At 39.8% G+C, this 72,089-nt stretch overlaps 1 protein-coding gene across 3 annotated transcripts; it reads right to left on the minus strand.

The window, feature by feature from the left end:
- Positions 1-3,713: 3,713 nt before the first annotated feature.
- On the minus strand, positions 3,714-56,460 carry LRIG3 (leucine rich repeats and immunoglobulin like domains 3). 3 transcript variants are annotated; one of them, XM_043564693.1, is made up of 19 exons: positions 55,882-56,460; positions 50,163-50,234; positions 49,875-49,949; positions 25,976-26,107; positions 25,045-25,188; positions 23,889-24,032; positions 23,443-23,586; positions 22,906-23,049; positions 21,905-21,985; positions 20,955-21,026; positions 18,495-18,566; positions 17,833-17,996; positions 15,228-15,548; positions 13,416-13,697; positions 11,989-12,441; positions 11,068-11,226; positions 9,120-9,263; positions 8,751-9,026; positions 3,714-7,518 (listed from the first exon to the last, which is right to left on the minus strand). In XM_043564693.1, exons 1-19 carry the CDS (start codon positions 56,124-56,126, stop codon positions 7,274-7,276), a joined length of 3,369 nt encoding a protein of 1,122 aa, XP_043420628.1. In that variant the 5' UTR covers positions 56,127-56,460; the 3' UTR covers positions 3,714-7,273. The 3 variants fall into 3 exon arrangements, with proteins under 3 accessions (XP_043420628.1, XP_043420629.1, XP_043420630.1); XM_043564694.1 differs by lacking the exon at positions 8,751-9,026 and having other exon boundaries at positions 55,882-56,441; XM_043564695.1 differs by lacking the exons at positions 49,875-49,949; positions 50,163-50,234; positions 55,882-56,460 and adding an exon at positions 33,806-34,757.
- Between the last annotated feature and the right edge of the window lie 15,629 nt (positions 56,461-72,089).

Below are 72,089 nucleotides of genomic sequence, written 5' to 3' on the forward strand. Positions count from 1 at the left end.
GAAAAAATGGGTGAGAAGATAATGTACAGGTGAGGCTAAGGGAATATAAATATTGCTTTACAGGACACATATAACCATTTTTATATATTGAGAGCAAAGAGATTAAGCCAGAGGGATGGCAACATCTCTCTCCAGCTACATCTCACATACATTTCCTTTAACACAGGGCCACTCACTGGTCCCTGAACAGCCCTATACCTTCACCTGTACTTTGGTATCGGTACTGTTTCCAGGGTCTAACATTTCCTTTCCCTTTTTTGCTACTTCTTACTCATCCCTTTAGATTTAGTTCAAATATTCCCTCCTTTGTTAAATCCTCTCTGACTCTCCCAGGAGAACCAAACACTCAATCCATTGTATTCATTGGGTTTGTAAATAAGTCTGTTCTTCTGTAACAAATGTTATTTATACATGGAATTATCTATGCCATTTCTAGGTATGAGTCTAGCCATGGATTTCTCCTCCTTAGTATAAGTCATATTTCCCTGCTTCTTTACAAACCTGGTAATTTTTTTATTATTGTATCAAATATTATGCATTTAAACTTGAGTGCTGTGTATTTTGGTATTTCTATAAATATTCTTGAGCTTTGTTTTCAAAGACAGATAAGTAACTTTGAAATAGCTTGACTCTTTTGAGTCTTCATAGTTTTTAGGTGGGACCAGAGCAGTCTTTAGGCCTAATTTTGCCCCATTACTAAGGCAATGTCCTGGGTAGTCTACCTGATGCCCACTGAATTATGAAGTTTTACACTCCAGTTAGTAGGACCAACTACTGCCCCTGTGGGAACTTCGGAAATGTTCCTTCTAATTCTTTTCCTGGCCTTGGGTTGTTGCCTCACACGCATGTGCTAATGGGTATTCAACTAAAGACTCAAGGGGAACCTGTGCAGATCTCTGAAATTGTAGTTTTCTCCTATGTAGTACCCTACACTCCCAACTCTCTTTCACTCAGATAGATGGTTGGACTCCAGTTGGTCCCCTCTTCCAATGCCATAGCCTGGTATTAGAGGGCTCACCTTATTGATTTTTATTTCCTTGGGGATCATTGCCTTGTGATTCCCAACGTCTAATGTCTGAAAATGACTGTTTCAACAATCATTATGTTTCAATGAGGAAAAGAATGGGAAGCTAGGAGCTGGAAGATTTCAGATTAAAAAAATAAATATCAACAGTGAAGTTTTTACAGTTATACATGCATAGCCATAAAATTTAATCATTACTGATTAAATTCTAACTTTTGATCACCACGATATTTTGCATAGATTTAATGGCTTCTCCTTCCCTATATAGCTGTTATTATTCGCATAGAGCTTCTCGGGTATTAGCATCCATGTAATATGATATGTGAATTATAAAGCCACTCAAAAGGAGCTACACTGTGTAGGCAACAGGTTTTTTTTTTTTCTTCTCCTGGTTGTGATAAGCTTATAACTACTTGTGTCCCGAGAAAGGCAAATCACATCCACTATTGATTATATTAATACCTACTTTTATTGAGAATTTTACCATAAGAAAATCATCACTGTTTTATCAGGGTGTGACCTCCTGAAAAGAAGAATCCTTCAGTGATCCAGGCCATGTCTCATTGACTTTTGATATCCCAAGAGTCTATCACATTGCTGGTACTCATGTGTTGTTAAGAGACCTTGAAACACAGTTGCAAAAATCTGTATGACCAAATACACTCAATAAGCCTCCTTTAAAAGTATATCCATGGTTGAGGTGGAAAGAGAGGACACTGTAACAGCGGTGGGATGTACCACTGCAAGATGATGCTCAGTAAATGCTAGCAGGGTCAAGGACTTAGTGACCCACCACAACAGTGGAACCCAAGTCCTGGCATCTATGTTAGGGCTGGTCATTGAGGCCAAGCTGTTCATTTTTAAAAGGGAGCTTGATAAATTAATGAAGAACAAAGTCAATGAGCATCTTGGGCTGTTCTTCATATTAAAATATGATTTCAAGCAGGGGCAGGACAAGCTGTTATAAATACACCCCAAATGCCATGTTCAAGTGCAATAAGCACTTTTTCCTCACTTATGTTGCTAGTCTTCAAAGCAAATATCCCAGGTTGGTGGGGAGACCGTATTCCATTCAGCCATTCAGAGACCCAGTCTCTCCTACAGGTGAAGTCAAGGAAGAGCAGCTCTCGGCTATGGCTTTCCAATCAGACAGCTGCAGGAAAAGGACATGGATGGGTGCTTGTAAGTAAAGGTTATGTGTCCAGGCTTTCTACTTCTGTTCACATTCCACTGGGGGGAAAAGTCACACAGCGATAGACACACCTAAATGCAAGGTGACTGAGAAATATATAGTAGCTGGGCGGCCATATGTGCAGTTCCTACCCAAATAAAAATCTGTTGACACACCTGGTCACCTGTTTACTTTTAGTAAACTGAACCGGAAATTATTTTCCTGCTGACTGCTGGACCAAATCATCTGGTGATTGTTTGAAAAAGAAACAAAGATCTTTTGGCTTCCTTTAGTTCTTTCTAGAAGGCATCCTACTGACACACAGGTTAACTGTTCTTAGTATTTTTCATACAATGACATCACAGCTGGCTTTGTAACTAACAGCTTCCTGTGCTACTCTCATGACAGTTCATATGAAGTTCTATGGGAAAACATTGCTACGTGTGGGGCAAAAAGGAAAAGCTTGCTTTTCAAGGAGCCTCTGGATTCTAACAGAAGAAAAATAAACATTTCAGGACAATAATTTTTTCGTATGTCTAGGAGTTTCTTTGGGGAAAAATATTTATGAGTATTTAAAATATTTAATTTTAATATTTAATAGCCCAAGCATCTAAGATAGCACCTAAGAGTACTCAAAAAAAAGTTTGCAAAAACAAAAATGAGAAAATACACACAAGGACAAGAGTGTTGTTGCCAAATTTCAACTTTAGGCTGTACATGTGTCAATATAAACCACAGAGGTGCATAGGGGCTGGTCAGGGGTACTGTACTGTTCTCTGAAAAGCTGGGAGTAGGGCGTTGCAAAGCAGGTACGGTTTGAAGGGTGGGCTGGATCTATGAGTGAAAGATCTTATACACCATAAATGGGATTTAAAGCTTAGCCATCAATGGTTTTTAAACAGGAAAGTGACCGATTCAGATCTAGTTTAGAAAACTAATTTTGTGAAACAATGAATCGGGTAGGAGACAGACAAAGGACAAAAGACAGATGAGGGTCTGAACTTGGCAGTGGCAATGGGCTAAGAGGGAAGGCATAAACCATCTTGAGGACATTCAGGTGCAAAATCAATAGGAGTGGTGATTACTGATGATTAAACATGGAAGGGAGTACCAGAAATGAAATTGTTCTAGGATGCAGGTGGGAAACCTGGATAATCAACTTGTTCTAGGACACGCTGAGTGAAGTGCATTTAACACTTGTAGATAGTTCCATTAAAATTACAAAGTTAGTTCAAAAATAGCTACCGGGGCCAAAGCTATAGCATTTAATGCAAGGTATTACAAGTATTTATGAACCTGCTTCCTGTCCCTCTGATTAATTAGGACAAGGATTTTACTCATTTCTCTATCACTGATTCAAAATATACATACAACTAAGTATATAAGAAATGTCTGACAGCTGAGAGTGTGTTATCGAATTTCCACTCTGAGCTGTAGATAGATCAAAACAAAACCATATGCAGAAATATCACAGTAACTACCAAAACAATGACAATAATCTCATGAAGGCATTAGGTGTTATGTTTAAACAGGATTAAAAAAAAAGTTTACTTGTTAAAAGCCAAAACCAACCATAAAACCCAACAGAGATACATGAAAATTATAGAAATCCAAGAGTGAAATTGTAACAATTGTGGATTGCTTTGCCTTATTAAGATGTATTCTTAAAAATTCTTTAACTAAAACATGTAATTCTAATAAAAGGCTACATGCAAATACTGATTATAATTTCTTATGCTCATGGATATCAATCATCATACGGGAGGATACAGAATTCGGACCCTAGACACCGAAACCGGTAGAAATGATAAATTATCTTGAAATTTTTACAATAGAGAGATTTGGGGAAACTATACATTTCAATCTATAATATAGATTTTCATGTTTTTTTAATCTCAGTAATACATCTCAAGTTAAATCAAACATCTTTATTAAAAGACACCAATTATCAGATTTCTCAAAAAAAAAAAAAAAAAAAAACCAAAACCAAAACCAAAGCAAACCAAATGGTCCCAAATATTGGGATCAATATTTCTCTGTTAAAAGACTTTTTATACATTAGTTTAAAAAGTGCCTCATGGAAAAAGGTAAGTTCTGGTAACTGGATATTTCTCAAATATTGAAATAATTCAATTCATGAAGAAACCGTACCCCTCTTTGAAGACTCTAATAGTTTTTTTGGCAGGACGCTGAGCTATTCAATGTGTTCATGGAATGCCGTCTTAAAAAATAGTGAGTTCTAAATTATCCTATTACACAAGTCCAACCACTGCAGATTCCGAGAGTGGGAGGCACACAGCAGGCTCTCTGTGGTGACATTTGGTTCTCCTTCTTGAAAAATACCCCTGTAGCACATCTATTGTAATGTTGGTTATAAATTACTTCCTATCACATTAAATCAAAAGGACTAACACCCTTCAGGTGTGTACAAATAGCAATTCACTTTCCTTTTTGACATCAAGTTTTTAAAAATAGTACCATTGGCTTTATTCTGAGAAGTAATTTCTGGCTTCTGTTAAGAGGACTGTGAAAGTGAGTTGTAAACGTTCCACAGACTAGACATTACAAAATATTGCTGGGGCACCTGGGTGGCTGTCGGGTAAGTGTCCCGACTTTGGCTCAGGTCATGATCTCACGGTTCCTGGGTTTGAGCCCCGAGTCAGGCTCTGTGCTGACAGCTCAGGGCCTGGAGCCTGCTTCGGATTCTGTGTCTCCCTCTCTCTCTGCTCCTCCCCTGCTCGTACTCGGTCTCTCACAAAAATAAACATTAAAAAAATTTTTTTAATGTTGCCTGCCACAATTATATAACCTTTATCTCCGAATATCTTAAAAAACAGGTTGAGATTACACACAGTAACGATGTTATCATTAGCACTGGTAATGAAGAAAACACTATGCAAGTGGCGTGAACATCTATTAAGATATGTTGTATGTGAATTAGTCTTTATCAGAAAGCACAGAAAGATTACATTGAAAAATTTTAGGCATTATTTTTCATAAACTAAATGATTTGGTATTTATCTTTTTCTGAAGTCTGTATTATTCTAGGATATATTAATACTTACTAGATTCATTTTGTGATTATATATGTTCTTTTCCTGCAAATGTCAAAGAGAAATTGAGCTCCTGTTTTTCCACACAGCTAAAATTATCTGTAATCCATATATACACACAGAGTAAAAGGGAAAAATCATATTAAAGTAGAATGAATATAATTTTTGAATTTCAAGTGCTAATGATTTAAACTTTTGTGGCTAAGTCTGGAAAAATGAAATCCTTTAAAAGAAGTTCTTAATCATTGAATAGGCCCCCATCAATGCTTGCAACACATCTGGCAATAATGAAGACAAGTTAATAAGATTTTGAAAGTCTGGCAATATGATAAAGCCAAAGCATACAAAATCACTTCTCTGCACGTAGTCACTGGTGGTCCAAGGAAGGATCAACTTCCTGTCCTAGACTCTGGTGTCTACATTAAAGGAAGAAAATCTTACTACAGTCTGGGGTCGTTTCTGGCTCACAGACGACAAAACTGGACACTCCCTAAGCAGGAAAACGTCACCCCCCAACATATCCTCCGAGAAGAATCTGCTTTTCTAACAACTGCTTTCACTTTAGTTCAAAGGACTGAAAATGGCATAAATTCACACCTTCATCAGGTTGGATTTTAAAGCTTAATGTGCTATGCATTAACTCTTCCCATATATATTTAACTATTCTTGGGCAAGAGGATTGGTCTTTAAACTATAGACGTAAACAAGAATTGTCTTTAAAAAATCCAATTTCATCACCTGAATTAGTAGACTTAAGTTTATTTCAAGTAATTGAAATAATGTCACTTAATTTTAAAGATGACTATATTCATGTTTTGTGTGTATATACGCACCATGTAATGACATTTTCACTTAAATACTATTTAAAACAAATATTTTAAATAGTTTAAGTAACAGATTTGATACTCAGTTTTTACCAAAAGCAGGATAACCAAATTAGGAAAATATTTTAATTCTTTAGAATAGCTTAAAAGTACCTTTTTTATAAGAACTGCTCATCCAACACAAAATCAGTAAAAAATAGCCAAGATTTCTATCAGCATCCCACTATAACCTGGAACAGTAAATGAAAATCACCTCTGTTATAGCCACTTTAACTACAGAAATGTGCAGTAAACCATGCTCTTGTTATAATTAAAGGGATGGTAAATGTGAAACTATTTGGAAAAGCACAAGGCATCAGGCCACATAAGGCATTATTATAATTAAAGAAACATGGCTTGGGCAGTGATTTAAGCAATGGTGGTTGCACTACATTATACCAGACTATACCAACAAATCTTTGTTTAAAGTTAGAAATAAATTAATACACCTCAAATCTTTGTAGCTCTTTTTCGTTGTTTGTAATCTTTGTTTGTAAAGTTAGAAATAAATTAATACACCTCAAATCTTTGTAGCTCTTTTTCGTTTACAATGTGCTTTTATATACACTAATCTGATTTGAGTTTGCATTACCTCAATTCTGTGTGATAGGCAGAATGGTCAGTTTTGGCTCATATTTTAATGTGCTAAGTAGAATTTCCTTCAATTTGGACATGATAATATGAAATTATTAAGCCTAAAATGTGTTGAGAACAACAAAAACTGTAATTGTATAGATGGGGCTTGGGATCAAAATGACACATTTTATTAAATGCAATGTGCAAAATAAAATGAAGTGACCTCTATTCAAAAAAGGTACAAGACAGGTATTAATTAAAATGTTTTAGTACTCATTTTCAATAAAAAGAAATCTGGCATTATAAAAATACATAAAATAGTCATGGATTCATACCATTAATTTACATTAAGATTTTTTTTTCACATAAAACAAAGTTAAAATAGTTTAAAAAGGTATCCTTATATGAAAGTTACTCCCAGTATAAAATTTTTTATAACTTTTTGTAATTTTGGTCCATCTGTATAAATAAGACATTTTATCCTTTTAAAATTCATAACTCCATTTAAAAACATAGGATTCTCTCTCTTTTAAATAAAAGTCTGCTTGAGGTAGTATGTTAGAGCTCTTCTTTGCTCCTACTCAGTCTAGGTGTCCAAGTCATAAGACTGAAAATTTGGAGTCCTATGGTTTTCTAAGGTCTGTTGATAGGTACACGTGTGATTTTCTTGCTGAAAATCTGTCCTTTCTTTCCCATATTCCTCTGACTCAGAGTCCAAGTCTGGGGAAGAATGAGCTTTTAGGTGAAACGCTCTTGGCTGACAATCTGATGGCTGTCCAAAGCTTGAAAAAGCATCCAGGTGAGCTCTCTTCAGAGGCTTTCCAAATGTTCCTGAAAGAAAACAAAAAACAAACAAACAAAACAAAAAAGACCCCTTAACATATGGGTCCTTTGGCTAGTATGGATATCAAAACACATTTTAAATGAAGGAGCATCTTACCCAGTGAGCACAAATAAGTGTTTTGTACAAGTCACTTATGGTTTCAGGTATATGTGCATCTGTGTTATGGAGAGAGAACTTATGGAACAGAGCTGAGGAATGAACACATATGTCCAATCGTTGCATTTCATAACCTACAGTAATATTAATCACTGTGCAATGAAGTTCCCCAATATAAGTTCTTCCAAATCCTAGCTTTGTTACTGAAGGGTCCACAATTTTCCATGAAGGAGATTTGGATTGTTGGTTACAAGTAAATTGTGCCTAGATACAGAAACTTTCTCTCAAAATCATCCTTATGCCTTGCCCTTTCTTCTTCACTAACAAAATATTATTTGACTCAAATTCTTGTCACAGTCATATAAAAGATATTTTCATTGTTAAAAGAAGGAATATAAGTAGTTACACTGTGACAAAACAAAATTTCTTAAAAGCTGGTAAACGGTTTTAAAATTCCATTTTTTAAAAACAAGATAATTTGTGGTTCATTTTCCCATATCCTCACTCAGTGAAAAGATGGCCTCAGTTCTATCCGTTGCCTGTCTGAAGCACTAGACCAAAAAACTCACAAATGAGTCTTGGCACTAGCCAGTGTCTACCACCACCAACTTGGGCTTTAAGGCTCTGACGGGCTCCTCCGCCAAAGCAGTCCGGCTTGGCAGACGGGCAGATGTTGCCAGGCGGGACGCTGTCCACCCTCCGACCGTGGTCCAAGTGTGAGTGCCACCAGACAGCCCAAACCACAATCATGCAGCGCGCACAACTCCACCCCAAAAGCTGCCGTAGCCCAAAACCACTTTTTCCACATGGCTGACAAATGGAGCTCCTAAGTCACTCCCCAAATTCTTGTGTTCTAGATGATGCCACACACAGTGTTAACCAGAAAGCTCCTAGGGCTTACTTACGGATTACATATATAATCAAGGAAAATCCCCCGTGGCTGACTCCGCCTTTAGAAACACGTGTACTAACTCACAGGATGTCATGACAACACCATTTCAACAACAACAACAACGACAAAACACTCTTCACAAGTTTGGCATCTGAGGCGCTCACTGCTCTCCCACATACAACATGGAATGTGAGTCCTGAGTTGAGGGGTCTACTAAGTTAATAAACTCACCCATGAAAGAATTACTTGAAGCAACTGATGCTGGCTCTGGACTTAGACTGAAATCTAAAGAGGACTTGTTTAGACACAAACTTTTCATTCCGGGTCCTTCATTCTGAGAGTAAGTGGAGTTGATTAATTTCCTCACATGTGAAGGCCATCCTACATCACTGCCATTCTGTTCACAGGATTCTTCTGAAGGATAAGGACATGGGTAGCACTCCTTTTTCTTTATGTGACTGGGCTCACAGTGGTCCATTAAAGCTGTTCTCAGGTCAGGGCCACAGCCTTTCGAATTTGGGGACATTATCAGAAAGAGCCAGAGTTAGTGCTTCTGAAAATCTCTCCAGGAAACAGAACTCAGATAAGAAAACCACATACCTGTATGATAGGCTTCAAAAGGATCGGAGCCACATACATTCCCCTTCAAATACACAGGGCCTGAGGATCCCAAAAAGGGACAAAGGAATGGATCCGTGGAAACTTCCACATCGGCTTCACTGCTATTGTCGATATTGCACGTTCCTTTAAAACAGACATGTCGGTCACCAAATGAATTTGATTCAAGTATCCTTCAACACTGTCTCCACTTTTGGTATTTTCCATTATTTAGAGATAAAAATTTTGGATAGAATGACATATAAAAGAAATAAATTGCAGAAATTTATAGCAGGAAATTTACTGAGGCCTATGGATTAGTAACTAACTAAATCCGTGCCATCTTACAGAAAGAGCACTTGATTAACCATCATACGGACGTGTTCACCTCAGTGAGCCTCCCCGCCCGGCTTACGAGAGAAACTGATCTGTGTCTGCGTACAGCACCTAAAGTAGCCATGGTCTGAAACACATGATGGCATCAGCACTGCCCCCTTCCTCCATAATGTCACAGGTGAGCAGGATGAGGAAGGGGCCTTCAGCAAATGATCTCTGAATGCCCAGCTCAAAGATGAGCTCGGCCAAAAAAAAAAAAAAAAAAAAATCCCTACTGTGAGTATCTGAGCCAAAAAACCCAGAAATGATATGCCAGTTAGCAGTGGCCACAGTAGGGGGAGGACAAGAGATGCAGTGCAGGTGAGAGATGCCATGATAGGCCACATGCCTGAGAAGTAGGAACCGGGCAGTCTTCGAGAGAAGAGACTGTGCAGAATGTGATCAGTGATGCTGGTGGCCTCTGGAGCTGCTGACAGCACCAATCTCCAGCCCCAGCACCCACGTGACAGCATTATTGCGTTCCAGTTCTGTTGCTTTAAACTTTCATAAATGTCTCTGGTAAACCCTGCTACATTTGAACAAGCTGGGGCTTCTGCCCTTTGCACCCAAATGAGCCCAACCAGAACACCCACTTGGGTGTGCAAATCTTCTATCTCTACAACGCTGCCTTGCCAAGCACTTTGTGATTATTTGTTGAAATTTTTGTCTCATCACTGACTATACTATGAGACTGAAAACAAGTATCTTCCCTCTTGACTACAGAGTCCACCACAGAGGAGATATTCCATAAATGCTTGTGGGACAAGATGGTAAAATGTTTGAAAAGAATGTCAATAGCTTTCACTTTTTGAGCGCTTTGGTATGTGCCGAGCACTATGCAGTTTTCCAGTATCATTTTAATTTCACAACAACCTAATAAGTACTATAGAAATGCCCAAGATACACAGGGAGTAAGTGTCAGAAGTGGGTCTTGAACCGAGCCTGCGTGCTTGTCTTATGCTGCCTCCGTGGTTATTCTTAAAACCACACAGTTCTTTTTTTAATGCTTATTTTTGAAAGAAAGACAGAATGTGAGTGGGGAAGGGGCAGAGAGAGAGGAGACACAGAATCCAAAGCAGGTTCCAAGCTCTGAGCTGTCACCACAGAACCCAATGCAGGGCTCAAACCCAGGAACTGTGAGATCATGACCTGAGCTGAAGTTGGAAGCCGAAGTTGGAAGCCGACTGAGCCACCCAGGTGCCCCAAAACCATACAGTTCTTAAAAAGTCAGAATTTGATTCCTCTCATTTGACTTTTAAGACCATACATGAAACCAGTTAACGTCATTTAAAAAAGGAGAACGTTCAGGGCCAAAGAGCATTTATGGTGTAAAGAAAATACTGCGTTGCATGGGGAAATTAAACTTTAGTTCTTCTATTGGTCTTCTATTATTATCAGAAACAAAGATTTTTCCAGTATTTAAGAGAACAGCATAAAAGTATTTAATTTCAAGCTTTGCTAGTGATGCTAGGCCAGTTCCTGAATATATGAGTGTATCGATTTCTTGAACTGTACTTCAGCCTTCCATCAAATTATTTCAAAACAACTACAGCCCGTGTTCATTTTAAACACTTACCGTTACTGTCGTGTTGCGGTAAGAAAAATCCGCCTCCTGAAGAAGTGACGAACTGGTGGTGGCTTCCACTTTCTGAGGAGATGTACCCATCCTGCCTGTCGGCTAAGGTTCCCTGAGATGACAAATAACTAGGGATATCTGCTGGCAAGTTGGTCTCATCTACAATCCAACAACAGCACTCTGTTAACCCAGGATGACCGTACATACCCCACAGCCTTCCTTGATGAACAGTAAATACTGTTTGGGTTTCTGTACAAATCAAGTAAACCTACTCCTGAAAACCCATCTTGATTGTATAGTATTTAGGTAAGGAAGATTAGGGCTTTCTGTCTGCTGCTCGGCGAGCACAAGCCCATTTTCTACTGATCTTCTCCAGAATACCCCTCCCAAATTTCAAAAAATAAAGGCTTAGGAATTTTCATGGGATGTATCTAAGCTCTTGAATTAAGCTTGATTTCTGCCATTTTTCCAACTTAATATTTACCAGCAGAGGAGTCTGCACATATTAGTCAAGTGACAGCCCCCTCCCACTAATAACAGGATCCTCCCCAGATGGCTGCACGCACATGACAAGACAAAGAACTACGTCAGCGTGTAAAGCTCACAGCTGAAGGGCTGCTCCTGTTCTCCATCACCACCGTGTGAAAGAGTGAGTCTGTTTTACTCTGTGATTTGGGCTGTATCTCACAGCCAACAGGATATTCTGATGAGGTTTTAACAAAAAGGATTAATCTTTAAACATCAGCTTTCTTTGGGGCTGAGGTGTTATTTTTAGCTAACCATATTTCTGCAGCTTGCAACAAGTGAGTCACCCCTCTGCCATGGCCTCAGGATGTGAGACACACATTCTAGACGAAAATTACCACGGGACCACAAACACACATGACGACGGCCTGCTGTGCCAAGCTTCTGTTTACACACCTGTGTTGGTAATGCTGCAATCTTCGTTCCTCCGCCTTGTGTGGTATATGATGACCACCCACACGAGCGACGTGCCCACCACACAGCAAACCACTGCTATGATCACGACGCCCACGGTGGCCCATCCGTCGTCGTCTAACGACGAAGCGGTCATCTGAGGGGAGTCGCAGGTGGGAGTGGGGATCACACTGAGGCGCACGTTGCCTCTCTCAGTGCCAAGGGTATTAGACATTTCACACGTGTACTTCCCAGCATCGCTGACATCAGAGTCCACAATGATCAGCAGCTGATTGCCTGCTGCAAAAAAGTGCCTTTCGGTGACCACCAAGGGGCTGTCATCCTTGGTCCAGTTCAGTCTGGGAGGAGGGCTACCTCCAGCAATGCACTGCAGGACGGCCGTTTCTCCCTTGGTTACAGTTCGGTCCAACAGGGGCCGCAGAAAGGATGGTGTCTCTGAAATGACAAGTTATGCTTTTAATCTAAATGAAATTAGGTTTTGCATATCATAAGACCCACTAGTTCAATTTACTAAAATTGGCACCTAACAATGTATTCTTCCACATCTTAATGTGTACACTTCTTTAAGAGCCTAAATGTGTATACAACATTTGGGATTTCATTTCATTATTTGGCTGTCATTTATTGTGACACCTGTTAAGGATAATATTTACTATTTTTCAAATCTCAGCCTCTCTCACTCTTGGCAAGATTGGGAATTGTGGAAGAGGGGCAATGCGAAACATTTTAGACATTTCTTAGAAACAGAACATATATATAAAAATAATTTTAAGCAGGGGGATGTGTTGATGGAGGAAAGATTTCAGAATGTTTAAATGTTTTAAAGGGAAACTTTCTAGTGCTACATGTCCAAACCTATATTTAAATTATGAAAGTATTTTTATTTTCTGGTATTCATAGGTTACTTTGCTCAACTCTTTCAAAGATACACAGATGATTAACATATTCAAATGCTTAAAAAGCTCCCGTTTAGGCAAAAGGTAAAAGACAAACTCCTGATTTCCAGAATGGCAGGGCAGGCCACGGAAAGAGAACAGGTCCTTCCCAATCTGCTCACATGTTTTTTTTTCCTTAAATATTTTTTATAGTGTTAGGATTATTGGTAGAGACTGGGCAATGGGAAGAGGAGGGCAGAGGAAAAGGTGACTCCAAAAAGGGGAAGCTTCAAAGCATTTACTTTTCTCCTGCCCTCGGAACAGAAGAAGCAGATTCATCTCACTGGCCTCAGGCTAGAAGATGTAACGCACTCCCCACGTCGAGCTCCCAAGAAGCCATCTGCCCTCTCCAAGGGAAGGCAGTGTCTTATGGATTACCTCTCACCCTCACAACTTGGGACACTTAGGGCCTCTGGGGGAGCTAGTTATCTTTAAGATTAACTTACATCACGGAACCTGACAACAGCCACTTACCTAGGACAGTCAGAGTCGCATTTGCAGAAATGCTTCCTGCACTGTTCTGAGCTGTGCAGCTATAAACCCCGATGTCCTCTATCTTCACATCCACAATAAAGAACACATCGTCCTCAGGCATAACATGCATGCGTCTCTCCCTCGCAGCAGGGAAGTCTGTGCCCCCGTCCTTCTGCCAGGCTATCTGTGGGGCTGGATGCCCCAGGGCGGCACACTCCAGACGTGCCATTGCCCCGGCTCGGATGGTAAGGTCCATGGGGGTCTTGGTGAAGGAAGGAAGCACTGAAATCAGATAAAGAATATGGGCATCAGTGCTATGGAGTTTTAGGGGTTCATTTCCATTCTGGTTTTTTTTTTTTAAGTACATACCTACCAATGCCCCTGACATAGTTAAGGCTGGTGTTATTTCTGATTGCAAGATAAGGAATGTAAAGCTGAGATGAAGAGGTGCCCTCAAGGTTACACAGACACAGAAATGATGAAGTCAGGCTGAAACAACACAGGCCACCTGATGTTCAGAGTGAAGGTCTTTCTGCTATTTTCAAGATACTTCTCAGTTCCCTCAGTAATCATCTGTGAGATCTTGGGCAAATCAATTAATCTCTTTGTACGCTGACCACTCTCTCCTGGCTCCAACATTCTATGACTTTGGATATGTGTTTTGTCCTACAATTTTAAACTCAAAATTGTTGTATGTGTCAGGCCTCAGCAATCATTTGTAGAATGGATACATTAATGTATCATACAAGAAAATCTCCTACCACGGAAAGTACAAATGATTAAAGTGGTAAGACTCCAGTCATAAAAATGTATACCAGCCACACAAAGTAATTACATATTTTTACTAACACTAGCTAATACTTACTGCCTTTAGTGAGCACTCACCATATGCTAGGTATTCTGCTAAGTTTTCTGTACCAATTATTTTATTTAATGAAGATCACACCTCTCTGTAAGGTAGGTACCATTATTCCTAATTGAAAGATGTGGGACGGGGGGGGAAGATGTGGAAATGGAGGCACAGAAAGGTTAAGTAACTTGCTAAGGGTTACACAGCTATAAGCACGAGTTGCAGGATTCCAACCCAGACCTCAGAATTAAAGGCGGTGTGCTCTAACAGCATACATCATGGCCTCCCCACATCAGACTAATACATCGTTGGGGTGTCTGAGTGGCTTAGGTGGTTGAGTGTCTGACTCTTGATTTTGCCTCAGGCCATGATCCCAGGGTCGTAGGATTGAGATCCACATCAGGGTTGGCATGGAGCCTGCTTGGGATTCTCTCTCTCCCTCTGCCCCTCCTCTGCTTGCACGCACACTCTCCAAAAATTAAAAATGAAAAAAAATGGGGTGCCTGGGTGGCTCAGTTAAGCATCGAACTTTGGCTCAGGCCATGATGTCATGGTTTGTGAGTTCAGGCCCTGTATTGGGCTCTGTGCTGACAGCTCAGAGCCTGGAGCCTGCTTCAGATTCTGTGTCTCCCTCTCTCCCTGCCCCTCCCCCACTCGCACTCTGTGTCTCTCTCTCTTTCAAAAATAAATAAACATTGCAAAAAATTAAAAAAAAAAAAGACTAATACATTGTGAACTCCCAGGAGAGCAAAGAGTGTCTGATTCAGTCCTGTGTTACCCACAACGATGGGGTCCTCAACACAATAACTGCTTGCATAGATGCCAAGACTCTTAATTTTGCAGAGAGGCAGAGAAGGGAAGGGTTAGGTGGGAAACTCTGAGCAGAAGACAGGGTCAGGATTAAGAGAAAACCAAATCTAAAAGGCGTCTTTAAATGCAAAAGGAAAAGTCAGACCACATACTATTTACTGTGAGCTTGGCTTTGACAGAGTAGGATGAGCCAAAGTGATTGGAGATGACACACTGATATCTCCCCTCACTGGTGAATTCCACGCTGCGCAGCCGGAGAATGGTGGTGTACTCCATCACCTCGCCGCCTTGGGCCCGCAGGTGTGCGTAATTTTCCATTTCAGCATCATGCAGTAGTTCATTGTCTTTTTTCCAAGCAAAAGTCATCGGGGAATCACTGCTGCTGGCAGCCGAGCAGATAAAACTCAAATTGGAACCTTTTATTGCCGACTGTGTTTCTGGCTGAACCGTGATCTGGGGTTTAGGAAAATCATCTGTTCAAAATGGAGGGGAGAAAACAAAACAATTTTAAGGCTCGAGAGTCCAAAAGGTACTCACTTTTTAATACCAAGAAACCCAAAACAAATGAGGGCTTAGGTTTTACCCTTTGTGTATGTTTCACAGATGGACTAACAGTCTTAGTGTTGAAATGATGGCCTGGGAGAGTGTTTATCAACTAATTTGTTCACTTCAAAGAGAGACTGAAACTTATTTATCAGTCACTAACTGAGAGGAGACTGCTATTTTGGAAGATAGGTTATCCTAGGCCCCTTATGCTTTTTTCATACAGATACAAGAAGAAATCAGTTATGGAACTTCCAGGCTCAGAGATCATACTTAAATGCTACTTGTTTTGGGGAAGTGCGATTTTTTTCCATGTTACCCATGAGTAAGCAGCAGGGAAATTAAGAAATCACTATCACTAAAGACAGCAATTAACACCTCATTTACCAAAGACAGAACCCATATTAAAAAGCAGTAATTTTTAGATACAGCAGAAAAAGATAATCCTGCAGTGAAAGAAAAAGCATCTTTCAAACTTCCTGTGAGACCCTGGCTTCAGCCTGGGGTTTCGGGTGGACAATCAATCAGGCTGCTGTGCTACACTGTTGGAGCTACATTATAATTAGAGCTGAGCAACTCTTTCATTCCAAACAGCTATTTTTAGTTCTGTTACTTTTTGGAAAAGTTACCTTCTTGAACTGCAGTTTCTTGGAGATGGTCTAAACCCAGAAGGAAAACAGCTTAGAAATACTGAAATGTATTATTTGGGTGCTCTAGAAAAACAACTCGTGAGTGTGTGTGTGTGTGTGTGTGTGTGTGTGTGTGAGAGAGAGAGAGAGAGAGAGAGAGAGAGAGAGAGAGAGAGAGAATGATTATGTATACCTCTGTGTCTACACATGTGTGAATGGGGCATGGGAATGTTCTGATAACTCCAATGCTGCACACTTCCAATACCATGCTGTAATCAGGATGGTTTCTTCTTCCGTGGAATTATTCTAAAATTCTCATCTGGTATATCAATGTTTAGATCCACAATGGAAGGAGTGACAGAAAAATCTAAGGACACCATATGTACGTCTCAAAGTAATCGCGTTCCTATCTTGAGACTAGAGAACTGTGAAATAAGCACCATGGGAAAGGCATGGCTCAGGCCCTTCTAGATGAGTGCCAAAAGCTTATTTAGATCCAAAAGCTACATCAGACATTTTATTTCCAGAAACCGTTGGCACTGTTTAATGCTGCAACCTAAAAAAATATATTTTTCTTGTACTTGACTAAACAATCGCAGGCAAAGCAGTTTCAGATAAATTTTTAAAGGCCAATGTAAAATTAGGTTCTGTAATATCTTAACACACATGCTAAAATTTAAGCACAAGTCGATTTCGTGTTCTATGTGCACATTTATTTTTACAAAGGTCTCCATGGTGGTGAATAGTAAACAGCAATGTGGTGTGGTAGACAGAAGCCTGCACCAGGGAGATGAGAACCTGGGTTTTGATCCGATCTGCTGACTAGCAATGTGAAGTGTGAGATTTCTGACACTGAGATTCTTAGATGCTATGACAATGGACCTTACATTTATTTATAATAAATTCAAACTTTCTGCTCCTTATAGTGCTTTACCCACCAGGAGCAAAATTGTTAACGGCCCATCAATCATAAGCAGATAATTTTTCTCTTTCTACTCTTAATACACAGCATTTACACAGGGGTTAGTTCAGCCTCTCAACAACCCCACGGTTGGGAAGGGAAGTCCACAGAGTTCCCATTTCACGGACACAGAGATTGAGATTTAGGGAAGCAGGAGGGCTGCCCCTGTCCTTCAATTCTCCCAAGATCCAATGTCCTACTCTTTCCATCAAACCACCCTGATGTCAAAACAATGACATTTTGGAAAACTCTCATCTGTAACATTAAAATCATCACGATAGATCCATTTACATCTACCTCAGCAGACACGGAAGCTTCATTAAGAGACCAGGAGCTCAGGGGGCGCCATTAGGGATGGCCCAGTCTGTTAAGCATCTGACTTCAGCTCAGGTCATGATCTCACAGTTCATGAGTTTGAGCCCCGCGTCGGGCTCTGTGCTGACAGCTCAGAGCCTGGAGCCTGCTTCAGATTCAGTGTCTCCCTCTTTCTCTCTGCCCCTCCCCCACTTGCACTCTTTCTCAAAATAAATAAACATTAAAAAAAAGAGACAGGGAACATAAGCTTATTCAAAACCATTAGCTGGAGGGAAAAAGAAGGAATGCAGAGGCAACAGGTACACTCACCACACACAAAGCCATCCGGGCTAACAGCGAAAATACTTCTTCCTTTTAGCAGCTGAGGATGGGCACAACTGGCATTTACAAAGCTCTGAAAGTTGTTTTCTGCCACCCACTGTGGGAGCCATTTTAGCTGGCAATCGCACAAAAGGCTTGATGTATTTAAATGCCTGAGGAGAGTAATTATGTTCAATTTGTTTTATATGAAATGCAGATTCTACAAGTAAACTAACTCAAGTAAATATTAACAAAGCAATGAACGTGGAAACCAAATACACACACCCTATGAAATAAATATTCTCTAGTCCACCTTAAAATGTAAGAAATGTATTAGCACCATGTTGTTTGTTCTTACCGACCTGCTGAGGGAGAGGGACTGATGATATATCAAAAATCTCTCACTACTGAAGACCTGTTACTGGGATATTCATTGCCCTGCATTAGGTCCCAAAAATGTAAATTGCAAATTCCTAACAGAAACAAAAAGATACTCCTCTTTTCGACCAAAGGAATAACCAATTCCCTTTGCTTTCTGGTATAAAAATTAAGTAATGCTAAGGACATGCTAGACACTTTTCATAGACACGTGATCTAGGATGACCTACCTCATAAGAGCTCCCCCCACCATGTTTTATTTGAAACCCTTGTAAGGAAAAAGAAAAGCTTACAATTGCTGAAGTTTCTTCATCTGTGAAAATGCATTGCCTTGTAACGACATGATTGCGTTGTCACTCAAATCTCTGAAAACAAAATACATTAGAGAGAATTATGGTCACTGCATGCCCCAGGGAAAGGCTGGGCCCACACTCCTCACCCCATTCACCGAACTACTCCATGCGCTAAAATATATAAACCATGCAACTCCAGAAGAACACAAGAAACTTAGATCAAAGAACAAGAATATCTATTTGTATCAGAGGTAGGTTCTGTTATAGTAAAAGAGATTTGCTTTATATCATTATGTACAGGTTATTTGACTCCTAAGGGCCTAAGCTGTTCTGCTGTATTTTTTTAAATAGTTATATGGCTTGTTCTGCTGTGATACTTTATTGTTTCTCATTATTCAAGTTAGTAACTTGAGAAGTTAGAACTTCAGAAGTTACTGAGAGTAACTTTTAAATACACAACTAAAATTCTTCATAGTTATCCTTTTTAAAAAACCCATCATGCATCAAATCCTTTCTATGACATGCACTGGGTTAAATGACTTAACATTTACTCCTCACAGCAACCCAAAAGAAGATGGTTTTACTACCTTGTTCAGCATGACAGGCACAGCTAAGATGCAAACTCCATTAGTTTCAATTTCATAACCTATGCTCTTAGCAGCCCATTCTGCAACACACATGTATGTCACTGCTAAAGACAGTACGGTGTTTAGACGAGATGTACTTGCCGTAACACACTCTGGGAAGCGCATTAGTAAAACCAGAGAATATTCTAGGCTGACTTTATTTGTAACTAGTACCTACAAGCAGTTTGAATTAAAGCACTCTCCACAATGATTACTACTCTGGTTTTCTTTACAGGTCAGAGTGTACAAAAAGGATTTTGAATGAGATGAGGGGCAAGAGAGGACAGAGTGAAGGTACCAAACATGGGCAGAGAAAGAGGCTGGGAGAGTCAAGAAGGTTTAGAAAGCTAAAGCCGAGGTCAATACTCCACTGATCCACTAATTCCACTTTCCCAGAAATGGAATGGGTCAGATGACAAACCCTTTTGGCTAGTTTCCCTCTGAAAGCAATTTGTTTCAAGAAGTCCAGCAACACTGGCCCGCCCTTCCAAATTCTGCAATGCAGAATCACCCTCCTCCAGCCCGAACTGTTTCTGTCGGTGTGGCTAGTCATCCAAACCTCCCTCAAACTAACAAGTGAGTCAGAAGACAACAAGGTGGTCGTGGATAATGGTGAAATCTTCCCTCTTGATACGCAGTGCAAACACAGGTACAACCAAATGTGTATTGTAAATCAGAACATCTTTTGTCGAAGTTAATAGTTATTAAAACTTTTGGCTACAAACATTCCCTAACAGAGTGGAGACATTTAGTATCACTTTGTACTTTTGCTGGACAAGTATAAAACACAGATCCAGTTGTAAGAAGCTGGTCAGTTCAAGCTCATGCAGGTTTCGACTCCTACCAAGGTTGGCTAGCTTGCCTTCCTAGTGGCTGGAAATATCTGAGTCCCTGAATGTAATTTCAAAACTGTGTGCCAGGAGTTGCTAAGAGGGGGTGGTGCAGAGCTCGTGGAGGTGAGAGCTGCTCGGCACAGGGACGCCTATGGCAGAGGCAGCCCCGGTTTGAGTCCTACTTCTGTCAATTGCTCGCCGATGGACTGGTAGCAAAATGGAAAAAGAGAAAGAACAAAGGTGGAAAATGGACTGTCTGCTTTACAATTAACCACAACAACAAACTACTAAAAGCCTCCCAGTAGTGCTACTAGTCTCCTAATGTCATGCCTGACAACCGCGGGGAGTGGTCTTTGTATCTTTAAAATTCAAGTCACCATCTTAACTGTTCGATGGAACCAATGGACACTCTGGACTTCCATTTCTTCACTTCAAAATAAAGGTAGTAATAGCTATTGAATAGTTTTTCCTTTTTTAGAGACGGAGTGCAAGCAAGGGACAGGGGCAGAGGCAGAGACAGAATGTTAAAGCAGGCTCCACGCTCAACCCTGAGCCCCATGTGGGGCTCGATCCCATGACCCAGGGATCACCTGAGCCAAAATCAAGAGTCAGACACTCAACCAACTGGGCCACCCAGGTGCCCCTGAATAGTTTTCTCATGAGGATTAAATGAGACTGTATATAAATACCTGGCATAATGCCTGACATGGATATACAATAAATGGTAGGTTTTTGAAAACTAAATATGTCACCGCTTGAGAAAAATAACTAAAAGAAAACCCAATAACGTGCAGCAATGTCCTCAAATGCAAAGGAAAATATATACCTATATACTGCCATGAAGATATAGATAGGTAGACAAATAGGTACAGGATAAGCAGATGTGTACTTTATGGTACAGAAAGGATGCCAACAAAATTACATTCTACTTTATCTTTCATGACACATAAGTAGATAACCATCTCAGATTCCTTTAGGGTAACTAAATTCCAGTCACTCACAGATGTTCTAATGCGTCCAAACCAGTAAAGGCTTTTTTGGTAATAGATCGAATCCGGTTCCCCTGGAGTATTCTGGGAAAAAAAAAAATTACATTGGAACAGTTAAAGCCATTTGGGGATGGAATTCTCATGAAAAGAATTGCTTTTAAAATCATTTGGGAATAATTCGATTTTCTTCAATTAAATAATGTATCCTGTAAAAATGTTATCATGCCATCTATTTCAGTAATACAGTTCAGCACGGTCTCAAAGCATTCAGCAGAGAACTCAGCAAAAGTAGGTATTTAGTAAGTTACTCTGGCAGTTAAATTAAAGCAGTGATTTTGAAAGTCTTTTTAGGAAGAGGTAGAAACTTTCTTCCAAGTAAATGGTCTCAAAAACTATAATCAGTAAAGAAGATATAGTGGAGATCTTCTCTTTACCCTTCCTCCCCATGGACACTTTCATCATCCACAGAAGCTTAGGGCTATATGAAACTCAACCCGAAAACTTAAAACCCAGAATCTGGCCATCTACAAGGCCACTTTAAGGCTAAATAGAAGCAGGTTTTCCTCCTCTACTGCTTGGAACCTACTGCAGTACTATCAGTGGACACTGGGTCACTCCACTTAAAAACTCCTGTGAGCAGAATACAACTCTGAAAGGTTCAAAATGGCGGACTTAGTAAGCATATTAATTTTTATACAATGATAATCCCAAGAGCCTAAGCACTCAAAACAATTTAACACTCTTATCTAGATATTAAAATAAGTTACAACTCACCAAAGTGTTGAACAAAACCACCATCCCAAGGAAGAAAAGCTAATTAATACCCATCTTGTGTAACAATACTCATTTGGGAAAATGTCCAAGGGAAACAACCAGATATAAAGCCTCTAGTTCTAAACTCTTCCAAATGTGAACGTGTAAGTCAGAGAGAGTGAGACAAACATGAAGCAAATCCCACTCACAGCCGCCTCAGTTTGTCAAGCCCAGAGAAAGCACCGTTCATGTCTTCAATAGTCCAGGAAATTTCATTGTTCTTCAGATCCCTAATTATTGAAAGAAACATTACTGAAACTGGTACCAGATATTTAACACAAGATACAAACACTCCCCTTAGAGATATGCTCAAAAAGCTAAGATCACCGCCCAGGTGGCATATAATTTGTAACAAATTCTTCATGATCCCTCACATCATCTCTACCCCTTTCAAAACAATACAAAAATTTCTCTCTCCCTGCCCTCCTCCCTCAACAACATTTTAAGTTTTGCTGCCCCAAAATCAAGACAGTTGAACCTGTCCTATTAATTTCTCTATCAAGATGACTCAATTCTGAAAGACCTGAACAGTCTGAAAAATACATTAAACTTTAAAACCACAGCTCCAACCACATTAGCAGGAGTTGGCCAAAGCACACAGCATGTTTTTCAATTATGTCATGCTTCAAATAGTGAATGGAGCAAAAATTTCTGACAGTGCAAAAACCAAAAACCCACTGCATAACATTAAAATGAACATTTCAGAGATATTTCAAAGGTCAATTAATCCAAAATTTTCTCTTAGGAGATGGATTAAATCTGGATATAACTTGTATGATAAACAGGCATCTTCCTTTGCTGTCCTTTGTGGATCTTTTCGCTCTGGGTAATTTCTAATCTGCATTTTTATAAAGAAAAATCAGTGGATTTACAATCGTTTCCCCTTTGAGCAGTTACCAACTTCCTGGAGATCTTGAGAAGGCTAAGTGTAATCACCAAACCAATCTGATCATTGTCCTTTTTAATCCCTCTAAGAAACACATATGGATGAAATGGACCTATTTTAATCAAACTGATCTGGGAAAGATTAAGACACTACTTCTGAGGCTGTAGATATTTCCTTCACAACAAAGGAAATCTGCTTGGAGAAAAGTGGGCACATTTAGGAACCAATTAGGTTCATGTACGGAGAGCAAAATGTGTAACTTACAAAGTCTTTAAACTGGAAAGCCCCCGGAAGGCACAATCAGCAATGTAGCTGACTTTGTTATTCCCAATGTGCAGTGTATTTAGTAAGCTTAGGCCCAGGAAGCTTGAATCATCCAACCTCGATAAGTGATTGAAAGTTAGGTCCCTGTAAAAACAAAAAACAAACAACAGCTTTTATTTTCCAATTCAACACAACGATTTGTTTTCTAAACAACAGGTGATATATGTAACCACAATAATTCTTATTTTGACACTCTGCCTTCTTAATAATACTCAGGTAAACATTGTTTCTAATCCTAGTAATTAAAAAAATTCTCTTTATTTGAAAATAACCGTCACTGATTTAGCCCATGTGCCCCAGAAGTCAAATAGCAGAGTTGGCTTCAACTTATCACAACAAAAATATGACTAGGTTGCATGTGAAAAAAGCTGTCACCTTGGAAACTTTGTTATGAAAATTTCACAGATCAATGGTAAGAAGCTCATGCTCTGGCATGATCCCTGCTCTCAAACCTGGGGAGAATAGAAGGCAACTCACAGCTCACTGAGTTTCTGGCAGAACTCCCAGGCATCAGGGCTGATCCTGTTGATGGCATTTTGGCTGAGATGAAGTTCCTGCAGCATCAGCAAGCCGTAAAGCCAGCCTTTGGTAATCTCTGTTAGGTTGTTATGGTCCAGCTGCCTACATTTACAATAAGAATCAAAAGCAGGATCAAAAGTTCATTATCTAGTCTTTTCAAAGGAGACATATGATTACAACCTATTACAATATTCCTATTGTTACAAGATGTTTAGCTTTTGTGATATAAAGGCATCAGCCAAAAGTACCATGTGCTTCTAAATTTCAGTCACATTACCTGAAACAAAACTGGGTATTAAATGAGGAGACTGTAACATAGGATTTCAAATAAAGCTAATGCATGTTCACTGCATGGTCCATGGTCGTACTACCTAAGCAGGAACTGTAGGATAAGCCATACTTACAAGATTTCCATGTTGCTCAGCCCCCAAAAAGCTCCATCCATAAGTTTTGTTACTCCATTTCTTTGCATTTTCAGAGACTTCAGAGCACCAAGCCCTTGGAATGTGAGCCCATCTACATTTCTAATCTTGTTTCGGTTCAGTTCACTGCATTGGGTATAACAGTTAAACGGTTAGCTTATATGACAAATTCTGGAGTTAGTAATAAAATGCAACATTACTATAATATAGTTAAACCAGCCGGTGTTAAATTACATGGAATGTTTTAAATTACTAAACATTTTTAGTGAGAAGAAGTTTGATTTATTAGCAGTGAGGGCATTTCCTTCTGAAACGTGTGATGTATTTTTAGAATGAAATACTGAAACTAGACTACACTTTAATTTCTAAATGGTCATCTACTCAGTATATTTGTCTCTAAATTATCCAGAGTGAGAATACCGAATATAATGTTAAAGCATGAGGTCTATTTCGGGGGCAGGGCCGTCAAGCTTAGCTTGCTTACAAAAGTTGGTTGGTTACTCTCTTTGACGATTCTTTTTATGTTTAATGCTTTCTCTTTAAGGCAGTCCTTTTCAACCTTGGTTGCACACTGGAATCACCTGGAGAGTTTTAAAAATTACCGAAGCCTGGATCTTACCCCCAGAGGTTCTAATATAATTGGTCTAGGGTGTGGCCTGGACATTGGGATTTTTAAAAGCTCCCCAGTGTCTATAATGTGCAGCCAAGGTTGAAAACCACTGTGTTGCAGGAGCCTGTTCACAGATCATTCCACTGCTATTAACGAGACAATTCTCTGCAGCCACTTAAGCTATCAGAGCCTCCTGGAGTTGTCGGTATTATTCTCATAAACCACAGCTGTTGAGAGTCACCCACGATGTCTTCTGTGCCACAATGACGCCTTTGTGTGGAGATTGTTCAATGATTACACTGTGCATTCCTTCAGTAACAATCTAACCTGCCCTGTCAGGCAGGAGTCTGCACTAGGTGACTGTGAAAGCTCTTTCCAATTCAGAAATTCTACCACTCCACCTCTCGATGGAAAGACAGCCACATCCTTGCTTCTAAACTCCTTTGGCCATGTTGTGGATTTTCGGCAACAGATGCCAAGGGTTAGGAGGAGCTGAGGAAACAATATCTAAGAGAACATTTTACTTACAGGTGTTGTAGTTGGGACAGTTTAAACATCTTGGGGGGGATAGCCGGGATTCGGTTCCTGTTCAGCTTCAACACCAGGAGTGTGTTGGCCAAGCTGTCAAAATACCCAGGTTCCATCGAAGTGACCCGGTTGCTGTTGATGTACCTGTTAAAAGTTTGAAGATGAGCTGCTCTTTCCGGTTCTTTGGAAAGTTAAAGCACAAACATTCTTTGTGTTATAATGTCCAGAGAACCTAACTATCATCTGTAACAATGGACACTTTAAAAATTAAGTATTCAGGTCCTTGTGGACCAACGCTAAACTAGGGTTCACACGTACTGCTCAGGAAAGAGTGACTGGAGTATCTGAAGGTTATACAAGTTTGTTAGGGATGCTTATCCAATTTTTATAAAATTCACTTACTAATGAAACAAGCAGTGGTTTAATTTTTTCAAAGGAGCACTTTTAACTCCACCTATTTTTTCTAACACTCAAAGGAGGTCTAATTTTTTTTGTTTACATTTTTTTTTAATGTTTATTTCTATGAGAGCGAGCGAGCATGGGGGCACACGAGTGGGGGAGGGGCAGAGAGAGCGGGAGACAGAATCCAAAGTAGACTCCAGGCTCCGAGCTGTCAGCACAGACCCTGCCGCGGGGCTCGAACTCACGAGCTGTGAGAGCATGACCTGAGCTGAAGTCAGACACCCAACCGACTGAGCCACCCAGGTGCCCCGGATGTCTAAATTTTTTGTAATCCAAAAGTACAACAACAAAATAAAGATTGTGGTTATTTGGGCTTACAGCAAATTACACATCAATAAAAGTTAAATGGCTGATACACCAGCAATTTAAAAAAAAGGCAGATTTTATTATATCCTAAAGTTGATTTTTTGTTATTATTACAATGATATTTTCATCATAGGTGAATATTTTTGTTAAAGAACTGACTTACAGATATTTGAGTTGTAGGGGTGGAAGGGGAATTTTAAGCTCTGAAATATTATTGCTGCTCAGGTCCAAAGTTTCGAGGGATTGAAACTGTTTCAGATGTTCAGGTAATACTTCAACAATCCTGTTTCCAGCTCTGGAATTTAAGGATAACACAGATGACAAGGTTAATAGTACAACAATCTGAAAGGCCATTCCTAATTTGTTCTTCAGAATTATGGAAAATTGATTGCTCTAAACTGTACTTTTAAAAGTTAAACAGCAACTCTTAAGTCACTTCAATTTTGCCTTAAACAGTAAATCATAATATTAGAAGGTATGAAAAACATTCCTATGTAAATCTGAATGTGTTTACCAGTTGTGGTTACCTAGGTGCTATGCACTTAAACTGATTTTTCTTTATGTTATTTTATTACCAGTCCTTCTTATCATTTTATTATATGTTATGTAAAATGACTAGCACTGAGTTGGCATTCTAGGTACTGGTGTGTTAGTTCCCTATTCTTTTTCTTGATTCCTAATCTATTTCTAATTCTTCTCCTGGAGAGTACCCACACTATAGGTACCAATAACCTTAAAATAATCATCAGGTTGGGGTTATTTTTTAAAGCCACGCTAGAGAGCTCTCTTTTCTTTAAGAGACAGCAAGTTTCAATGTATTGCTATACAGTCTTCAAAAGCAGTGGATGTGCTCCAGGGCTTTGAATATTATAGAAGTATTACATAAAAAGCACACCAGTCTAAAGAATTCCTAGAGAACTAGATTAATAAAGTTTGACATTAACAGCCTTAAACACCTGACCATGATGACCAATATGGTAGGTAGCCATATGTAGCACTTTAAATTAAATTTAAATGTTAAAACTCAGTTCCTTAGTCACAGTAGCCACATTTCAGGTCCTCGACATGTGCTTGGTGGCTGTCAAATGGGTCAGTGCACATACAGAATATTTCATCACTGAAAGTTCCACTGGTGCACCCTACATAGATCACAAATGAAAAACGAAACAAAAAAAGAGGCCAAGTCAATCTCTTAAAAGGTCATTAACACAACAGCTTTCAAAGGGAAAGTCAGCATTAAATGACAATCTTGCTAGAGAACAGGAATCAAACTGATGTGCGAGCCATCTTATTTGTCATATTAGATCAGGAAGTGTGGACTTCTTAAACCATCATTTGGCGGGGGAAAACAACATGTCAAGGTAGGAAGCTAGGAAGGCCAGGATGAAAACAGAGTCCACCTGCAAAAAAAGTCTCTTTACAATCCAAGGAACAGTGAAACAATCTGAAGGCTCTGGGCAGAACTCAGAAACAGGATGAAAACAGAGTCCACCTGTAAAAAAAAGTCTCTTTACAATCCAAGGAACAGGGAAACAATCTGAAGGCTCTGGGCAGAACTCTGTGAATGTCACATGCTGACGTTTTTATACATAGTCTATGGTTAAGCCTCATTTAATGAGAAAACTTAGGAAATACAGCTCATATGTGTATCTTTCTACCAATAACGTATTTCTATAGTGCTTTCAGTTTATTCAGCTCTTTTGCATTATTATAACTCACAGGGCTCTCACCATCTCAGAAGGTCCCTGAGTTAGGAGCACCTCATATGTATTTTCACAAGATCCTACACTGTGTTCTGACATTGCACTTTTACACTGCTGATCTTCTCTGCCAAACTGTAGCGAAAGTAGGGATAGGTCTCTACCCCTGTCTTGGATTGTATATGAAATCTAATAATGTTGAGAACGTCTCACATGTCAAGCCGAGGCTAAGCATTTTTCATATGTCGTGCCATTTAATCCTAATAGCAATTCTCTAGTGTAGATATTATAGATAACTGCAAAATTAAGAAACTAGAGCTTTTAACCTAACAAAGCCATACTGGTCCCAAAGCAAGGCTTATTTCATAAAACACAGTGTCAGATTTATTTTGGCAATTCAATTCTTACATGGAGATGCACATCCAGAAAGGGCCACTACTTCCCACTCTTGCAGACATGTTTTTAAACTTCTGGTTTCAAACTAATGTGGGAATCAACACCGGCTCACAGAGCCATCACCATGCCAACAATAAAGATGCCCTGGAAACAGGGTCTCCCCAGTCTTGCTTGTACCCCAGGAAGATAACCCAGGGGTTTGCACGTATTTGCCATACACCAGAGCTTCTAGAAGACCGACACTCTGAATAGGCCTTAATGTCGGGTGCTGATTTCCCTGCCAGAAAGGACAATAAGGGGAGAAAACAGGTTGGATGCTTTCTATTTAAACGACAAACTAGGGGCGCCTGGGTGGCTCAGTTGGCTGGGAGTCCGACTTCGGCTCAGGTCATGATCTCACAGTTAGTGAGTTCGAGCCTGCACTGGGCTCTGTGCTGACAGCTCGGAGCCTGGAGCCAGCTTGGGATTCTGTGTCTCCCTCTCTCTCTGCCCCTCCCCCACTCATGTTCTGTCTGTCTCTCTCTCTCTCTCAAGAATAAACAGTAAGAAAATTTAAAAATAAATAAAAATAAAAATAAACAAACTAACAAAACTTGTCAAAATACTGTTAAAACCCTCCATATGTTACTTTTAAGGACTGCAGGGATTCATGTCTTGATCCAAGTCATCTGGGAATCTATGTTTTGAAATAATCCTATACAAGGTAACAGGCATAGGTGATGTGTATCTTAAGAACTGAATTTGTCTGAGATAATAGTAAGGTTAAAAAAAAATAAAGGATTAACAGTCCTATTTACAAGTAACAAATATCAAGCCCCTTAGACTCCCATAAAGTCTTACAGACTTTGTTTAGAGTCAAGTCAGCCATGACCTCTGATTTTGACCATTTCCCACATCTGGATTTGCCAGTGTTTAAACTCCTTGATCTAGTTGTGAGGTATAGGGTAATGCAACAGAGACAATTAGTCAATTTCTAGGTCCCGGAGATGGATTTAGTCCAAGAGAAAAGCCACAGGGCCTTAGGGTCAGGGTGTGTGGGTTAAACAAAACCACACTTTAGGGGACAAAAATGTTCTCTTAAACACATAACCCAAATGTTTGCATTACCAGGATGTCCTCCCACAAACAGTAGAGTAACCCTGAAATGCCCCTCTGTCTCCACCCCCCTCCCTGTCCCTGGTCGCTACCTCCCATCAAACTCTGCATCTGGTTTTGGCCCCCAGGCTGTCTGACGCTGGTACAGCTACACTTAACGTTTAACAACACAAAGAAAACGCTCAGCTATAGATTTTTGCAATAAACGGAACAACCTGGTTTTTTGTGGGAAGGAGAGGGAGGCCTACAGGTGTCTATCACGTTGGTCAAATAAGGCTACAGGTTAGATAACAGGCCATACAATTTTTGGTTTATATGTTCGTTTGTTTATTAAGTAATTATGAACAAGGTATTAAAACTGCCAATTACTTGAGTGACGAATAAAATTTTCCTTGCAGTTAAAGTATGCTCCAGCCAAAGCCAGCAATTTCCTGAACTGCACACTTCCTAAATTGCAGTGTGAAAGTGCTCAGTTACAGACGGAGTGTGCACAGTGCCCTCTTTGTCAGCCCTGCTTCCTCGCACAAAAATCCCTTACAACTGCCAGGATAATAGTCCCTGTATCACAGAATTTTAACTCTGTTCTAATGGAACTGAATTAAATCCAAATACCAGTTTCGTATTAGCTCTCAGACTAACTGACAAATAACCACCTGATATGTACCAGTTTAAACAAAACAAACTTGCTTTATATCACGCAAGAGTTTTTAAAAAAGGAGACAGCTCCATTAAAAACTAGATTGAAAAACCTTTCTAATCACCTAAAACCCTCAAAATAAACATAATTCTAATAGAGTTGGTCACAAATAGCCGCTCTAAAAGACAAAGATTCAATTCAACTCCAGCTTTAATTTTTCTCCAAATATGGATAAATGCCAAAATTGATGAACACACTGAAAGCACTGCAGTTAATATTTTTGGCAGGATATGTGCAATGCTTTAACGAAAACAAAACAGTGTGAATGCCTTTTTCCACGACTTGATGTGGAAATGCCATCTCTGCATTGTTCAAAATAGACAACATGTATGTCGTGTAAGTACTAGAAGGCATTTTAACCTTGTGCAAATCCACCTAAAAAAGACCGTGAACATTTTGGTCATCTGTGTCTGTTGACAGTACAAGGTGTTCCATGGTCAAATCACTGCTGAGGTCAAGTATAATTAGTCCCTTGTGGACACACACAGATCTGGGGGCTTGGGCTGTCGGAACGCAGATGGTTCCCTGAGGCTTCCAAGAAGCCACAGGAAAAACAGGAGTCCCAGGTATAGCCTTGGCTTCTCAGGACCAACCATGCTGGTTTCACTTTGTTGCTAATTTCCCACTTCCGGCCCACTTTACCCAATACCTTTAGAATGCTGAGGCAAATAAAGCTTACCATTTGCTTATGGGATATTTGCTCTGTGAGTGCTGAAGATCTAACAAGGAACAAGATGGATATGGTCCCTGACCTCACGGAGCTTACGTTCTGGTGGGGCAAAGACGCAGGCAGATGAAACCAGTCACCAGAGTGATAACTGCTGTGATAAGACTGCAGTGGGAGAAGAACGACCAGCTTTTTACTTTTTAGGAGTAAAAGGTGGGGGGGGGGGCAATGGTCAGCAGAACTTCCCAGAGCAAGGAGACGGGGCTAACACTCCAAGCAGAACCAAGTATGAGTAAGGTAGGGCTTCCCTTGGAAGAAATCAAAGAAAGAAAGCCTTGATGGCTGGAGTAGGGAGTTCCTGGGTCAAGACTGGGGTGAGATGAATCCAAGAGTGAGGTAGCTGGGAGAAGAGGAGTGCAGGCCAAGTGGGACCCTGTAAACCACTGTAGGCACTGGACCTTTGTCTCAATCAGCTGGGGGAGGAGGGCAGAGGACTTCGAACGTGGGGTAGCAGTATCAGGTGTGCATTCTAGAAAGGCTGCTCTGGCAGTGGTGGGTAGAAACACTGGTGAGGGCAGGTAAGACCAGGTGCAGGAGCACCAGCGGGTGCAGAGGACCAATGACGGTGTGTCGAGATAACAATGACCTCTGCCTAGCGATCAACTTTGGGGGTGAAGCACCATTCTTCATCTGGTTCCCCAGGACACAGGCTGTGCTTTTCTCCTCCCCTGACATACAGGCTCAGGTTTCCAGTTCTGCAGCCTCTGGACACTGGAACCCAATTCAGCACCACTCGCCACTACCACTCGTGTGTTGTGCCACTGACATGGAAGGCCTTGTAAAGCATGGGACACAGACTAGGATTGCGTCTCGCTCAGGTCTGAGATGCTACTGAGCAGAACAGCCCTGTACTGGCATTTTAATGTCTGTAACCGCTCGGAAAATGGACAAATGTGTTATTCCCATCTATAAAAATGTCCCAATTTGTTCCAATACTCTCAACACCTGCACTGAATGTAAACCCAGACTAAATTATTAACAGTAAAATATAACTTTCGAGGCTAGTGACAGGATCACTTGGTATGATGATTTACCTTCTGACTCACTACTATCTCCACAAAGTGTAAGAGTCTCAAAAGAATTTCATGGACTCTTAAGTGGATATAAATGGTATCTGTTTATTTCCAGAGTCTGAGAGTGGAATATTCTTTGTGAGGAGCCAGAGTATCAGTTTTTTTTTCACACTGGAATTCCTGAACTAATTAAACTGTAGCGTCTTGATGAATAAGAAATATCTGTCAATAGTTTCAACTGTCTCCTACATACTGCACAAGGTAACAGGCAGCTTAAAGTTTCTCAACTGTGATGTGTAAAGACGTGCAATCTTGGCTATTCAGAGAATGTTATATGCATGTGGCATTTACCTTTTATTTTTTATTTTTTTTTTAATTTTTTTTTCAACGTTTATTTATTTTTTGGACAGAGAGAGAGCATGAACGGGGGAGGGGCAGAGAGAGAGGGAGACACAGAATCGGAAACAAGCTCCAGGCTCTGAGCCATCAGCCCAGAGCCCGACGCGGGGCTCGAACTCATGGACTGCAAGATCGTGACCTGGCTGAAGTCGGACGCTTAACCGACTGCGCCACCCAGGGGCCCCTGTGGCATTTACCTTTTAGAGAAGGTGTGAGCAGTAAAGTTCACTCTGAACCATATATGTTGCAATGCCCCCTTTTCTTAGAATGCATTACTCTAACCACATCACTTATGTCCAATTCAGTGACAGCAGCTAACAAATTGCCGGATCTGTGGTCTTTCTATACAACCACAGGACAAGCGTATTAACTGTATTGATGGGGACCAATACAGTGGGGGTCGGCCTGGCCCCAAGGAAATAATGATTTCTATATATAATTTGCAAACAATCAGTTTAGCACCCATTTATGAAAGAATTACAAGTTGTTAAAGAAAACGTTACATTTTGCAAATACATTAAAGGTCACTTACATTTCCAATGATGACCTTCTCTCCCCAAGAAAATGCTTCCTTGAAAACTACCTTGGCTGAAATAACTAACACCCCATAATATTAGGCTTCTTTTAACAGAGAGACTTGGCAAGCAGAGAGCCTCTCCCAAGCAGATAAAAATAAACTGTCTCTGCTCATCTTTTTTTCTAAAAAGATAATTAAGAAGTTTCATTAAAAGAACACATGTTCAGACTGGTCCGCTGGTACTGTGGCATCAAAGAATACAGCCAATTGAAGAAACTTTTGCAAGGAGAAAGATTCTTGATTAAGAACTAATGATACTAAGCAGCAAATGAACTACTGTAAGGAGCAAAGAGTTCTTTCAGCTAAAAGCCAGGTCAACATAAAATATAATTGTCTTTTGGATCAAAACATGAATGAAGATGGCCATATTTTAATATAGAGGTTCTACAATAATCAGGGCCTTCTTCATGTGCCAGTATAATACATGTTATTTGCCAATATAAATACATGTATTTATAATACATGTTAAAGATGAAAAAAAGAAATAGGGGTCAAAAACCCATTTTCACTACATATGAAACCACCTGTTTTGATCCCCAAGTGTGAATTCAACTTAAGAATCTTTTTTAAGTTTATTTGTTTTGAGAGAGACAGAGACAGTGTGAGTGGGGGAGGGGCAGAGAGTGGGGGGCGGGGGGGGAGAGAGAATCCCAAGCAGGCTCCACACTGCAAGAACAGAGCCCGATGCAGGGCTCGAACTCAAAAACCGTGAGACCATGACCTGACCTGAAACCAAGAGACAGACGCTTAACCAACTGAGTGACCTGGGTGACCGATGTGTGAATTCCATTTAGTCCTTTATGTAAACAGAGATTTCAGGGTGAACCCGCTAATGTTAAATGTCAAAGATACTTACTGAACAATTATCTGAATCTCAAACAATTTAATTATGTACAAAAAAATTTAATTTCTAAAATTTAACAATTTTCTCTACCTCTCTTGTGAGGCAGAGGCTTTCCATAAGAGAGTTTCATATGCCAGACCACTGTTAGAGTTCGGCTGTGAGTATGAGTTTCCCCTTACCTTGGGACTTACTTGTGAGTAGAGAGGGTAACTCATCTTTGGTTCCCCAGAACTTAGGATTAAATGAATGGGTTTGAGACCAAGAGTGACCAGTGCTTCACCTAGAAATTCTAGATCAAGCTTCAGATTGGCTGGTAAGGATTTATCTCAACTATGGTTCAAGACGCATATGTACATCAGAAAATACTATGACCATTACAGCTACCAGCCAAAAAAAGTAAAACTGCCATTCCATATGCTAACCAACCTGTTAAAAGTAGGATCTCCTTGACACAGTAATTGAAATCACAGTTCCCTAGCAAGACTTTGATTCTCTTCCTGGCTCTGTTTTGATTTACTACACTTTGTGGACCTTGATTTTCTCACCTGTTAATCAACAGGACATTGAATGGACCGATTTCATCCATGTCTAAGAGGCTGTGATTCTGGATTTGGATGATGAACTCTGCAGAAGATCAGATTTGCCACGAAGTCTTCACAGAACCATTATTAGAAAATGAAGCCTGGCTCTGGAGGGATTTCACCTCCTTCCTCTGCGGGGGAATCTCACTGCCTGGCTGCCCAGTCTTCATCCTCGGTTTACTTGTTCATTTTCCTGGGGCATATCCTCCACCAGCTTTACAAGAAACCATGCACAGAGGTGCTTTCCTCAGCCCCCATTTTGGAGATGACTTAACAGGATTGAGAGTTTAGGTGTACACAGAATTTAGAAGTCATTCTCCCTTGGGATTTTGAAGACATTGTTTTACTCTATATCCACAGCACTCATGCAAGTACTCAGAGGAGCTGGAGGCCATTCTGATTCTCTATCCCAGGGTTTCTCAAACTTTGGCAGGCATCAGAACTGGGGGGTGGGGGTGGGGGCATGGCTTCTCCTCCAGCAGGTCTAGGTGGGACCTGAGAATCTGCATTTCTACCAAGTTCCCAGGTGATGCTGATGCTGCTGGCAGCACACTAGAAGAGCCACTGTCAACCCTTATAGGTGACCTGTTCTGTGTTTTCTCCCCTCCTCTCAGAGCTTCTTTACTCCTGGCATATGGAAACTGCACAGTAATGTCTCTAGCATAGGTCTTTTTTCAATTGCTGGCGCTCAGTAGGGCCTTTCAACCTAGAAATGTGTGTTTCTCAGTTCTGGGAAATGTTTTGTATCTCTGATAATTTCATCCCTTCTATGTCCACAGATGTCTCTGTGGAATTCTGATTAGACAGGTTTTAGATTTTGGTCTGATATCCCTATTTTCTCATTTTTTCCTCTCCCATTTTCCATCCTTTGTCTTTTGGTTCTTCCTTTTGAGAGAGTTTTCAGCTTTCTTCCAATACTTCTATTGCCTTTTTAAAGTGTCTGTTATCTTTTTAATTTCTAAGACTTCTTCCTTATTGTCCCAATATTCTTTATTGTCATGTACGAATTATTTACCATTCTTTACTTATTTTGTGGATGTAACACCTCTTTTCTTTCCACACATATTAGGTTGTTTTGAGATTCCCTTTTCCTTCCACTGTCTCTGGCTCTCTTTTTCCATTTATTTCAGTCAAACACTGATTTTATTAGAAACTTCTACAAAAGTCTGGCAACCACTGGGCTATCCATTTATATTTAACACAAAACAAAAGTCTGGCAACCACTGGGCTATCCATTTATATTTAACAAAAAACACTCAAAAGCTTACTGAGGGTGGGGCACCCGAGTGGCTCAATTGGTTAAGCGAAGGACTCTTGATTTCAGTTCAGGTCATGATCTCATGATTTGTGAGATTGAGCCCCACACTGGGCTACGTGCTGACAGTGTGCACAGCCTGCTTCTGATTTTCTTTCTCCTTCCCTCTCTCTCTCTGCTTGCTCTCCCTCAAAACAAACAAAAAACCAAACCAAAACAACAAAAACAACTTACTGAGGGCTGTGTGTGGAACAGACTTGTTGCCTGGTGAGTCCCAGCCACAGGTGGCAGGCAGAGTGGCGACCTATTTCATGATGGGATCTCTTACATGTCTTACTGCTCTGATCCTCCAACCTCCAGTCTGGTAAGTCTAAGCATGATTGCTAGCCTCTGGAAGGGCTAACAGGTACATAAGCTGAGGTGAGGCAGTGTCCTCCTCAGTGTTCAGATTAGATTTAATTGCCCTGATGCTGCCCTGAATCCCCACTCCTTCTCTGCCCAGTAGGTCTTGCCTCCTAAATTCTAGAGACTCATTGTTTCAACTCTCCAGAGGGTAACTTCCAGTCTTCTGTCCATGTCAATCACCGGGCTTTGAGTTTGGAGGAGGAAGCTGGAGGTCTCACTCCTTCTTATAAAAGAGTTTTAGCCTTTCCCCCATTTTCAGTCCTCCTCTGCACCCGAACCCTTATAGTCCTTGAATTTCTGAACTCAGAATGGTTCTGCAGAAAAGAAGTCTGCTGCTTTTGGACTCCACTCCATTTTCTCTAAGTCAGTTACAATTTGTCCATTTGCGTGCAAAATTTTTATGACATCTCTCATGTGGATGGTCTCCTTTCCTGTTTTATCTTTGTTCCTATCTGTGTGCATTTTCTTTTTAGACCTTTACTTCCCTTTTAAGGGAGTTTTAAGGTGCAGGGTGAAATGAATTCAGTTAGTCCACCATGCTTGATAGGAAGTCTTCAACAGAACTCTAATGAAGAAAAATGGATTTTCTCTAAAAACCCCAAAATAAATCACAAAACCTTCCCTCAAAAAAGCTACTGTAATTTTTTGCTGGAAAAAAATCATCCAACTTAGATTTGTATATTTTAATGAAAAGTTAGCCTATATAAAGGATTTTCATTTAAGATGATGCTACAAAGCAGAAAACACATTATTTTGAACCTCAAATTAAACAGTTCTCATATAGAAAATTAATTCCGTACAAAAACATCAAGCTAAATTAATGTTATTTTACTGATATGGTTCACAGACGAATGGACTAAGAACATCTCAGACACCAAATATCTTGATTTAACCAAGTATTTAAACTGTCCTTGTGGGGCACGGCACCTGATTGGCTCGGTCGGCAGAGCATGTGACTCTTGATCTTGGGGTCATGAGTTTGAGCCCCATGTTCAGTCTAGAGTTTACTTAAATAATTTAAAAATAAACAAACTGGCCTTGTGAATAAGACACAGAAAATGTGGTGATGATGATCATACAGGCAATTGAGATCACATCCCTTAACTTTTGTTCACAGACTGACATGAACCTTTAAAGGAAGCTGCTAGATACAAAATCAATGTACCTAAATCTGGTGGATTTCTATACACTAATAATGAAGGAGCAGAAAGAGAAATTCAGAGAACAATCCCATTTACAAATGCACCAAAAATAATAAAATAGTTAGGAATAACTTAACCAAAGAGGTGAAAGAGCTATATTCTGAAAACAACAGAACACTGATGAAAGCAACTGGAGACAACTCAAAGAAATGTAAAAACATTCCATGCTCATGGACTGGAAAAACAAATATTGTTAAAATATCTATACTACTGAAAGCAATCCATAGGTTTAATACAAACCCTAACAAAACACCAACAGCATGTTTCATAGAACTAGAACAAACAATCCTAAAATTTGTATGGAACCCCAAACTGCCAAAGCAATCTTAAAAAAGAAAAACAAAACTGGGGGATCACAAGCCCAGAATTCAAAATATACTACAAAGCTGTAGTAATAAAAACAATATAGTACTGGCTGCAAAAAAACACACAAAGATCAAAGAAAAGAAAGCCCAGAAATAAAATCCCAATTATATGGTCAACTGATCTTTAACAAGTATATGCAATGGGGAAAAGACAGTCTCTTCAACAAATGGTGTTGGGAAAACTGGACAGCTACATGCAAAACAAGGAAACTGGACCACATTCTTACACCATACAAAAAATAAGTTCAAAATGTAATTAAGACCTAAATGTGACGTCTCAAACCATAGAAATTCTAGAAGAGAGCACAGGAAGTTATTTCTCTGACACTGCCTGTAACAACACCTTCTAGATATGCCTTCTGAGGCATGGGAAGCAATAGCAAAAATAAACTTATTGGATCTACATCAAAGTAAAAACCTTCTACACAGGGAAGGAAACAATCAACAAAACTAAAAGACAACCTACCAAATGGGAGAAGATATTTGCGAATGACATATCTTATAAAGGGTTAGTATCTAAAATACATTAACAACTTCTACAGTTCAACGCCTAAAACCTAAATAATCCAATTGAAAATGGGCAGAAGGCATGAACAGATATTTCTTGAAGGAGACATCCAGATGGCCAGCACACATGAAAAGATGCCCAACATCACTCATTATCAGGGAAATGCAAATCAAAACCACAAGGGAGATATCACCTCACACCTGGCTAAAAGCAAAAACATGAGAAACGAAAAGTGTTGGCGAGGATGTGGAGAAAAAGAAACCCTCTTATACTGTTGGTGGGAATGCAAACCGGTGCAGTTACTCTGGAAAACTGTATGGAAGTTCTTAAAAAGTTAAAAATAGAACTACCCTACAATCCAATAATTAATTGTGCTACTGAACGGTTTACCCAAAGAATATGAAAACACCCCTATGTTTATTGCAGTAGTATTTACAATAGCCAAATTAAGGAAGCAGTTCAGGGTCCATTGATAGATGAATGGATAAAAAGAGCTGACACACATATACACACAATGAAATATTACCCCGCTATAAATAAGAATGAAATATTGCCATTTGCAATGAATGACATGGATGGAGCCAGAGAGTGTAATGCTAAGCAATATAAGCCAATCAGAGAAAGAAAGATACCTCATGATTTCACTCATATGTAGTATTTAAGAAGTAAAACAAATAGGGGAAAAAAGAGAGACAAACCAAGGACTCTTTAGAGTACAAATTGATGGTCACCAGAGGGGAGATGGGTGGGGGGTTGGGTGAAATAGGTCACGGGAATTATGAGTACAGTTAACTTGATGAGAACTGCAGAATACATGGAACTGCTGAATCACTGTATTATACACCTGAAGCTAATATAACACTGTACTTAACTACAATGGAATCAAAATTAACAACGAAACAGGGAAGCTGCCAGTGGCTGCAATTGGGTCTGTGGCCCTTGTGCTCTCAACATTCGTATGAGCATGGACAGAGGTAGGAATGATCAAATGTGAATGTCCTAGAATTAAACGTATACGTCATCTATTAGATGAATCATGATGCCACAACTCTCAATGTACTAAAATGATGGTCTAGAAGCAATTAGAGAAATTAAGTTGGGGTAAGTGTTTTGAATTTTTAATTAATCATTTTTAAAAGGCCTATGTGAAATTCTCATGAAAATGACAATAGACCTGGGAGCTTGGATGACCACAACTCAATATGAGCCAAAAATACAACACTGTCCTTAAAAAGTCAACACAATTTTAAGCTTCATTAATGTCCAGTAATCTGGTCAATGGGCATGATCCCACCGTATTTTGTGGTGGACTTACCTCAAATATCTTGTCTGGGCACATTTTACACTGTCACAGTTAATGACGTATGAATAGGGCAACTTTAAGAATCTAGACCTGTACTGTCCTGGACAACAGCCACCGGCCATGTGTAGCTATTTAATTTTAAATTAAATAAAATTAAAAATGAAACTTTTCAGTATACTAGCCACATTTCAAGTGTTCAATATGCATGTGTCTAGTAGCTATCACAGGCGACAGCACAGATACAGAGCATTTCCATCAATGCAGAAAGGGCCACTGAATACCACTGGTCTAGACTCCATGTCATATAGGAAAGGATAATTGGAATTTGAGCCAGTAAAAGAGAAGGCTTTAAGAAAACCTCATGTTTTATGACCTGTAGGTATTATTATGCAGAAAACAGAACAAAGTTGTTTTTCCCAATACAGAGAACTAAGGCTATAGGTAAAGGCAGGGGAAGAGCTCAGCTTAACAGATAAAACATCCTAGTAACTACGACTATTCACAGTGGAATGGCTTGTCACCAAGAAGTGAGGCTTTGTCCCTGGAAGTGCTCAAAGGGAGGCTGGATAACCTCCTTTTCCAGAGATCTCTCCATAGAGAGAAATGTGTCTTCCCATTCTAAGTTACTAGGATTGCACGCAGATAGTCAAAACCAAGAAAAAATGGGTTGTGACCAGTTATACAATCTACCGAACTGTTTTTAATTCCCCTCATCCTATAGTGGACACTTAAATGGGGATGATGGTGAGGAACTGAAAGCAAAAAAGACAGGAGGAGGAGAAAAAAAGAAGGATTTATACAATTGACTACTTTCCTGATTCTGCAAACATCTATTCATCTTTAAAGAGTACTGCCTCTATTCCTAGGCCAGTACCTTGTTCAGGATTACATGGCAATTAGTGACTAACTTCAAAAAGCATCTTGTTTTTTTTTCTAAAAAAAAAATGTTCGTTTTGATTCTATTCCAATGTTTGTTTTGGAATAAAAACATTTAAAATTGCTCATGCACAGTAAAACTGACCGTCCAAGAATATACACCATGTTTATCCTGTGTTGTAGGGTACCTGCAGCATGAACGTTACCTCGATATTTCATTTTGCCTTCAATCTCTTTCTAGAGACTGGTCTATCTACTGGCTAAAGCTTCAGAGGGAGGAAGGGAGACTCTCAGGCAGGTGATTTTACATTTATAATTGCCTCTCCTTTCATGTTTCGAATTTAGTACTTATGCAACTTTCAGCCAAGAGAAGAAGCAGTGGTACAGGTTAGAGGCCTGTTTCACTGTTTTGGTCTCTCTATCCAACTAGAGCCTTGAGCCTCTCATCTGTGGAAGATGGCAGCGATACTGAAATGAGGATGAGAAGGAGGAAAAGCAACTAGGCCAGGAGAGAGACATGTTCACTCTTGCCACCCCATCATGAAAAGCAACTGGCTGTGACTTTATTGTCTTGTCTGTCTTGGCAGCACAAGCCTCATTCAGCACAGAAACGTCTCTGGCAGAAGTCGCACTTGATACTTCAAAGCAGCAATCGAAATGGCTAGCATGAAGTTGAGGGGAGATGAGAAAATGCTGCAGGTTCAGGTAAACATCGGTAATACACGAGTTTTGGGGGCAAGCTATGCTGGAAGGACAAGTTCAAGGGAGCGGGGAGTCATTTCTATGGGGTCCGAGTACCACCACTCAAGAAAGATGTCCACTGGGTCACTACATCAAATCTGAGACTGTTGTTACCTTGGAAAAAGCAAGTGTTAATAGTGAAAACAGTTCTAAGTGTATATGGAGAGGCGTGAACGAAAGGTTAACTGAACAGTGTCTTCTATAATTAACTGTATACGATATTAATTAGGGCTATCCATTTGGTCGTTCATTCAACAACCATGCACTGTCTACCAGGGGCCAGGCACTCACGCTAGAGTTATAATTGGGATGAAAACACACACTCTCAGCTTTTATGAGTTCCATTCTGGTGGGGAAAATGGACATTAAAAAAATCACACATACAGGGTGCCTGAGTGACTCAGTGGGTTGAGCATCTGACTTCGGCTCAGGTCATGATCTCACGGTCTGTGAGTTCAAGCCCCGCGTCGGGCTCTGTGCTGACGGCTCAGAGCCTGGAGCCTGCTTTGGATTCTATGTCTCCCTCTCTCTCTGCCCCTTCCCTGCTCATGCTCTGTCTCTGTCTCTCAAAAATAAATAAATGTAAAAAAAAATCACAAATACACAACTGACAAATGTGACTGCAGGTATGACAGCATCATAGACACTGTAAATAAAGGTGATACGAAAATGTGCCACGTGAAACCTAAGTCTGACTTAGCAAGAGTTAGGAAAAGGGTGAGTACTGTGGGCAGAGAGGAAAGTGTGCAAAGGGAAGTGACGCAGAACAAACTGGCACGCTCCTAAAAGCAAGAGCTGAGTCTGGAGAGGGCTCAGCAGGGGAAGATTCAGATCGGGCAAGCGCCTTGTAGGTCTTGTGAAAGATTCTGCTCTTGACCTAAGAGGAGTGGGGAATTCCTGAAGGGTTTAAAGAGCCATGGCATGATCACAAATGTTTCATATCTAAATTGAGAATTCAAACACCTAGCAAACCTGTATTGTGGGGACTGGTTTATGATTAATTGTAAAGATAAACGTAGAGTGTAACAAACACATCTTTGTGTACAATAAACTCTTTTATGTGCAAATCACATATAAACATTTAAAAATCCAATAAAAGAATACAACTTATCATATTAAGATGTTTATGTGTTTATTTTGTAAGACTTCAGCTTTATGAGCTTATTTCCATTAAACACAATAACGTCTGGGTTATTTACACTGGTAAAGGCTATAGCCTTCAGATGCAATGTCCTTTAAATACAAAGACACTAGTCCATTCATCCACATCACTAGAGCAGACATTTAGGGATGAGTTCTTCAGTTAAGGTGGTCAAATTCTATGGGCTCATCTACACCCACAAACGGGTGAAGATGATATGGTTTATGTCCACTTAATCAGAACAAAGCTCCCAGATTCCCCAGAAACTTAAGATTCTAATTTTGGCTAAAGCTTCTTCCCATTTCCCTAATTAACATGACACATTGGTAACCTTCTTTCAGACGCTGACTTATATAGGTTTGGTTTAAAAAAAAAACTATTTGAGCTTTACCACAGTTACACAGTTGCTTAGTTACATCATCACTTGAAATTACATCAATCATCCTATGTGAAAACGTATGTAATGCTTGCCTTCCTTTTATGCAGCTTTATCTGAGTTATAAACTATTCAAATATCAACACGCTTTAAAATCACAAACTGAGTTTGAGGAATTATTTAAATCAACTCTGTGCCATACAACCAAGCAATGGTCTCTTGAGTCACCATCTCCCAAAGATGATTTTATTAGTCTGTAACAAAAAATGCATGCTTATGGATGAAATTCCCACTCAGTATGGTGTTGGCTTCTAGATCTATCTATCTATCTATGTTCTGATATATATATATATATGTATTCTGATATGTGTATATACATATCGTGATATATATATTCTGATATGTATGTATATATATTGGTACATATATTCTGATATGTGTATATATATGATATGTGTATATATATTCTGATATGTATATATATATTTTGATATGTATATACATATACACATACATATACTGCAAATCTCATTTTTAATTTTTTTTATTTTTGAGAAAAAGAGAGAGAGAGAGAGCGTGCACGGGGGAAGGGCAGAAAGAGAAGGTGACACAATCCAAAGTAGACTCCAGACTCTGAGCTGTCAGCACAGAGCCCGATGTGGGGCTCAAACTCACGGACCATGAGATCATGACCTGAGCTGAAATCAACGCTTAACTGACTGAGCCACCCAGGTGCCCCTGCAGACCTGATTTCTAATCACTAGTTCAACTCCACCCTTTTCATCATAGAGAAGTCAATGTCTATATGATGCCCACCCTGTGGTCAATTTCCTTTTGTGGGAAAGAGAGATGTGGCCCTAACAGACAGCAAGGGCCAGAGCACAGGATAGTTCTAAGGATGGATGGATAGCAGGTATTTGGCAAATCGTAACTGTTAATGATCAACAGCACATTATTTATCTTCATGGCAATTGATTTTGAAAATGAACATGGTTTAGTGACTTGAAAAAAAGGAAAGAAGATTCTGCGCTTCAATGAAATGTAGTCATTCTCCTGATTAACAAAAATGTCATTTCCTCCTCCAAACCTGTAAAACACTTAGGTGCATCACTACCAACTTACCCATGTCTCCTTTCCTTCTGTGGACCTCACTCACGCTCACGTTCCACACACACTGAAACTACAGCTCTCTTCCGCACTGGGACAGCCCTAGGCATCTCTCCATCATTCAGGGCATCACCCTACTCGCAGCATGCCCTTATTGTCTGTCCTCCCCCGTTATTCCTTATTTAAAGTCCCTTGAGGGCAGAGGCCAAGTCCCATTTTTCTTTGTTCCCTAGCACTAAGCACATAGGTGGTGTTGCTGGGCACCCCGAGCAGCTCAAAATCCACCTACAGACACACAAGTCCTCAGGGTAGAAATGCTGTTCAGTCATTACAACTGAGTTTTCACCAATTCTTTGAACTACTGGAAGAGAGCAAAAGTTTTCCACATAAACCACTCCAAATGCAAACGCAAAGTTCTACCTCCCTCCCTCAACTATGTGGCCAGGATGTTTCTCAATCCTGCCTTCCCCCTGTGACCCTCTGGCTCCAGAATCCACTCTGGCCCTGCTGCAAGTGCTGCTGCTCGCACCTTTCAGAGCCGTCTCCTTCTGTTCACTCTGCCATTTGATCCTGCACCGGAACCACAGGAGATGGAGGGGCAGACATCTCACACCGTGTTTACAGATAAAGAAGAGGTGACGAAGTCGGCCTGAGGTCGGGCAAGTCACTGGTGTGAGACAAGACAACAACGTGTGCGCCCCATTCCCAGTTCAGGTCTTTCCACTGTTGTACAACGGCCCCATGGTCTCTCTCCTGACTCAGATATTTAACGAGCACCTCCTGCGTGCCAGATTCTGGGCTGGGCTGCTGAGGGACTAACAGCTCAGTAGGACATGAGTCCTACCCTGGAATGAGACATGTGACAAATGCCATTGGAGAATCTGAGGGAGTTTCAAAACCGAAGGGAAAAAGCCACCTTTCTTCTCAGAATTCCATAATATCATGCAGGCCACACAAGCTGCCAGCATCCCCAGATGCCCAGGACTGTTCCTTGCAGCGGGTAAATCACATTAGACCTCAGGAAAGGGCGTAACCCCCGTACTTCCCCACATCCCAGAGCATCCCCGGTACAGGAGGGCACGTGATGCGATGGGCCCCACGTCACACCACGTCAGGCTCTAATGTCAGCACACGAGGGGAAAACATCTATCAATAACACACCCTTGAAGATCCCTTTAAGACAACAGCGAAGTGTTCTTATTCTCCCTCCCTGAGTCCTATACGACCAGTTTTGCCTTAAGTGTTGGAACAGATCGATTATGTATTTTGTTATTGTTTCTTATTTTGAATTTTCAGTTCAGGACCTGATGAATTAGTTCACATGTATGCTGGGCCCAAAACCTGAAGACCAAAGTCATCCCAGGTGGGCTGAGATACTCAAACTAAGAAAGGCAAATAATGAAGGGGGGCTTTTATTTCCCACACACTTCCATCTCAAACACACTGCAGGGTGTGCACTCACTGGCTAGAGCGGGGAGCTGAATCCTTTCACTACTTAAATTACTTCTTTTGTTCTTTCTTTTACTTATTACTATTGCTGTTGTTATAATTTATTATTATTTACCAAGCATGCAGAGTTGAAGACACATTAAGTAAAACATACATATGCTTGGTCTTCACTGTACGTTTTTAGGTACTGGTATAGACTAAGTAACAGGAAATCTGCCTGAATAATGCTAAGTGCATGTGGCTTTCCATATATACTCCTTAATTTGTATACCTAATTAAGCACAGACTACATGCTATTCATCTGCCAAGTGCTGGGGAAACTAAGAGCAGGCCCACAGGCCCCAAAGTATACTACGGGAGAAAAGTATGAAAAAAATCATTTCATTACCATGTAGGAGTTGGACATACAAGGCGGGAGGGCCTGGATAGATTAGGGGAGGCTTAAGGAGATGACCCTGGCACATGACCCTTCCCTCACCTTCAGGCCATGATTCAAGTGTCATCTTCTCAGCAGACCTCTCCCTTCATCCCAATTTAAAGTGTTTGGGGTGGCTTTGGGCTTCTGGGTGGCTCAGTTGGTTGAGCATTCGACTTTGGCTCAGGTTCCCTGAGTTCTCATGTTCCCTGAGTTCAAGCCCCATGTCAGGCTCTATGCTGACAGCTCAGAGCCTGGAGCCTGCTTCAGATTCTCAATCTCTCTCTCTCTCTCTCTGCCCCTCCCCCACTTGCACTCTCTCAAAAATAATAAACATTAAAGTAAAAAAATAAAAAATAAAACTGTAAACCCCCTCTTGCCACAAACCCCTATTACCTCAGCTCTTTTTTCTTCCTAGCCCTCACTACCTTCTGAGCACATTTTTTATTTTACTTTTTTGTCTTCTTCCATGAGAAGGTCAGCTCTGTGAGGGCAGGAATTTTGTCTGTTTGGTCAAAACAGTAATCTCAACCTGAGACGGTACCCAGCACATAGCAGGATTTGGCAAATACTCAGAAGCCTTCCTTGAACATATTAAAGGGCATCTGCCAGGGCTCTTCTCTGTTCTTGCTTTCCCAAGAGACAAATGCCAGAACAGCATTTATCAAGAAACTGAAGTAATCTTTAAACAAAAAAAATTGTTAGTGTCCTCTTACTCCTCACTAGAAATGGAACCTTCACAGCAGTGACTTGTCTGTTTTGTTCACTGCTGTGTCCCCAGCACTTAAAACAGAGTCTGGCATTGTGTATTTATTCCACGAATTTCACTTGGGTGAATGATCATCATCATCATGATCACAGCTCATATTCACTGAGCACTCAGCATATGCCAGATGGTTCTATCTGTATTCTCTTTTCAGATCCTCACAACCCTAGGAGGTGGGCACTGTTATGATTCTCATTTTGTAGATGAGGAAACACAGACAGAGACTTGCCCAAGATCTCAAACCTAGTAGATGGAAGAACCAGCAAATAATTCCAACTTAAGCTTTGCTTTAATCACTGTTCTGCTGCTGTGACACAGTACTGGCATCACTCTTGGGCTACCATAGTGGTTCCCCCATCATCTGTCCCCTCTACACCACCCTCCGGCCACCTTCAGGACATCCTCCACACTAAAGACAAAATGACACCTTCAGATAGTGAAACTCATCACCTCACTCTGCCTTAAATCTCTCCATTGGCTGTCCATTGGTAGAGTACACATTTTGAGGTCCCACCAGCAATGTTTATAATAACCACCCTCGAAGGATGACATTATCATTTCTAGAAAAATTACAGGCTATAAAGAACATGATGGGCTTGGGAGAAATGCTCTACCCTTGAGATAAGAAATAACGAGAAAAGGCTTATTTGATTATAACTGGATTCCATCAGCGGTTCCAGAAATACTTACTGAATATCTAATCAGAACCAACTAGGTAGATGTGTTAAAATGGATATTCCTGGGCCCCACCCAATCCCATTAATTCAGAATCTCTAGGGAGAGGGTCAGGAAATCGACATTTTTTAACAAGTACTCTGGGTATTCCTTTGACATTCAGGGACCTAAGTCTTTTCAACTCTAACACATAGGCAAGTACTTACATGTTGAGCAATGCTATATAAAACCACCAGTGTCAAGGCCAAGATCTAACCAACTTTATTTAATGACCAGTGAGAACTCTTTTGTTCAATAATAATGTTATGTAACAATAATGTTATATAATTCAACAAAAATGCTCTAACTCAAAACTGCCCGAACTCAAGCCATAATTTCTACAGATGTCCAATGTTTGAGTGGCTCATGCTGCCTCACAGGAGGTCAGAACTACCATGTCTGGTGAAATTAACTTATTTATGCCAGGTCAACAATTTTATTCTTTTAAGTTTGTTTATTTTGAAAGGGAGAGGGAGAGGAGAGAAGAGGAGAGAGAGAGCGAGCGAGCATAAGCAGAGGAGAGGCAGAGAGAGAAAGAGGGAGAGAATCCCAGGCAGGCTTCGCGCTATCAGCACAAAGCTGACGTGGGACTCCATCTCATGAACTATGAGATCATGACCTGAGCTGAAACCAAGAGTCGGGCGCTTAACTGAGCCACCAAGGTGCCTTATCAGGGCAACAGTTTTAATGTATGTTCATTCCAAACATTATTGCATTTCTTCCCTTAACATATAGCATCCTGCCATGGCTACAAAATAGAAAAAAAGAAAAAAAAATCACACAAACCATGTGCTGCCTCTAGCATGTCAAATGTGCTCTGGGTGGGATTCAAAGAAAAGCAAGTCTATTCAGGTCTTTTACATTCTGACAGACCCCTAAAAAGGTTAGAGATGAACTTTGTTAAGGGAAAGTTCAATGCTCATCCAACCACCATCCCAAAGACCCTGGTATTTTACCAGGCTTCCCTGACATTATCAGAAGTGGTCCCTAAACGAATTCATCTCTGGACCTGGGATGCCGTTTGCTCCTGGCTCCTGAAGATGAGAGAAGGTGAAGGTCTCACCAGGTGCTCTTCTCTGCCTCCAGCTAGGAAGGGTCCCCACTGCACAGAGCAGCAAAGATATGGAGAACCAACCTTAAATCTTTTTGCTCAAGACTCCCAACTGATTTTTCCTTTCCTTTAATATGTTTCCAAATGATTTAACTTGCACAAATGACTCCCAAAAGCCTATTTTCCTCCACAAATGTTATGAAAAAACAAAAACAAAAACCAAACACCTTGATCAAAAAGAAGTCAAACAGTCCTGAGACCTACTTTGAGAGACATGGTGCTTAACTGTGGTGCCATGGCAAGTTTCTAATCTAAGCCATGGGATGTGGTTGAACAATCTTTTGAAATTTCAGAAATTTAAGTACTGATCTAATGTTCAAGTACTTCTATATAAAAGAAAGTGCTCTGTCCTATACAACACAAGACAGAAATTAACAGTGCTTCAGAAACAATGACCGTGTACTACAATATCGAAAGAGGACTACAAGAGAAAACAACACATTTGTAAAAGAAAACAGCCAGAGAAATACATTTTTCAACATATTTTATAGGCATGAAAACAATTTTTCACTACCTATATTGAATTAGCAGTCCCATCACATAAATAATCCTTTGCGGATGCTGTGTAATCTAGGTAATAAATAGGATCTCTCATTACATAAAAATGAACAAAATAATCCCCGGTCAGACATGCTGCAACACATTAACGGGAAAGTGAGAGTCTTCAAGTTCAGTAAAAGATTATTCAGCGCTCACTAAAGTAAAACACAAATGAAAACAGGGAGGACGGTTCAAATTTCGAAGGCTTCTGTCTTTCCAGAGTTCTTTTTCAGTTTTCAAATTATAAAGGAAAGCTTGAAGTGTAATTAAAATCACCTAGGTTGTTTATTTCCAATAGAAGTTTCTAATTTCCTTACAAGTTCTTACGATTTCAACTCTATACCAAGTCAAAGAGAAGACTGTTTTCCCCACCCCACCCAGATTCTAAAACTCCACGGTGGACCCTCTCAACCATGAAGCACCCAATGACCCTCAACTCAAGACTCTCTTGAACATGCTGACAGAATCTGCCAATACACAGGACGAGAACAGCAGGGGGAAGAGGCATTCCCTGGGATTTAGAAAGGCCCCACTGGTCCAATGCGAACAGCTAAAGCTGTTTAAGATACCAAAACCAGTACTCCATTTCGACACCAAATTCTTAAGCAATTATGAAAGACAAAGAAAACAGGTATTAATGCTAGCATAAAAATGTTTCTTAAATTCAGTGTTTATTTGTCAAATACCAACTCCTTTTTCTTTCATTCCTTTCTGTTTCTGATCTTTGGAAAAACCACATCAGTATCAAATGTCACTTAGTTCTTATTCAAACACAGGAAAGCAGACACAGCGGCTGCACTCGTGACTTAGGTGACCTGGGCCCTCAGTAAAACCCAACCTCTATAAATCACCAGATGTAAGCAATTGGGTAGTGATCACTTTAATTAATTGAACAGCTTTCCTGAAATTTACTGTATAATTTCAACCCTCACAACACCTTTCCTAGAAGCAAGCAACAATGGTGGTTTTTTCTTAAGTTGTATTAGGAAGGAAAACATTTTAAGCTCAATGGCTTAAATATATTTTTAAATTATTCAAGATCATGGTGGCAAACTACTTAAATTTTAGAAATTAAATGTTGCACATCCTACATGCTACCCGTAAGTGCCGAAAGTCAAAATTATGCCAGAACCTCTCCAAAGCATGAGTACAAACATGTTATTTGTCCTAAAAATACAGGAAATTTAGCACAATTTTAATTTTATTTGAAAACTCATCTTCGTAAAGTAACATGCAGTGGTGTTTATAACTTCAATCACATACTTAATTTTAACTGTATAAAGCTGATATTTTGATTTATTGTCTCTGAACCTCGATTTCTGCTACAGGTACCACACTTAAAAGAGAATACTTCAGTGTCTTATTACCAACTCCCACTTCTCACAAAACAACTCCAATCACCCTCCACCAGGAACTATGTAATACCTAACCCACAGATCCCATGGCGACCACTGAGCAATAACCAGAATTAGTCCTAGTCTACAGGACATCATCCAACTCCTGTCTCTATGAGGTGAAAGCAGCTCTTCTGAATCTTGGAGACCAGTTCAGCAATGAGAGCAACACATAAAGTGTGTTGTTACAATGGTACTTCAAATTTGGGAGAAAATGGCTGGAAAACAAGTCAACCAATTTAAAAAATGCTTCTACATTATCTATAGAAACATTCGTATTTTGCTTGTAAGACCTTTACTCTAGCAGAACTGCTACTACCTGTGGTCCTTGCAAGCATACACACAAAATCCTAAGGTTCACTTACAAGGAGAGAAGTGTAATATTTGCTGAGACTGGTCCTAGATTTGGAATGGTCTCCAATTCATTGTTGTTCAGTTTCCTTTAGGTGCCAAAAAAAAAAGGGGGAGGGGGAGAAAAAAAGACAAAAAGAATGCTGATTAGATAATCTGTAATTCACAGAGGTAAAAACTTTATAAAATTAAAGATACCTCCCAAATTAAAAGTTTTTAATAATTTACTGTTATCTAAATGTTCTTTACAGTTAAGTGGTATATTTTATTCAACCTCAAATAGAAAGTAAAATAAGACTCACACTTCTCGAAGGCTCTGAAGGTGGCTCATGGAATTTGCCTTGATTAAAGACAATCTGTTGTGACTCAAGTCCCTATGAGAAAACAAAAATAAAGTTATAGGTGGTTTCAAAAACAAATCACTAACGGTCTTTAACAAAGTGCAAGACAGTTATGAAATATCTCTATCAACACTAGTGACAACATAAGAAATAACTGGTCCATCCTTTCCCCAAACTAGATGGTAACCAAACTGCCAAAATCAAAAATACAAATTCTGAGGACAAAATTAGTTCAGGAGGCTGGCAGATTCAAGTGCTTTGAGCCTACAAATTTTTAGGAGATGTTTTTTGGCACAAGGTGAACAGATCTTTTGTGAACTGGTTGTTTTGCTTCACCCTCCCCATCCCCTGCCATCTCCTCGCTTCCAACCTGATATGATGAAGTCATGGCCTATGAAAAGTGACTAATTAGGCAGGCTGCTGAAACTCAAATCTCTAAAGAAACCTTTTTATTATTATCATAAAATTAAGCATCGGTGTCTTTATTACAGTCAAACAAAATAGAAATTGCTTTTTATACATATTTGTTTCTCTGGGTTTAGGCACCAAATTATTTCAAGTACCATTTTGTGTGTGTGTGTGTGTGTGTGTGTGTGTGTGTGTGTGTGTGAGAGAGAGAGAGAGAGAGAGAGAGAGAGAGAGAGAGAGAGAGAGAAGGAAGCCACCTGAATTCTACTTTCCTGAATTTCCCAAATCTCAGTATCTGATAATGTAATGTATAATTTAAACCACATAAACCACCTACAAAGTAGGCTGTATAGAAACCTATGATCAGATTTTTTTTCAATCATTAAATACATCTGCTTCTTACTCAAAGACTTAACCTGAGTAACAATTTCCATAAGACAGCATTATTTTTAAGAAAGCAAAACAAAACTTCTACTTACACAATATTGTAGGCCAGGCCATCATCTGAGCATTTAAGATTCAAGAATTTTAAAGAAACCCAGTAAATATTTGATGGCATTCCCTTTATGTGTTAATAAATTGAATGTGCGCCTTCCACGTGGTATAATGAAAACGAAATGGTTGGAACAGCCATCGAAAATCAGGCTTACAAGCAGTATGGCTTAAAGCTCTCCCACTGAAGGAAGCTTACCAACCCTTACCAAATTAATTCTTTCAGTGTTTAAAAATGAAGACTTGTAACTAACCCAAGTTTTAGGTAACCAAACTTGACTGGAGAAAAGCATGAACCAAAAATAAAGGGCCGAAGAATCACATCCAGAGAAACACAGTGTAACTTAGGTGCACATCTATTAAGCTAACAATTAGAAACCAGCAATCCTTTCAAGTCTTTGAATTTTTATTTTGAGAATAAACCTGGATTTCTCTATTTCACCTAAATAGAAAAAAAAAATCTGCAAAGGTTTTATTTGAAACATGTTTGCTTAAAGACCTACCAGACAGTAACAGACATGAGTAGATTTGTTCTGGTAGAGTTATAACATGAAAAAAAATCTGGCACAGTCTTTAAACTATAAAAATCCTGCAATTACAACCACTGCTGTGCATGCTCACCACGCTGGAGCCAGACACTTTCCCTCACGGCCCAGCTCACGTCCGTCTGGAGTTCATCAAGGAACCCGTGGGCCCAACAACTCACGTTAGGATTCAAACAAAACCTGTGTGCTTTTAGCACCACAGACAGTCACGGATTTCCCACAGGGTTTCAAAAACAACCAGCGAAAAGAGTCCTTCACCTGGGAGGTAGCCTGAATCAACAGAGAGTCTCATTTGGATCCACTTAACTAAAGAACATTGAACCAGCATAAAACTGCGTCCCTGATTGTTTCAATTTTTAAAAGGAAAAGGGGAGCCAATCTGGCATTGCCATTTAATACAGGTGGTTTTCTTTTTAATTAGAAAAAACTAAAACCACACTCTTCGCTTCGTTTTAAACATTATTTCATAGGGCAATCCTGTGAGAAAAGAGAGCGAGTGTTGAGCTTTTTTTCAACCAGTAATGGGATGAGATCTCCAACAAAAGACCTTTAAAATGAGAAACTGCCTTCCAAGAACTATGCACATGCTGGGGACCACTCATTTCTGATCCAGAAGCGGGAACTGGCAACCTTAAATATTTCAGTTATTGCAACACACTTCCATTCCTGAGTTTTGTGTACTATTAAAACCACATTATATGTGGGAGGAAAAAAAAATCACCTCTTAAGTGACTTTTACTACTAAATACTTAAAGCCACGAATCTTTGAATGCATCTAAATTTAGATTTAATACAGTTTATGTTTCAGAAATGATTACTTTCCAGTTAAAGGATGTCACATTTTCCTCAGTCTTCCCTATATTGTTTTTATGGCTAAACCACATTAAAAACAAACACAAGTCATACAATGTCGATATTTTCTTAAACCCGCAAGAACATTCAGGGAGAAAAGCAGATTCTTCATTTTTAGGGTTCCATTAATGACCACCTTCCCCAGGAAACCTTACTAAAAAACTCTGTAGAGTGAGGTTAATAAATGTGAAAAGTGGCGAGGCAAGGAGGTGTGAACTATTTACCTAGAACTCAGCCGGCCAAATGCTTGAAAATTAAATGCTACATGGTAGAGAAAAGTCTTCCTGCACGTTAGCAAGCAAATAAATATACATGAAAATAATTCATTTACAACATTTGGTTCCGGCCATCATTTTGTTCCTTTTAGCATTTGGAAATCTGACTTCCAAGTCAAATTTTAAAATGCAAATCCAGCTCAGCTTCTTAATCAATCCCACTGGGGCCTGCAGAGCTGCAAATTCAGCAGAAATCTGGAAAGCTGAAAAACAAAAAGCCAGGCTGTAGCTGTTTTAAGACACTGATCCAAAGTGACTCATAAATCAGCCTGCTATGTTCAAGTTTTAGTCTGGAAAATACAGAAAAACAGCTGTGAAAACCATAAGGCCCATTACCCCCACTCCAGCCCCAATTCTGGTACCGAGCAGAAGATTTCTAACAGGAGAACACTAAAGCCACACCAGCAGAAAGTACCTTTCGGACTTTCGCCTCAGCCCAGCTAACTCAAACATCTCTGTGTGATAAGATAATTCTGAAACTCCATTGAGATTTTAATACGTTTAGCTCTCACTGGCAATTGAGCAACTTCTCTGTCTTTTGGCTAAAGTAACATATTCCAACAGGCACTCCTCTTTGGGTTCAGAACTCTGTAAGTGCAAACTCAAAAGATGTAAACTCAAGTCTGCCTTTAAAGGCAGTTTGTAAGCAAAGACTTCCAGTAGTTACTGTTTTAAAAGCCACTTTCAGTAAAGTACTACAAGTTACTTTTGGAAAAGAGAACTACGGTATTATTATTTTACAGCTCAAACTACTCAATTTTTCACACACGAGATTCTTAAGGCAATACATTACAACCGAATAAAGTGAACAAACTACATACGCACGTACATTAGATTTTAACTCGCAAATTCAACAAAAGACACAAAACACAAAGTTTTCCTGAATGGTGCTCTCATCAATTAGTCCTAAGGCAAATGTTTACTATCTTAATTACCCGAGAAAGAGTTAAGATACGGGAAAGAATGATACGTACTCTTCTGTTTAGTTCTCAACTCTGAAACAGTCTACTTAGACGCTTTTATAATTGTGTAAAATTTAAGAAACGGTGATCTTATGCCTCCTGTTCCAAACACCAAGTAACAGAGAAGTAAAGCCCAATTCCACGTGTTTTTCTGCTCCTTTCAAAGGTGGAGCTAGGAGACCTCTAGAGCTTTAGGAACAAAAGAAACATTTATAATAAAGAATTTAGACCGCATGGCTTGGTGACAACTACAAAGTTGGTTAAAAGTCACACAAGTACAAGGATGACAGAACTGTCCAATGAGTGATCACAGTGGGGCTTCTGACAACAGACCTGGTGCTTATTTATACAAGTGGAACTTATTTTCACATATATTTAAGGAATGTGTACTTGTACTGAGACAATTTACTGCTGGCGGAAATGTAATTAAAGATTGTGCTAACCAAATAAACTGTAATTTGTTTTTAGTGTGCCACCAAATTATCTGCAAAACAAAATCCTAATTAGGTCAGCTACTTTTAAGACAACGTTTCAATAGATATCAAATCCCTTTTGGTTTAACTCAACTTCTAATCAAGACCAGTACAGTTATTTTTTTTTTTTAAGACATCCAAGTTCACACCAAAAATATATATTGCACACTGGCATGACCCAATAGACTACTTGGCAATGAGAAACTACTAATATAAGTTTGGCGAATGATTCAAGCATTTCTAAACACACCCCAGGAAGGACTATTCATTTTCTTTTTCTCATCTCTCTATTATTCATACATGTTCACCTCCAGTCATTCAAATGTTCAGTTCCATATGTTGTCAATAGAGCCATTCACATTTCATGAATAAGGCAGCATGACCTCCACAAGAAGCAATTGAACAGAATTAGCCACAACTAATTGAAAGTCTTCCTGCTTCGGGTTAAAGCCCTTATCTCCTTTCAATTGTAAAAAAAAAAAAAAAAAAAAAAAAAGACACTATTAAAACATCATAAGAGATTAAATCATCTAAACGTTTAATTCTACTTTTCTGTTAAAGTAAGGTTTATTAACACAAATAATGTGCTTTTGGGGCCAACAGTCCCACAATTCACAAATAAAGATTTTGATTAGCGCAATGATTTAAAAACACAATTTCTTAAACTACCAGACTAAACTTTCTACTACTATTACCAGGATGAAGGCAGAATTTGCGTTGCAATTCTGCTAGGCCCAAACCTAAGGATTAAGGATGGACTGTATTTCAACTTTTTTAGACAAGATAACTTTTTAATTTTTTTTGAGAAACACAAGTTTTGATTATTTACATTTTACACAAGTCCGCCAATTTTAACAAAAGACTGGGGCCTGGAGAGCCTAAGGAGAGGACATTTGGAAAGAATCAGCCTTTCCAACTAAACTACATTTTCTTCCTTGTTCTTCCACGCAGTTGGCAGTGATTTCAAGTTTTCAGACTTCACAGCTAGCTTCCAAAAACTTGCATAACAGCGTCCAGTCCTCTGTCCTAAACTGTTTGCTGAGAAGCTACAGAAATCACGCCCTTCGTTCTGAAAACTAGTTCCTTTCTTTCCGTATCTACTCATCAGTCTCGCCGACTTCTTACCGGAACCAGGATGCGTTACAATTTGGTGGAGGCTTTACGGAATTTCTTATAGGCGAAATTAAGCACAGGGGAAGAACAACAAAAGGATGTCTACTACAGCTTGGACGGAACTCTGGCGAGGGGGACTTCTCAAAGGCTCACTCAGTTACTGGTTAGGAACAGTAAAGGGGGCCAGAACCAGTTAGAAACTGTAGTTGAGCCACAGGATCACACACTCAGGGAGAACTGCAAACGCCGGTAACACGTAGGTTGCCACCTCTCCTGTCCCGCCCTCGCAGGGGAGCGCAGTGGAATCCCCTTGGCAGGCTCAAGGCTCAGGACCCAGGCTCTACCCTTTGCAGTTGTCAGCAGCTCCCTTCCCCCGTCCACCTGCAGCCAGGCACCGGGGTAGAGAGACTGAGGCCTCGACGGCTCCTTTTCCATCCCCACGGAGCGCCGCTCGAGGCCTGGGCCAAGAGCAACTGCTCCAGAAGGGCCAACTGAGCGCCGAGCCCCAGGCCCCTTGCGAATCTCGAGCGGCTCCCCCCAGTGCCCTCGAAAATACTTACAGCCGAGCGACCCACGGCGGGAGCGACTCGGGAAGGCGCGCCAGCCGCTGGCGACTGCAGTCCAGGAGGTCCCCGAGGCAGCGGCAGGGAGCGGGACACAGGCGCTCGGCGGCGACCCCAGAAGGCTGCCCGAGTGTCTCCGAGCCGCCGCGACCGCTGCCCTCGGCCGGGCCCAGCCGCCCCAGCACCGCGCACAGCAGCAGTCCCAGCGCCACCGCCGGCGCGCAGAGCCTCGGCGCGCCCATCGCACTCTTGCGGCCTCTAGCTCGGCCCGGCGCTCCGCAGCCGGCGCGCGCTCGGGGCTCGGCACAAACTTGCAGCTGAGAGTGGCCGCCCGCGCTCGGGGCCGCGTGTGCGCGCCCTGTCCGGCGCTCCGCGGCAAACTCCTTTATTTTACGCCCCGCAGCGAATCCCTTTCATGCCCCAGAGCAGCGAGAGGAAAACCGGAGAGGACGGCCAGCTGCGACGGCGTTGCAGCCCCAGCAGCCTCGGCGCGCCGAAGCCCCTCTCGCCCGCAAAGAAACTTTTTGCCTCCTCCCCGCCGCGGTGCGTGAAGTCCCGGCGCGGTGGAGTCGGGAGGCGGGTCGTGCGGAGCCGTCGAGCGCCCATTGGCCGGCCAGGCCCAGTCGCCCCGAGTCCACGTGACAACAACAGGGCTCCAGCCCCGGGCGGGAGCGCGGGAGAAAGTGGAGCTGAGATTGTAGGAAATTTGGAGTTAGAGTTTCCAGCCTCTCCGGCCAGCAGTCTCCACTACGTCCTGGGAAACATATATCAAATGGAGTTGAAGAGAAAAAGGGAGTGTGCAAACAACTGAACACATCATTAGGCCAGCTCTCGGAGTTGGAGGTATTTTGGCAAACTTGAGAGGAGTAAAGTTAGTCCTGTTATCAGGAAAGTTTTCAATTCCAAATTAAAAAAAAAAAAATAGAAATTATCCACAGATGTAACGATGGTTTCAGTAAAAATACGGTTCCTTTAACATTAATAATGGCTGATTTTTTCACACACATATGTCAGCTCTAAAGATAAAAATAATAAAATGTAAAAGTCATGTCATTGGAAACGGTATATGGCGTGGAAATAGCCAGCCTTAGTGCATTGGGTCGAGCTGGAGGGAAATTCTGGGAAATGACCTTCCAGTAAACTGTGATGGCAATCGTAGAGCGTATGCAATAGCTAGGAATAATAAAAATAGTCAACAGTCATTTCAAGGCAAAATGAAAACTAGGACCTTGGAGGAGGAGGTTAATATAGGCCCCATAGTCTGCCTGGGCTTTGAGTGATGACAAATTCTGATTGAGAATGCGATCAGGCTAAAAGTACTGGTATACCTGCTTAGCTAGGGGGTGTGGGGACGGGGGTTGGGGAGTGGGGTGGATTCAGGCATATAGGACTTCCCCAGTGAAGTCTGTGTCCTGACTTACTCCTGCAGGTGGTTGGGGCCACAGGATGTTGGAAACCTCAGAGATAATCTGTGAACATCCTCCTCCTCTAGGTGAGGATATATGCCCAGAGAAGGTAACTAATCTGTTTGTGGTGAAAAAAGGAAGCTTATTAGAAACTTCAACTTCTGCGGTCGTTGTTTCTTGCAGGCCATCTGCCAAAGCATTCCTTAGGGGACTGCTTAAACTGTTCATTATTGAGGAGTGGACGTAGTTTGTCCAGTGGAGACTTTAACTCCAATTCCAGTGCTCTTTGATTTCTACTGCAGCAAACCACCTGTTAATAAGCACTCCCATTCTTGGGGGAGAGTAAACACTCACTTTGAAGTTGAAGAACACTTTAGATATGATATCCCATCCTCTTCCTTTCACTACTGTTAGTGTCAACTCCACCACTTTTTTGGATGATGTACAATTAAGAAATATTTATAACGATGTCATCTCGGTTTTGAATGATCACTCTGCCTGCTTGGAGTGGTCAAGAAACACCACAGTCGTGCTGTGTTCAGCTCAGTCTCCCCCATCTATTTCATGTAAGGAAAATCAAGCTTAGTGCTTTGGAGATTTTAGAAAGAAGTATGCCATTATACATGTGCCTTTATGTATAAGTGTGGTGGCTTGCTGATTGACCTATCATCCATGTGATGGAAGCAGTCAGAAATTGGCTACCATTTGGGGGAAGTTTGGCTCATTTTCTTTCTCCGTTTTCTACTCTCCTTATTTCATTTTCTGTTCATTTCACTTACACCTATGTGCTGACATTTACCATATCCATATTTCCAGCCCACATCTTTCTCTTAACTCGAGACTTACATATTCAACCACTCTTAGGTATTCTCAAACTGGACGTTCAAATGTAACATGTTTAAGATTAAATTTCATCACCCCTGAACCTTACTCCTTTTCTTCATGAGTTGGACATCTCAAGGAATGATGAAACCTCCCTCTTTCCAGATGGCTACAACTCCAGAAACCTCATTCACCCTTAGTAGTCCTCATTCTCACCACCACCTCTGCATTTGATCAATTAGCAAGTCCTGATGAAGCTAGCAACTAAATGTATATCTCCTCTCCATCTCCAGAGGTGTTATGCAAACTCAGACCACCATCAGCTCTTGCTTGGATTACCGCTATAGCCTCCTTCCTATCTGGCATTTCAGTCCTTTCTCCACAGTGCACTCAAGTGATAAGCCGAAAGATCATATCTGAACCTGTGATTCCAATGCCTAATTCCTACTGTCCTCAGAGTAAAGTTTAAATTCTCTAGCATAATATAGTCTCTTTTTGTATTTGGCCTCTACTCACTTCTTTAACTCATTTCATTTAATCGTGTTCATTTTACTCCAGGAACTACTGGCAATTCTCTTCCCATGCTGTGCTCTTTGCCTTGTCCCTCCTTCGTACCCTGGGGCCTCTGTGCCTCTTCTGTCTGGTTGGTTTGCACTTCAACTTAAGCACCCTTCTTTTGGAGAAGGCTTCCTTGAGTCCTATCCCTCCACTTCCAGCATATCCTTCCACTTCCAGCATATCCTTCCAGCATATCCACTCCACTGGAATGTAACTGGCCATTTTTACTGTGCTATTTCCTAGGTAATGCTTAGAATTTTCCATATAATCATTTTTCCTGTACATTCTTCAAGGGTTTTACCAGATATATATTAATTAAATTACTTAAAATTTCAGTATTTCAGTTTCTCCATCTGTGAGTTGGGAATACAATATATATATATTTAAATTTGACTTCCAGTGTCAGTTCACTGTATTAGCTGTCACCCTCTATTCCCTCTGTATTATTTAAGGACTAATAGCCATGACTAGCTGAAATCTAGAGGCTACCAGCCCCTCCCTAGTACACCCTTTGCATGTTTGCTCCTACCAGTAAGATCCATAGTAGTTCCAGACTTGTTTATATCTATAATTACACAAGCGAATTAAATATTATGTTAACCAAATAAATTTGAGTGCAATCAAAAAGTAGCTTTATTCCTTATAATGAATAATGATTTGGATATCTAATGAAGAATTTGAAACTGGAGAAGATTCTTAAAAGGTAATCGCTAAAACACAAAGCCATCAGATTAGATATGGGCAAGACAATTGAATAACTGGGGAGAAATTATAGATTAGAAGATTTCTTCACACAGATTGCTTTGTAAGCATCTTTAAGTTCTTATTTCACTTCAAAGTAATTGTAATTGGGAATCAATCAGCAGAGGATGTTTTATGGATGTGGCTTATGCTTGCTCAGAACTTCACATGGTCTTTGAGCAAACTGTGAAGACATGGAAAGGTTTCAGCATACATTAAATATGGCTATTCTCCATCTCAATATGACCTCAACTATTCAGTCAATAGAAAGAGGAACTAGTTCTACATGGGAACTTTAAATCACCGTCATATTTTCAGAGACTTCTCAAACCCTTTATGAACCACAGGACGGAACTTCCATGGGGTTTCTGCTGAATGAGAATGTTCCTCACAGCCCTGTGCAGCTTCTTTTGTAAGTATGCAGACAATAGGAATGGAGGCAGAGTGCCAGGAAACATGGTCTGTAATAGAGGAGGAAAAGGAACGTAAAACTTTGTTTAATCTTCCCAAATTTATCAGTGAATAGCAGTGATTCAGAAACCATCTTAATGTGTCATTGAATTCTCTGATCGTCTCATGACGTAGTTTATCTGTACACACACACATACAAATACAGTAGTATCACATGTTGATTCTCCATTCTTGTGGCTAATCTCTCATAAAAACAGATCTAGTATGAAGTAGCCAGATTCATTTTGAATGGAGGTCTTTTAACATTTGAATTAAGATGAGATCAAGTGTTGGATTTCTGTACTCCTTCAGAGGTTTACACTGGTTAACTGGGTAGTTGAAAATTGACTCTATTGGAAATGACCTAAATCACACCAGACAGTTTCTCATTTATAACTTTGTCCTGGTGAATGGCAATTCCCATCCGTTTTTAAAACAGCCTCCAGCTGCCCATTTTGTGGTTAGTATAACCCGGCCCCAGTTCTCTTTTCAGTTTTCCTGTTTTTTTTTCTTTCTTTCTTTTCTCCTTCTGGCAAGTGTGAGACTTTCTTATCTTGAGTGTTGGCAAGGGCAATGACTCACCGATAAAAAGTAATAGAGGTGCTAAGCTGTCAGTTTTAACATCCCAGGGCAAGAATGAAAGCTAAACACTCAGTACTTGCTTTATCATGACAATGAATGGCACAGTTTGTGTAAGTGTGAACTGTGAAAAGGAAAAAGAGATAAGGCAAAGGAGGAAGAAAAGCACAAAAATCCCCAGATAATGATGCCAAAAGCAAATGTTGCTGTACTCTGTAACCTAACCATATCTTTTCCCATTCATTAAGGCATTTTAGAAGAAATAGATAACCCCCCTTTCTCACAAAAAAGTGCAATGTTTTACTTAGAGAACAGGAGACTAGAGTCTTAACTTTATAAAAGCTCTGCTATGAACATGTCTTAACTCTTCAGGAAATATTTAGAAAAATGAAGATAGCCACCCATCTGTTTCTCTCAAGTTGGCCAACCATGCAATATTACTGTAATTGAAAACAAACAATGTTATCTGAACATTCTATTCATCCAACCCCAGATTACACATATGCTGTCTTTTATTTTACCCATTTCTCCGGTCACCCACTAGGAATAATATGTGCTCTGAGGAAAATTCATATCGTGGACAGAACTGGATACCCTGTAAATCACCTAGGTGTAGCCTGGAGCCATTGGGAGCTGGGAACCTTGAGGTAGGGGTGGGGAATGCGTGAAGGCTCAGGGCTGTGATCTCCCCTAGATTCTCCTCAGTGGTGTGTCCTTTCCCAGCAACAGATCCTTTCAGTGGTCTCCAGTTTCTCCATTTTTTAAGGGACTTCCAGATAGGTTCTCTTCTTTCAATGTCTGTTCTCTTCTTTTTCTGTAGCCGGCAGTAATACTAACTCCATGGGGAATCTCGATGCATAAAAAATAACCCACCCTGTCAGAAATGCAGAATTCCAAACACTTGAGAAATTGTTATAGAGGATGCAAGGTAAAAGTCTGATAGGGAGGTCATATATGTGGAAGCTTCGGCGTACCATACCTCGTCACATTGGCCTGTAAAACAGGTGAAGAATGACACATTTGCTGTACGGTAGTATTGTGTTACTGCAAAGTCCTTCATAGATTCTAGTTCCTGCGACTTAACTCCCAAGTTGCTATTTTCTAATGATATTTCAGGGAAATAAAGTGAATTCACTATAGAAACATTCTCCTGCTGGGGTTTTTGACAATGGACTGTTGGAATTAAGGAAACCCTCAACTATTTGTCCTGAGAAAAGTAATATTTAACTTTAAGATGGAGAACAACGACAAAAACATTTTATAACCTTAACAGAAGATCCTTAATCTACGTGTATGACAGCATACTATACATATCCTGAGATTTTTAATAGGTCTTTTATTATGGCATATCAAAAAGTTACTGCATGACTCAATTTGTTATGATTTATCTTGTGAGGTCAAAAAGAATCATTAGGCATATTTACTGAAAAGATTCATATATACCCCCTGGAAACTTTCCTATAGAATATTTTTCTTCTACTTCTTGCGTGAACAGTTGGCGTATACACTATTCTAAGAATTAATATGCATTTCCAAAACATGAGAGCACTCATAAATGAGTTACTTATTGCTTTTATTTATGGTTTCATCCTCTTACACATTCGATGTTTACTCAAGTCTATCAAATTATTAACGTGAGTGTGCCATGAACATTCTCAAAAATCAAGTCCCCTACATTATTAAAAACTCGGTTTCTATTCTTTAAGGATCCCTATCAAGCTACAGTGTTTACTGTATCATCACTCATAAGTATTTCAAATAGAGAATGAAGAAGAATTTTGGTTGTATGGGGTCGGTTTCAACAGGGCATCATGCTCCTGTCATAGTAAAGACAGAACAAGTACTTTCCTGCTAAAATCTTAAGTTTTTAGCCCAAAGCTTTACACATTTCTGTTGTTTATACATACATAAAGAAAGATTCCCTCAGAAACATTGACATGGAGCTTGAAGACGCTTTCAAGGGCACCTTGCTTATTGGCTTGCCCCGGGCACAACCGTGTCTGCGGCAGGCAGCCTCCTCCACTCCCATGGCAATTATTTCAGACTTGAACACCTTTTTCAGTCAGAGCCTTCATCTTTAAAGCCCACACAAATAAATTCCTCCTGGTCTCTTGCTGTCATATGAGCTTTTCTGTTTCTTCTGGGCAAAATAGAAGCTATTCCCAGAAATATTCCTTAGTTTTCCTCTTTGCACATTAAATAATTACAATTCTTTCTAACTCTTTCTCACAAGCAGTACCCTTCCTCTATCTAACACCCTCATGAGGATCAAAAATGTCTGGTTTTTGGTTGCCTTGCGTAGGTGAGTATGGCAAAATAGAAGTAGGAGACTCCTGGGACTCCACAAGTGAGGCTATTCAACCTTTGTCAAGCTTTAGCTATTCTTACAATTTTCTGAACATTTACTGTGTATTAACTCATTTATTACTTACCACCACCATGTATGATGTCATCCCCATGTGGCAGATAAGGAAACTGAGGTATGGAGATGCTAAGGAATTTGCCTATGTTGGAATTGGGATTCCAACCCAGTTAATCTTAACTCCACAGTGTACTCTCCTAACCACTATGCTACACTGCTTTCCACTAGAGTCAGAAGAAGCAAGTTTCCGAAATGCTCCAGAGAAGGGGTTTCCAACTGGTAGATTGGGATCAAGACGGGAAGCATGCCTGGCATTTGCCTGGTAATTCTTGAGGATGCTTGACTGCAGTCATTGTTTCTCCTTTCCTTCCCTCCTTCTTCCTTGCTTTCTTCATTGATCCAAGTTTAGGGGGAAAATTGTCTTATGCAGATGTATGAATAAGTCACCTCATATTCTGATCATAAAGGTTAATATCCCTACCCTAGTTTCAGAGTACTCCTTCAAATGTAACCATTACAGATTAACCATATGTGCTCAGGCAGGACTGTCCCCCTAAAGTTCTCCTCTGCAATGTCACTACCCCCTCACCTCCAGGAGTGTTGCATCAGGTGTCATTGGCATTTTAGAGTCAGTGTTGTAGGAAAGTACTTATGACTTGCAGGAGAACCTAGGTGGTTGGTAATCAGAAGAAGGAAAAAATGTGGAAGGGGAGACAGGTTTGGCTTTCTTTACAATTTTGTCTAGGGCTGCACCTAATTAGGGGAACCATGAATGGGATACATTTGTCCAAGAAGCCCAGAGAAAGGAAATATTAATACTAGAGATTATATTTCAGCTGTTGAGATGGTTTTCATGTGGTAGCAGAATTTTCTTTTAGCTTTTGGTTTATTAGCTAATGCTCATTTTTATGCTTTTCTACCTCTTATACAGGAGAATTGTTCTTAATGTGTCCCCCAAATTGGCTGATTTTGAATTCTAGTTTCCCAAGCAGTTTTGTTTTAAAGGCTGCCCTTTAAGTCCATTGTCCCAGGAACATCTCAGAGGCTATAGGGGACTGTGCTCAAGTTCTCACAGTCTTTCTCATATTCAGAGATACAACTCAAGTTATGAGATAGTAATTCTTATTATCTTCATTTACACTTATTAAGCCATCTATCACCATGACGAATAGTTTCTATTATGAGTAATAGAGTAGACAACGTGAAAATGAACTTACTGGAGTTTTGATTAAAAATCTATATTTTTCTAATGTTGTAAGCAAGAGTGCTAGCGACACAAGTTCCCCTGGGTTAAAAATTGTGAATTCACTTTTTAATTTTTATTATCATCTAATATTAAGAGCTCTCATCTGCAATTTTATGAGTTTGTACACAAAACTAATTCATATAAAAGTATATTGATTTTTTCCAGGTATTTCTTAAATACATTAGGAAAATAAAACTTATTTCAACAGTTTTTCTGAGAACATTAAATCATTTAATGCAGTGGTAAAATTTGGAAAAGCCAAGACCTATCTTAAAAACAGGAATTTGGATATAATCTTTATTTCAGCTAATGAGAGTATACCATAGGAAGTTAATGAAAGCATGAATAATTAATTACAGTAAATGCCGATGGATCTGTCCCAAAAGGATTCATAGCATTAGAAGTTGATGAGCATTTTCCTGAAGTTTGTGATTATTCATTGAAATTGATATGCTTGTAAAGGGAACAATAAAATGTACTATATTTTTTTCCTTGTAACTTTGGATCTTTTCCTATAGTTTTAATGAGAGTACATGCTAAATGTCTCAAGGTGAGGGTAGAATTCTCCATCTTGTTAGTAATTATACTTGACTTCTTGTGATCCAATATGAGAATGTTGGAAACAAAATTATGCATAATTTGAACATACTGATTGCAGTCACAAAAGCTCTTTCTAAAATTTTTGCCATAGGCAAAAAAAAATTTTTTTAAATCAGCTTTTATAAAATCACTCAAGTGTAGCATGCTTGCTTCCATTAAAAATAACTAAATTATCCTAAGGCAATCCATATTTGGTAACTACAGTTACTTCTTTAAGATGTGTTTTATGTGTGACTAGATCTGAAATTAAGAGCAATCTGTTTCTTAAAACTGATATGTAAAAAAAATAAAGGGTTTAGGTCAGAGAATCTTTAAAATATCTCGTATTTTTGTCATCCTTTGCTCTAAAACTTTATACTGAATATGATTCCTCTGTGTACTATTAGAAGGCACAGGATAAAACAAAAGTACTGATAGATGGTAGTGTTTCTCCAAGGGTGATCATTATAACTTTAGCATCAGACCCAGGGAAGGAGGCTCAATAAACAAAAAGACTATTTGGCCCTTTTCTCAACTTAACTGAATCAGAAATTCTATCGATGGGTTCTGGGGATCTACATTTTAACACACCCTCCAAAGTTTGGGAATCTGCAAGTTGCTACTCTGGAATTGTGGGGGACCAATTCTCCTATTACCATGTAGCCTTTTTATAGTTTCATTACATGGGTGATGAAACCCTTACCATAAATTCATGAAACTCCTCTCTCTTTCTACCCTGCTCTGTCAAATACATAATTGAAACTTATGGAGTATGGAAAAGGATACCATGATTCTATCTTGAGTAATCATGGTTGCCTAGGACCACTATGGAAATTTGGCAAAAAAGAGGCATACTTTCCCATACGTTTACGTGGACAAGGATACATTCTATGGTGCCAAGCAATAGATCTTTGTATGCTATGTAATGATACATAATATGCTGCTGTACAGACCAATTTGTACAATCAGCTAACACTGAAATGTCATGTATCTCAACAGGCCACACTATTCAGTGATCTATTTATGCTAAAGGCTAAAGAAGAAGGACTTAAATAAAAGTTATGGAAAATCTAGAGATCAGGAAGTTCCTGAGTATATTTCTGTAACAACACTTGTTAGGTGTGTGTGTGTGTGTGTGTGTGTGTGTGTGTGTGTGTGTGTCTTCCTTATGATGTGAGCTCCTTGCATCTTGGAAGCCAGGAACTGTCTTACTGATTTGATTTGTGATTTGATCTGCCATTTCAGCTAGTGGCACCTGGTTCTTCTCCGCTCTTCTCTTTCTCTCACAGTTTACAACTCCCCTCCCACATCAGCGAGTCCTGTCAATTCTATTTTCAAAATATATGACGATTCTCACCAGTTTCCACACCTCTATTCCCATGACCCAGTTCTAGCTATCATTGTCTTCCTCCTGGATTAGTAGGAAAACCTCTTACCCAATCTCTGATGCCACTCTTGAATTCCTATAATCAGTTCTCCACAAAACAGTTCAGACCTTCTTAAACATAAACCAGACTCCTCTACAGACCCCATCTACTCTGCCCAATTCATAGATTCTCTCACACTTGAAATTAAATCCGAAGTTTTCACCTTGGTGTGGTCTGCAAGGCCCCATAGGAGCTGCTTTCTTCCCCAACCTTATCTCCCACTCCTCTGCTCTGATTTGTATCACTCTCCCTCTGGCAACACCATACTTGGTCTCACTCTTATTTCTGGAACATACCAAGGTTATTCTCACCTGAGGACAGTTTCAATTGCTGTTAATTCAGTCAGGCCTAGACTGTGCTTCCTTGATCACCCCCTAGTTCATTCTCTCCTCATTAAGGTCTCTGCTCAAATTTCACCTCCCAGAGAAACTTCCTTCCACAGCTTCAAAATAACCTCCCTCTCCTCCCTCCCTGTCCCTAGACAAGCTCTAGTTCTTGGCCTGTTATTTTATTTCCTTGTATTATCACTACATGAAATTACATTATATGTGGTTTTTTTTCTTTTCTTTCTTTCTTCCTTTCTCCTTCCTTCTTCCCTCTCTTTCTTTTTTCTTCCCTCCTTTCCTTTCTTCCCTCCTTTTCTTTCTTTCTTTCTTTCTTTCTTTCTTTCTTTCTTTCTTTCTTTCTTTCTTTCTTTCTTTCTTTCTTTCTTTCTTTCTTTCATGTTTTTCATCAGAAGGTAAGCCCCTTGGCCAAGTGGGAACTTGGTCCTGTTTACCACTGAAACTCCATGCCTAGAATATGTCTGGCATGGCATAGTAATCAGTGAAACATCATTAAATGTCTGTATCCCCAGAGCAATTACATAATCAGAGGTTTATATATGGGGCTAAATGTCTCACAGAATGGCTATTAGAAGCTTTGTGTTTCCAGTTACAAATATTCACCTTAAACAGAATGTGCCCCTTGCAGGTAAGTGCTCTTACCTGGTCCTACCTCTGCTTCCTTGATCATATTTTCCATCAGAACAGATTTGTTTTCTCATGTTTGGATGAATGAAAGTCAAGTAGAAGCAAGTTCTTATTAAATAAAAAGCAATTTGGGCTTGTTTGAAGCCTATAAAATAATCATAAAATTAATTTTGCCCAACAGAAGGATATAGGGTGGCATCCAAATTATCATGAAGCGAGACAGTATCAGAAATAAGACAATAGAGACTTAGTAATAGGCCTTTTTCACTTGTTTCTCTTTCTCTATGCCACTGAGAACCTAAATACCCTGTATAATAACCCACCTGTTATTGGTATCCTTTCCGTTACAATTTCAGATTCCTCCTCAGATTCTCAGGGGATACCAATTTAGGTTTTAGGCACTAATTGCCTCACTGTCACATTTCTTTATGGAAATGTGTCTTTATGGGACATTTTAAAACCTGCATAAATGAAAAGCTGAAGAATCCCAGCCAGTACAGTGGTCTTGTAGAAAGGTGTCTACCTAGTCATACCTTAAAAAAAATACCTTAAAAATATCATCTGCTATTATAGGAGCAGAAGTATGGCTTCTGACAACATTATCCAGAGTGGGAAATAATGGTAATGATTAATGCAAGTGAAATAATAAAATGGCTCCATGTTACAGTCCCCCTCCCCCTTAGAATTCAGTTAGAGGATAATTTCACACTGGTAGACAACTGCTTCCCACATGTGAATTACAGTTCAACTAGACCAATGATGTCATTGAGATGGAATAAAGAGTGCTGTGATTTTTAGTGATAGCTATTTCACCACAGCTGTGAGCAATGTGTTCCATAAAGACTGGTATAATTCTCCCAGGAGCCATGTTAAAACCTCACTCTTGCCACTCTTTAGTAAAATATAATGATTAAAAATGGATGCTAAAGACATTTACCCACAAGGTCAGTATTTTATGTATTTCCTAGTTTAAAAAAAGTTTCTGATATTATTATATATATGATACATTAGGCTGGTGTCCAGTATGTGCTTTATTATTAAGCAAGTCTGCAAATTCAAATAAGAAGGTGATCAAATACAATAAGGGTGATTTTCTGGTTTGAAATAAAAGTATAAGCACATGGTGCCTTTGAACTTTAAATATTTGAAGAAAAATAGCCCGGGTCAAAGGTAGAGCCAGATTTTTTTTTTCTTTAAAAGCTTTAAGATTGCCTACTCTTATTTTGGTTGGATTAAAGCAAATCGTTAGCATTACTATAACCCGGGTCAGAGCTGGCCTTGGGGGGATGGCTCTGTGCCCAGCAGACCCGTTCTGAGGGAAAACGGCCATGGTGGCCTCTCCACAGGTGTCCTCCATGGGGCACAGTTTTCTCCTTGTGGGGTCTCAAGGATTCACCATTGAATTTTCATTGAAGAGAGAGATTTCCCAAAATGGGAAAAGGAAAACAACACCCAGCAACTGAATATATATTAAGTAGCTGTATTTAGCATAAAGAAAGTGAAGTCATTCCGTGTGTTTAGTCCTTCACCTGTACACGCCACATCTGATGTAATGCGACTGAGCAGATTGCAGACTTTGCCCGAGACATCTGTCTGTCCAGGTCCTAGTTGGCCACATTTTGCAGAAAGACCATTTATTCAGGTCATTGCAAAAATAAAGCCTCCTGGGTTGGGTTTATTATAGAGGGAAGGATGCTTATCCAGGAAGGTTGAAGGCTCAATAGTGAATGTGGAAAATGCCTTTGCTGTGTTCTGAGCTTATATATTCATGAGCTCTGAGAATGCGTAAATTATTTCTAAAGTATTTATCATGATATCCCCTGAATTTAGACAAGTGCCTAGCACCTAGCATGTTTTATATGCTGAAAAGGGTTGTGTGTATGTGTGTGGGTTGAGATGGATAAAAGGAAAAAGGAAGAGATAAAGTGGGAAAATGAAAACGATGCTGAGTATCAGTTCTAAAAAGTGGTATGTGGCCATTTTCAGAGAACTACATGGATCCCTGAACTGGAAGAAGAGGCTGGTGAACAGAGGACAGATCGATGTGGGTTTTCAAGACTAGGACGGTGCACTCTGCAAGGTAAGGACATTGAATGCTCCTCCCAGTTTGGAAACAGGGCTGGCCTGACAGTTGACAGAAACCGTCCGTGACAGGGACAATGGACGCAACAGACACCTTTGCTCCTGTGGTAAGTCCTGCTCAGTAACACCTGCCTCACTGCCCAGTGCATTTTTTCCTTGTGGTATCCCCTCCTACTTTCCCCACTAGGGTGCACATAAATCTTAAGAACACCATGGATTGGCCTGTAGGACTGGGATATGTAGAGTGGTTTCCAAAGACACTTAATTTGCAATCAGGAAGTAACTCAGACATCAAGCTATTTTGGCTTAATTAAGAAAAAAAGATCTCTGACAGCTACAAGTGGAAAGTTCTTGGGATGGGACAGCTTTTAATAGCTCCAGACTTGGCAACCTTCAAAAGAAGTGCTGCCAGGTCTTAATTTTAAAACTAAGCCTATATTTATGCAACATTTAAACAACTGGTTAATTTAGTGAACTATCGTCACAATTTGATTTGATGACTTGTAGATGAACAGACCTTAGATTAACTATTTCACCTTCCAATCACTTGTCAAGATGTTGCAAAAGGAAGCTGATTTCTGTTTCACACAACTGAGATTTATGGTATCATTAAAGAGCCAAGGTTCAATGACTTTAAACTGTGCTTGAATAATGACATAAAACACTGTGTTACATTAATAATGGTGGGGGTATGAAGATTTGCTTTTAAACTTAGTGTGACTTTTTGGCTTTTACTTTAGTGACATATTTATCAAAGATAAGTCTGTGCTGAGTGTTCAAATGTGCTTTTAACCAAGCTTTTATCTTAGAAAACTACAGCAGTCTTTTTATTTCGCATTTTATGATGTTAATCTCTTTCCTCCGATTTACCCTATACTGTTAAGGAAACCTTAAATATTATTTCATAGTGTAATTTTCCTCCTTAAAAACTTTAATGCTGTATATATGTACAGATATTATCATACATATATCTAATTGGACATATGAAAAATAATAAAATTATGGATAGATATACACAAAGGTAATGGATATGGAAGATTTGATTGCATTTTAAAATCCTTGTTTCTTATCTGTGTTGTCCTATTTTCTGCAAGGGGCACATCTTGCCTATGTAAAAATGTTTTTAATTTCTTTTTATTTTTAAAAACTTCCATAAGGCCCACTGCCTTGGTTAAAAAAGAAACAGGAAAAGTAAAAAAGTAGAAAAAGTAGAAAGCACATAAGAGTACAGAAAAAATCCAAACATGGTAGTAATCATATCATAATCAATGTAAACAAGTTAAATTCTTCAGTTAAAAACAATCTCAAATTGAATTTTAAAACAAATAAAAAAATCAGCCATATTCAGTTCATGGGAGATACACTTACAACATTCAGATAAAGGTTTAAAGTCAAGGGACAGAAAAAGTTCGTTTACCTCTCAGTGGTAAACTAAACAAATTGGTGTAGTTATTTTATTGTCAGAAAAAGGAAACTTAAAGTCAAGAAGCATTCCTAGAGATAAATACTTCAAATCACCTCTCAGATATGAGTTCTATATTTTTTGAAGTTTATTTATTTTGAGAGAGAGACAGAACACATGAGCAGGAGAGAGGCAGAGAGAGAGGGAGAGAGAAAGAATCCCAACCAGGCTTTGCACTGCCAGTGCAGAGCCCAATATGGGGCTCGGACCCATGAAATGTGAGATCATGACCAGAGCCAAATAGCTCGACCCTTAACTGACTGAGCCACCCAGGTGCCCCAAGAGTTCTATTCCTTTTAAAGTAGTCTTCATGCCCAATGTGGGGCTCAAACTCATGACCTCAAGATCAAGAGTTGCATGCTCTACCAGCTAAGTTAGCCAGGTGCCCCTAACAGTTTTATTTTTATATGCACCTAATAATATAGTCTCCATTTGCACTAGAAGTTTTTATAATATGTATCTCAGTAGTAGATCAAAGCAGACAAAAACCATCAGCAAAGCTATGTAAGATTGAAGCGTACAGTTAACAAGTTTGATCTGTTTAACATTCAGGGAACGTTACACTTTACAGTTGGAAAATAAACATTGATATCATACAACTCATATTTCCTAAATCCAATGAAGTTGGAAATTGGTAACAATTATGAATCTAGGGAGAAAAAAAAAACATACTGAAACACTTAATACTTTTTCAAAGAACCAATAGATTTCTAAAATTCATAATCAAAATTATAAATATTTAGAACTAATTGGTAACAAAAATATTATATAATAAAAATTTGGGGTAGAAACTAAAGTAAGTTTTGGTATAGGTTTTATAGCCGTAAGTACTTACATTAGAGGTAGGCTCAAAATTAATGATCTAGGGGTACCTGGGTGGCGCAGTCGGTTAAGCGTCGGACTTCAGCCAGGTCACGATCTCGCGGTCCGTGAGTTTGAGCCCCACGTCAGGCTCTGGGCTGATGGCTCGGAGCCTGGAGCCTGTTTCCGATTCTGTGTCTCCCTCTTTCTCTGCCCATCCCCCGTTCATGTTCTGTCTCTCTCTGTCCCAAAAATAAATAAATGTTGAAAAAAAATTTTTTTAAAATTAACGATCTAGTAATACAAGATGGTTTAATATTAGAAAATAAATCAATGTAATTTACTACATTAGTAGATTAAAAGAGAAAAAGTGTTTAATTATATGAATAAAGACAGTAAAAAAAAATTTGACAAAATTCAACATTCATTCATGATCATAGGTCTTAGCAAACTAGGAGTTTGGAACTTCCTTAACCTGAAAAATGTCATATACAGAAGTGTACAGAAAATGTCATATTCCATGTCAACTATAAGAAGCATTATTTTTATAATTCAGAACAAGCCAAAGATGCCTACTCTCATTGCTTCTAACCAATGTTAAACCATTAAGAGTTTTGCAAGTTTATTTGGTACAAAAATTAAAAGACAAAACTCAATTCTATATCCGTGCACCTATAAAAACCAGGAAAGGTAGTTAAAATAAAATGGAAAAACACATT

The sequence above is a fragment of the Prionailurus bengalensis genome, chromosome B4 (genome assembly GCF_016509475.1).
Source record: "Prionailurus bengalensis isolate Pbe53 chromosome B4, Fcat_Pben_1.1_paternal_pri, whole genome shotgun sequence".
In the NCBI taxonomy this organism is placed as follows: Eukaryota; Metazoa; Chordata; class Mammalia; order Carnivora; family Felidae; genus Prionailurus; species Prionailurus bengalensis.

Coding starts and splice junctions, on each gene's coding strand:
- LRIG3 (XM_043564693.1), bottom strand. CDS start 56,126: ATGGGCGCGCCGAGGCTCTGCGCGCCGGCGGTGGCGCTGGGACTGCTG. Junction 23,050..23,442: donor TGCCAGAAACTCAGTGAGCT/GTGAGTTGCCTT, acceptor TTGTTTTTACAG/GGACCTAACTTTCAATCACT. Junction 9,027..9,119: donor TTTTGAAGCCTATCATACAG/GTATGTGGTTTT, acceptor CAAATTCGAAAG/GCTGTGGCCCTGACCTGAGA.